Source organism: Perca fluviatilis, chromosome 18, assembly GCF_010015445.1.
Source record: "Perca fluviatilis chromosome 18, GENO_Pfluv_1.0, whole genome shotgun sequence".
NCBI lineage: Eukaryota > Metazoa > Chordata > Actinopteri > Perciformes > Percidae > Perca > Perca fluviatilis.
In genome coordinates, this window is record NC_053129.1 from 23,300,423 (window position 1) to 23,372,511 (window position 72,089).

At 38.6% G+C, this 72,089-nt stretch overlaps 2 protein-coding genes across 2 annotated transcripts in view; both read left to right on the plus strand.

Moving 5' to 3' along the window:
• Positions 1–7,300: 7,300 nt before the first annotated feature.
• On the plus strand, positions 7,301–47,934 carry kcnk3a (potassium channel, subfamily K, member 3a). Its single transcript, XM_039782616.1, has 3 exons — positions 7,301–7,499; positions 8,008–8,380; positions 46,315–47,934. Exons 2-3 carry the CDS (start codon positions 8,098–8,100, stop codon positions 47,232–47,234), a joined length of 1,203 nt encoding a protein of 400 aa, XP_039638550.1. The 5' UTR covers positions 7,301–7,499; positions 8,008–8,097; the 3' UTR covers positions 47,235–47,934.
• Positions 47,935–71,461: 23,527 nt separating this feature from the next.
• Positions 71,462–72,089, plus strand: part of slc35f6 (solute carrier family 35 member F6) — a 9,331-nt gene continuing 8,703 nt past the window's right edge. Inside the window, exon 1 of the mRNA XM_039782697.1 lies at positions 71,462–71,667. Coding sequence (XP_039638631.1) covers positions 71,588–71,667 — 80 coding nt within the window. The 5' untranslated portion in view covers positions 71,462–71,587. The remainder of the gene's footprint in view (positions 71,668–72,089) is intronic.

Here is a 72,089-nt window from a genome sequence, read left to right on the forward strand (position 1 = left end):
TGAACAATGCTAGGCTACACATTGTGTTCGTTTTTCATTGGTGAGTCTGCTAAAGACATTTTTTTTCAAAATAATTGACAACATTAAAACAATATCTTCAATTACATCTTAAAAGCATGCATAAACAGATTGGCTTGTGCGTGTTTAATTTAGTTTGTTATTCTTGAAATATTTGCATCAACATATTCTGTTGCACTGCTGCACGTGTTTATGTATTTATTGTATACTCCCAAATAAGTTTTATTAATTAGACCCAACAAGTGATGCAGTTTTTAGTTTTAGCAGCTTTACAGTCTTCTGTCTGAGTCTGGTGCTCTAAAATCAATTAGGCATCACTGTTGGAACAATTCCAAGTTCTCAAAGCAACACTTGAAGTGAAGTACAGTGGCCTGAACCCAAACCGAGTCACAAGTTATGAATAACACATCCAGGCAGAGCAGCAGTAGGTGTACTTAAGGAACTGATCAACTGACAGTTGTAGGCACATCTTCCCCATGAGATTTACTGTAAGCGCTTGTAAATCTGCCATGAATTATGCATTGACCATTACACAATCTTCAGCACATTGCATTGAAAGCTTCTGTCTTTTCAGACATATCTGTCACTGACTACCTGGCAACAGGATTTACAGTCGAGCTGAATGTCTTTGGTCGATTTGCTTTTGTTTTTGTCCTGAAATAATGAGCACCTTTCAAAGCTTTTGATATATACTCACCCACAATTGGAACATAAACTGGTGCTGCCCACCTACTGACTTTGTGTATACATGTTGATTTGCAGTTACAGTTTTTGATACTTATTGCGCTCTTAATATAAGCATTTATAGCATGTGACAGTGAAACACATGTTTTTGACGCATGCAAAGGTTTGTTTTAGATTTGTTATATCGGGCCTGCGTGTTTTATAGATTTTTTTTTTTTTATTATTTTATTCTGTATAATGGGAAAAGAAGTCCCAAAACACGCCTACATCAATCTCTTCAACAACATAATGGGGGAGTGAATTCTGGTGCCGGCTCCATGATGAAACTTTATTCCTGCTAATGATGCTGTGAACATGCTGAGGTGGCATTTGACAGTTAAAAAGACAAAGCTGTGGTTGTTGGCAAAAGTAGCTCTTTTATAACTGTGAAAATTTGCCACAGGTGTCCTTTAAAAGTTTTTCCCCTCGCTTCTCTGTTTAATTGGAATATGACTCTGCATAGCTTGGTGCCAAAATGAGACATTGTCTTTGTGTTTTCTCTTATTGTAAGACAAAGAGTATCGAACTCCCAGATTTGAACAGATTTTACAGAGACACGTATCTGGTTTTACTTTAATGACATCTTGCATCTTTGCACTGCACTTACCAGACATCACTTCTTTTTACTTTGTTTATTTTCTATTGATGAAATATGAGGTTGGTTTGGCTACAATGATGCTCGATAATATCACTTGTCATGCCACTGCTAACCACCCAGTTCCTCTTTACTGTAAGCCATTTGTTTTATGTGTGTGAGATAGAAACAGATTTTTCTCCTGGTGGAAAGAGCATGATGCATAAATGTCATTTTGCATGAGAAGCTGAGAGTGAATGATTGACAACTGAAAATATCCTTCAGAAAAATGTGGAAATGAGCACCAGTATGAAACAGCTGACTGTTCAATGTTTTCTGAAATTCAGCACAATGTTGGAAAAATGTACGGAATGAAGACATGAGTAAATCCAATTTAAAACCAACTTTTCATTTTAATAAAGTTGTTTCGTTGGAGATCATCCTTTTGTAAACTGCAGGTTAAATATATGATGGCTGGATCAGAAATGTACGGTATGTACTACATACCTCCTCAAGTTTAAAATGAGTCATCAAAATATTTTAATGTTTAGACAGGGAAAAAAAGGTATTTTTTGTCATATTTGGCATTTAACGAGAAACAACTAAACAATGAACATAAGGAAACAGGATTATAACTTGTTATATATATTACTTTTTATAGCACTGTGTCTTTTATGGGAAGAAACAGCAGGATAGAGATGATAACTTGCTTACTAAAACAGCATGATGTTTCCCCACACTTCATTACAGTAACTTCTCAACAACACTTTACGCTCTTTACATGTAAGCACAGTCATCACTTGATGAAAAATGGACTGTTATCGCCTTACTTAATCTGAAATCTGAAATAAATTGTGTCAATAACCCTTTAACAAGAAATGTCTGAGAGACATCTAAGAGAATAAACATTTTTGTTAGTTTGAAAGATAATGCCCTGAGAGCCACTCAGACAGACAGACAGTCTCATGTCCAGTCCACGGGAAGCGCAGCTGGAAATCTAAGAAGCTGTTAAGTGTCTCATTATACTGTGAGTCAGACATGTCACTCAGTGGGACACTAAACTGCAGCAAGAACCCCAAATTTACTCTCCTAATCATTTGCATCCATCAATATTACAGGAGGGTGCTATCGATCAAACACTGCAGAGTACCTTATGAGATGGTGAAAAGGTTGTCACTCACTCTATTATGCTTTAAATATACAGTATAGATATTGATTTTCCATTCCAAGACAGCTGACACTGACAGGCAATTTGCATTGCCATCAATTATATCTAATTGCATAATGAGCTGTTAATTTTAGTATTTTCTTACCACCCACGTGAGTTTATTTTGTTGGCCTCCTCAAGGTGTACTCCTTCGCTCATGATTTATAAATGTGTGCCTGGTAATACATGTGCTATTGATCCATTTTGAGCTAAATCAATAAATACATGTAATAACTCAGAGCCAATTCGTGACCTTTTCCACTTTAGGTTTATTGAGGGTCATGCTGTCAGTGTTTATTGTGGATTTCTGGGAAGAAATGCTGGTGACAAGGCAGATAATCAATGCTGAAATGTTCATACAGAGAGACAAGTTGTATGTAATATCTCAACAGCCATGTGGCAGTGTTTATTAGAGTGGATGTGTCGAAGCAGGCAGCAGGGAAGACTTAGGAAGGACAGAGACTGAAACAGACTGTGGGATGAAGGGTCAACAGTTTGTGAAAATTATGTGTGCCCTTACAGCAGCAGCGGAGTGGATGTTGACAAAATGTAATCTGCAATGATTTTGATTATCGACTAAACATTTAGCTGTTTTTATTAATGCAAAATTGCTTTACATTTTTTAGTTCCAGCTTTTCAATTTTGAGGATTTTATGCTTTTTGTCTTATGTGATAATTAACTATCTTTGGGTTTGACCTGATGATGGAGCTAGATGAAAAGATTAGGGGATCAGCAATCGTTTATTTGACAATAGCTTTATTGACATCTATCCAGCCACAGTTACCATTAAAACAAAATAATTATTAGACAATTTTTTTGTATAGTGCCTGCACCATCATTATTGGTAAATAAAGATTTTAGGTCTTTTCTTAAAATCTTAAAAATCCATAACTTTCCTAAGTAGACAGAAAAGTATTTGCAACCTCTCAGATAAAGCAATCAATTATGAAATTAACCAACTTCATGCAAACTGATTTTAGGTTTGACCCAAAGTCATAACTCAACCATAACAAAATATCCAGAGGTCTTCAGGTTAAAGGTGAAGACACATGAACCAGAACCTTCTGACCAATCAGGGTACAACACTGCTCTCCTACTTTCCCAGTAATATCTACACTTCAGTACGTCACTGTCTGCCATCAGCTTCAGCAGGTGTATTGTATTCACTGGGGTGCCGAGGCTAAAAAATAGATTCACCTCTAACTGGAAGAATGTTTGGAATAATTATCAAATGACAGCAGGAGCTGCGTCAGAGTCACGGAGGCAGAGCAAATGATGGGAAAATGAAAGACTAATTGAATGTCAGCGGACGTCTGCAGGCCACGTTGAACCTTGTGTGATGAGATATAGGCAGCTGAAGGGCACCCCTCCCAGGATGCTTTGCTGGTAGGGAAGAGGCAGTGGGTGCAGACCAGGGGGTTTTTGGGATGGCTCCTGTCTCCCTGGCATTGCCTTAATGATGTCCTTATGTAATATGCTCTCCAGTAATGTTTAGTCAGCCTTAAACAACCCAAGCCCTGGCAACAAGTGCAAGACATAACATGAAACTGTTTGTGTGTACTTTATATGCATATTTGTCTGTACATATGTTGGGTACAGAATTCTTGAGTTATTTTTTGCTGGAATGGTCTCAAAATCAATGTGCATTGTTTTTACATAGATTTTACATTTACGTCTGAGTTTTTCAGTTTGCAAATTGAGTACTCAAGAAAGTGAACTTGGGTGATGGGACATTTATGACAGAACAGGTCCCAAAAGGAGTGATCAATCATCAGTGACCGGTTAATAAAATATGCTGAATTATTCTGCAGAAGAGAACTTGTTGTTGGGGACACACCTGTGTTTTTTCCAGCTCTCTTAGAGTCAGATGTGGTGCACGCACGGTGACCTGTCTCTATCTACTGTTTCTACTTCTAAACTTTTTCCGCTGAGGGCTTTAGGTCTATTACCTGAGTGTCCTTTGTGTATATCACAAAGGACACATTTCTAGAGACTCTGTTTGACGACATAATGTGACATAATGTTTTGATGACATACTCTTCTGAGAAGAGTATGTCATCAAACCAAAAGCTAAATAATAATATTGCAAAGGGATTTACTTTGAGTCAATAGAAAATGATGTTTAGTTTTTTTTGGCACCTATTTTAAAGCACCAGAGCATGAATAAAACAACAATGAAACCAATATCTAACCTATTTATTTATTTATTTTTCCTCAGTGAATACTCACAATTGGGAACTATAGTTGTGCAGCGGTGTACTTTTTTTAGGGAGATTTCCAATCTGAACACCCACTAGGTTCAAAGTACATCAAAGCTCTGACTTCAGTGGGAAATTTGCAGCCTCTCCAAAATCGCAGTAATGAGGGTCCAGGCTCGATCCCCAGTTCAAACGGCCGGGGGTCAGAACCTACCACTGGAAAATTTTGTCTGACGGGTCAGTGGCTGCAAGAAGTGTTTGCGCTCATGAGGATGCATTGGTGATTACGCAGTGGAGGACATGCCGAGAAGTGATCGGCCAGCAGCTGAAGCCCTGCAGGCCTGCAGGACTCTACAGCTGAGCTCAACACTTCTATTTAAGACCCAGGACCAACATGAGAAACACACACAAAACAGCACCATACAGCACCATATTAAAAACATTTTTCTCGTTAAGTGGTTTTCCTCCTTTGTCTTTGACCACCATGGCATTGCAGAGTGGCTTGTTTCTCATGACACTAATACCTGTTAAGGTGTCACCACTGCAGATTGTAACTAACAATTAAGTACCTGTCTATACTTGTATATCGCATTGCATTTTTCTGCTTTTTTTGCACTTCTGGTTGGATGCAAACTGCATTTCGCTGTATTTGTACTTGTACACTGCACAATAACAATAAAGTTGAATCTAAAAAAAACTAAAAAAAAACTGAAACTCCCCAAAACTTGGCCAAAAAAAGTATCACATAGCAGGGAGTTCACATCAACTTGTTTGCTCTTTATAATAAAATCATTTCAATTCTTAAGACCATGTGGGACTACAGCAGCTTTGTTTTGGTGACCACTGAGCTACTTGAGCAGAACAGCTGGTGGTAAAAAAAGCCCCATTATTCATTTACATTAACTGCTGGGAGGTTTTGGGTTTTTTTTCCAAATGAAAAGAAACTTCTCCATCTATGAGTAAAGCTTTCAACATGACTCACCACTAAATTTCTGCAGAATCCAGCTGTTACTTTGGCTCCAAGGAACTTTCAAATGTCTGCTCTTTGACCTTATCTTTCCCCTGCGCATCAAGGCAATACCAGAAGCAATTTTTCAAACTTGAGAGTAAACAAAACCTCCTATGAAAGTTTCCAAGTTTGTTAAAAGACGATAAGAGAAGATGTATGTTGTATGTGTGGAGTGAATTGAATGCGTGTTTAAGCTGAAAGAGAAACTCATGGTGATGATGATTTGACTCAGAGAGAGAAAAGGTCAAGTGAAAGTCTAACTGGGGCCAAATTTCATGACCTTCAGTGTCACTGGTTTCCAGTTGGTAGTTCTCTGATGCATTGTGCGTCAGTGGGAGACACTGTTTGGCGATAACTCTGTGAAGAGGTCAAGGCATTCCTGATCAGATTTCACTGCTTTTTATTCCTTCATCATTGCTGATTTTGACTCCTAAACAAATGCTTTCTTTTGCACAAACAGTCTCATAGGCATAGTTTTGTTGTTGCTCTACTGAAACGCCCTGGGTAATAAAATGCTTTCATTTGCTGCTTTTGAGTATATTTTCTTCCAGAATTAAAAACTTACCACCTTAAACATATCTATAACCATCCCTCTACCAACCTGTGACAGATGATGACATCTGTACTGCACCTCACCTGCTCTATCTTTGACTGATAGATCCTGGACAATCTTTCCAATCGTTCCACACTGTGAGCAGGACAAAAATAGACCTGGCTTCAATAAACGGGTTAGTCAAGTCAACTGTGACTGAGCCTTCATAAATCCTTCCTTCACTTACTGGAGTGCTGCAGGCCTCGGCCTGATCAATAAATCAATAAATCCGTAAAACTTTGATCCAAAATGTGACCTTTCATAAAATGCTCTTTGAAAGGTAACGACTAAGGGATAAATACTAAAGGGAATAAATGACATCTATATCACTTTTCATATCTATAAACGCTTTTTGATTTTATACAGTATATTTAAAAAAAAGCATATTATGAGAGAAATAGTTTCAATGGTTATTTGCTTAATCAAGATACAGAAAGATTATGTCTCTATTATTAAACCATTAAACTGAGCCTATCTATATCAATAATAAAATCAAATAAAGAATGAATAGTAGAAATAGTAGCAATTATGCACTTTTTTGTTTTTGTCAATAAATCCCATGGCTGTGGTCCCGAGTCCCAAGTTAATCGGTTCCTACTGAAGACTTAAATCTTTAAAACAGGTCTGACTATATATTTTAATAATTATACAAAAAGGGTCAGTAATTTCCTGGCCACTATTGTTTACAAATGTAGAAATCGCTAAAACCTGAAACTCATGTACCAAATCCCAAAACCAAGTCTGCAGAATTGCTAGCGCAATTTCTCTTTCTTTTGCAAAACACTACATACATTCTCTACATTAGGCACATTTAAAATCAAAATCTCTTGTGTTCCTTTGGAGAGCAGAGCCAATCACAATGCCAAACTATATGTACCAATTGGCAACACCTGCTTTTGACAGGTGTAAACACTAGTTGCTTAATTGTTCACTTAGAAATCAGAGACAACAGATGAGCCCTCCTGTTTTGGAGGAAAATTGAGGTCAATTGTGAAGCATGAACCAGAAGTCAAGGAGTGAGAGTTAGAGGAGGAAAAGGTGGACAAGGACGAGGAAGGACAGTTGTCCCTAGGGCTACATTGGTTGACCATGTGCTACAAGGGAGGCTGGGCAGAGAGTTCAGCTACCTGAGCCGCTAGGATGCATCTTTCATCCGTACATTCAGAAATGAGAACCAGTAAGTTACCTGCTATCTTCACTATGCTACTGCTCCATATGTAGGCCTACATTGCAGTAGGCCTAGGTTACTAAGTGATTGTTGTCCAATGTTACAGTAATGTCATGTCATTTTAAGAAAAAAATAATAATTTTAGCTTACTGTAACCAAACAGTATCAGAAAGTACTATACTGTGAATTTACTATCACATCAGCACTGTGTAAACAACTGTGAAAAACTGTACAGTAGCCTACTTGAGTAGTAGGCTACTTCGTTACATCCCACCACCACTGGTCCACACAGTATTTTTTTGCAATGAGGGTTAAACTGGGATTGACACAATATTTTCTCTGAGATGGGAGGGAAATGGGAGAGAGGAGGAAGAAGAGAGGGGTGGGTGGATGGGTGGGTGGTTGGGTTGTATGGATGGGTGGAGGGGGAGGATTCCTCTAGTGGGAGGGGGGCGTGGTGCTGAATGAACAGCTCCTCGGCTCATAAAGTAATCAGAGATCTTCTCTGCTCCGTCAGAGCGGCACAGCCATGAGCCAGCCGAGCTCCCCGTCCTCCAGACCCGCGCTGACATTTTGCCCGTCCCCCTAACACCAGCACCACGCCACCATGAAGAGGCAAAACGTGAGGACCCTCGCCCTCATTATCTGCACCTTCACTTACCTGATTGTCGGCGCCGCGATCTTCGACGTGCTGGAATCCCGGAAGGAGACGACCCAGAGGAGGGAGCTGCAACAGAAGAAAGAGAAGCTGCTCAAGACCTTTAACCTGTCCACGGAGGACTTTGACGAGCTGGAGAATGTGGTGCTGGAGCTCAAGCCGCACAAAGCCGGGATGCAGTGGAAATTCGCCGGCTCGTTTTACTTCGCCATCACTGTGATCACCACCATTGGTAAGAGAGCATCACTGAAATCATGTCTGGGAACTTTGGCTTTCATTTTACTGCGAGGAAAAAAGTTGTTATATTGGGTTATACGTTGGTTTATGTTTAATTTGAGGCAAGCTCTAGGACTGTAAACTCATATGAAATGCATTGTAGGCTTCTAGCCAAGCATGCTGTTTTGAAGGACACTGATTTACTGCAAGACTCTAAACCATAAATGGAGTATTGTAGTAGATACCACAAACATTTAAAATAGGTTACATACTTGTATGAACATTATATTATTTGAGTAATAGGTCAACCACAGAATGAGGGTATTCAAAACTCAGTATTACCTACAACAGGTGGGACACCACAAATCCGCTTCAATTATTAATAACATGCAATTTCATTCAGATAGCCTAGATATTAGATTATATTAGATTATAGATAGCCTTAAATATTCACTAAAGTAGCAATACTGTGATAGAAAATAACACGTAAAAGTCCTGCATTGAAAAAGCATTATATTAAAACAAAAGTAGCCTACTTATAACGCAGAAAAATGGCAGCAGTGAGTGTTGATTATATACTGTAGTATATTTTGTTGTTTTAATGCTTCTTCTTACTGTTGTAGTTTGGCCACTTGCAGTTTTATATACATAGTTTAATCTATAACAATTTTGCATTGCACTTTTGCATTTTATAACATCTAATTTTGTTTGTGTAAGATCTGAATCTCCAGAGAAACAAGCCATTATAGCTGCCAGATACATGTATCAACATGTATAAAGTGGAGTAGAAGTAGCTGCAAAGTAGAATGATGTATAGTCTCGTATTGCCAGACCTTCCTCCACACGCTGCGGAGGAGGGTCTGGCTAGTCCACACAACATTTCAGAATTGGAGAAAAATCTGCTCTGGTTTATTGGCATTTCTTTAAACCAAGCACAATCTTCTTGGGCGGCGCAATGACGTTGCCTCTGCAAAATAGCCTCGGGAAGGAACTTGTTTTGGTGTAATGTGTATACGTTCAAAAGCTGTGTTAGTTGTGCGACAGAAAACTCAGATTGGACAGATAGTCTAGCTAGCTGTCTGGATTTACCCTGCAGAGATCTGAGGAGCAGTTAACCATAGTCCTCATAAATTCATCGGAGTTTAGAATGCTAACACAAAGTGGAAGCTAAAGGACATCCAGCCTAAAATGAGCGACATCCGGAGGAATTTCCAGCGGCACCTGAAAAATCCCGGAAGTGGAATGCTGTCAATATAGACTAAATGATGTAGAGTAGAATGGAAATAATCAAATACGTCAAATATAGCAACAAGGATCAAACCCAGTAGGCTACTCAGCAGTGCCTACTTGCTGTGAGGCAGCAGTGCTAATCAGTACTAAGCCGCCTATGTTTTCGGTCTTCAATATTAAATATTGAAGACATAGAAAACATGCTTATAGTTATAATATATCGGAACAATATTGTAGTCTATAATGATACCACAGATGGAGGAAATACCATCAAATGTCATATTATTTATAAACTCAGTATTAAGTACAACAGGTGAAGCCTACAATAAATCCCCACAGCTGTATTTGAATAATATAGTCCTTATATCAAGTCTTGTAACATCTTCTTAAACTTCCTTTCAAAAGAATTGTAATATGATTATAATAGCCACAGCAAAGAAGGTTAAAAATACCATGAACTGAATATTACTGACAGGTTTTCACATCAGCATGAGGTGTTGGTGGCAGCTTAAAGCCCCATTACTGCAGTGTTGACATTGTGTGTATTGCTTCACGCCGACTGAGTAGAGAGGACCTTTTTTTCAAGCTGAACCCAGACAAACAGTTTGTCATTAGAGCATTTTATACTATACTATACTATACTATACTATAGCATTTCATTGAATTGTAGCATTGAAAAGGGGTTACATCAAAGTCAAATGTGAAGCTGCCAAGTGAAGGACTTTTAAGGACAAGCTTCTCTCCAAATATAAAATGCTGCTGCTCATAACTAAATGTTTTTAGAGAAGATGCTCCAGGAAACTTAAGGTTTGAGACATCCATTTGCCTCTTCTCTTGTGCTCTTACTCATTATTCCTGCTCCAAAAGGCCCTGCAACACCACAAGGCTCCCAGTTCTTTACTCACTTTATTACACAGCCTTCGAAATGAGTTTAAGTTTAACTTCACTCAGCTCTTTGTATAACACTCTTCTTCGAGCTACAACTCCAAGCTTAATTGAGTCAGACATTTTAAATATTGAAAAATTAAACCAAAAAAAGGAAAAAATGCATTGTTTACGTTTTGTCTTAACCTTTGGCTAACATTGACCACTATGGCCACAGGTTATAATTACAGGCATTAAATTTGCCTTCATTTCTCTTAAATCAGTTGCTTTGAAGAGGTCTACAATGTAACAGGAGCACAAGTTTTTGGCAAAACACTTAAGTGTATTGAATTGAGAAATGTATTTTATTGTTTTGAAATTAAACTTTTTCATTTGTAAGAGGGAGATCGAATTTTTGTAATTCTCATGAAAGTCAGACAGTCTCGTTTTGGCGTCTTCTCATCTGTCCTTATCACCACCTCCTATCTATGCCTTCCTCCATGTGTTTAGTGACCGGGCAGTTGTCAGTAGTGACCTGTGACTTGCAACCCTATCAGATGCAGGCGACTAATTGCACACAAACCCTACCCCGGGTGTCTGTAACCTCATTCTGTAATTGTGAGCCCTGAGGCTGCTACAAACACAGTGATTGGCTTTTCAGCCTGCCATTAAGTATTAATGACAACACCAGACCCTTGCTGTTCCGCTGGCCTCCTGGCACACAACATTAACAATGTAGATTACACGCAATATTATGCAGCCATGGCTTACAGTAAAGTCCAAATGCTGAGCCACAATACGAGGGTGAAACATCTATTTTGCTAAGCTTTTATTTGAAGCTAAATCGGAGTTAAAAAAAAAAAAAAAAAAGTATGATAAAAGAGAGGCTAAAACTATTTATGTCACCAACCGAAGTATCAGAATAGACGTGAACATCTTATTTCCTGTCCTCCAACACAGGACAACCCCAAGGACCAGAGTGTTTTAGTTGATGTGAAAACATAACCTTATGTTACCAGTATGAAAAACAAAGTAAAAGAGGCAATGAGTCAGTCCGAAGGCCACTATTTAGAAATGTATTGTATATACAAACACACACATCCAGGGGAATGACATCTTGTCATTGTCATGTCAGCGTATGTGACCGCAGCACTCACCGCCCAGGCTGCAGTTCAAGGTCATCTATACCACATATGACAAATGCAAAAAATGAAAACACTGTTTAACAAATAAGACATGGCTCATATCCTCTATGTCATCATCTTATTTCAGAAACAGACTAAACAGTGTTTATTTGAACTACTTTCTTGCAAAGAGAGTCTTTACAGAAACTGATGCAGTGCATATACAGTACTGTACATTGGATGGTTACGCTCACAACGTTCAGTGCCAATGCAAGACATAGTGTGGTCTTTTTGTAGCGAGGCAGAAAGTAAGGGTGTAGCAGGCAGGGTGGTGGATAGCAGGTGTAGCACGTCTGACTTAGGATAAAAAAAACCTGAGATTAACGTTCAGATTTTTTTGTAACCGTAACTATACATTTGCCATACCTCTAGTTACCTTACTTACCCGTACCATACCTTGACAATACATTTTATTTACTACAGTAGAACCACAATCTTTCACTTAGCGTAACTGTACCATGGTTGCCATGTGCAGATGCTGCAGAAAACAAATTGTCTAGTACTGATATTTCTGTTTGTTTTTTACTAACATAGTTAACTTAAAGGGTTGCTTCACCCCAATTTTAAAAGAAAAAATCTTGGTTATCTCCAGTGGTGTCTAACCAAGTTTTCATTTTGTTTATCGAGGTTTTTACACATCTGTCTTTCGATTTCTGCCCAATTCAATGGAGGTAAATTGGATTTTGTTTGTGGTAATTTTCAGTGGAATGACTTTCTAATCCCTTTTTACCAAAAATAGTTTCTGGGGATTATCCAGACCAATGAGCACACCATTTGTGGAAAGACATGTTAATGTAGATTTCTTTTTTTTAAAACAATAGTAATTTTTAAATTAAATGTACCTATTTATTTTCACCAGAAGTAAGAGACAATGTGTTTCTTTATAATTTGGGTGGACTGACCCTTTGACGTCTAACTAATCTTTGAAGTTGTGGAATAGGAATATTACAAAAAAATACACTCCGACCTATAACGTTTTGTCTAATATCTAATCTCTGAAGTCATTAACCTTTCTCTAGGCTCATAAATAAAGTGTTTTTTAGAAAGGACCCTTTTAAAGTCACCATATGGTTGTAGTTAGAAAAAAGAATCTTTCATGGATTTTAATGATTGTGAATCACCTCTTGTTAAATAGTTTTTGTTCAAAGATCAATTGGCCGTGTGCCTCTTGCAGATTGGTTAGACATGAGCTCAGTGTTTTGATTGAAGTCTGTGACTCCATAATTGTAAAACGAGGAAGTGAATACAAATGCATTCAGGGCATTCAATCTGTACGAGTCACTGTAATCCCAACATAGAGCATCCAGCCAGTGGTTAAGCCTTGGACTCTATGAGGGAAATTTGCTGATTGGGTTGCAGGCAACTCTCCTCCATCACATTACACGTGGCTTGGATCAGAGAGCTGAAGCCCTTCCAGCTCTGGTTTAGTTGCTCCGTCACCAGCAGTGCCCCAGTTGTTGATGTACTGGGAGGTTACCAAGTGTGGAAGCACATTAGTATGTGAATGTGAAGCAGGCTGTCGCTGAAAAAGAGCAGCAAATCCTCTGTGGGTCAGTGCATGTGATGTTTCTATATGTGGACTCACAATAAATAAAATATAATTTTCCCGTTGCCACCACTGTAGGCAAAATGAATTCATCTTCAGCTGTTACGTAATTAGAGGTCACATCCTGAATTATTAATGGTAATTACTTGCATTACTATCATTATTATTCATTCAGCTTAAGAGGTTAGTGCAGTAAGTGGTTGGGTGCACAAAGAATATAACCCCTAACAGCTATTCCACATGGTCTCCTATCATCGTTAGACAGACTGAGGGAAATGGATACTTCAGCACTTCTCAGAGGAGAGCTGGTGGAGCGTCTGTTCAAGGTGACAATACAATAAATGTACAGCTGTATTGCACCTGGTGATATATTGGGATCAGTTTAATCAGGAGATATTTCATTTTTAGTGAACAATCAATTTATATTCACGTGCATGATAAAAAAGAATTTGAGAAGAGTCTTTGGCGTTTAGACCTCATAGTGACCTGGTATATTTAGGGGGGTAGTGATGCCGTGATCATTTCTGTTCGGTGTGTTCCGTGCTGTCGTCCGTCCGAGGGGCCGTCGGCCTTCATTTTGGCCGATTTGACATGTATAATCGGCGGGGTGGACACTGCCGGCAGTCGGACTCAAGTGACCCATCTGATTGGTAGAGTGCTAACCTGGAAATGTGGAGCGGAACGAGCGTGACTAGAGTCTCTCAAAATCTGACGAAAATCTTTTAAACTGACCTTTGTTGATCTGAAATGAAGACAGATTCAGCAACTGCACGGCTTATTTCTCGCTTAAAATGTTTTCAGAAACGTTTCGGTGAGCTATTTTAGTAAAATATGAGATTGTATTCTGAACAAGCCGCCATGACAGTCTGTCTTTGAATTTCCGGAGAAACATGACTCATTCGTCCAATCAGCTGCCGGTTTTCATTTTTGGGCGACAATACAGATTAGCGCCGCTTGCTGTTATGGAGATGTATTATGGCTCGTCGCTTTGGTGTGTTCTGAGGCACTTTTTTGACCAATTTGGGGAGATTGATCAGCCCAACTGCCTTTTCTGCCGACGGTTGCCCGTCTGCTCTGTGTGTCTGAGCCTTAAGTTTCATTAAGACGATGGCAGCTTCTATGGCTCTGTATGAAGGTATGGGGTGAAAGTGCTTTTTGGTTTGGCATCATCAAAAGATTTTATTTTAACATATAGCTTAAACGTGCTTCCGTTACTGTGCACTGTGGGCTTTCATCAAGTATAATCACATCAGACAGAATGAAGAGCTTTCTTAGACTTTTTTTATTTGTCTATAAACTGGATAGATTGGAACAAAATCTTGTACATATATTCATGGGTCCAGCACAATGAATCCTCCTGACTTTGGTGATCCTCACTTTTCCTGTAGAACCACATGTAGGTTCACATTTTCACAGCTAGACGGCTATCCATGAAATTCGGTACAGACATCCAGGTCCACTACAGGATGAATTTTAATAACTTTGGTAATACTTTAAAGTTTTTTTTTTTTTATCCAGCGCCATCATCAGGTCAAAAGTTCAGTGTGTCAAACTTTCGTTTATGATCAAAAACCTGTGACACTAATGACATTCATCTTATCAACTGCATTTTCAGTTTTGTAATAGTATGGCAAATGACAGAGATGGCAAACTTGCTCACCATTATATCTGCTAAACATCAGCATGTTGCCATGCTAGCATTACCATTTAGCTCAAAGCACCGCTGTGAGTAAATGTAGCCACACAGAGCCGCTAACACAACTTCAGACTCTTCTCTTGTGTTCTTATGTTCCCTGTGCAGTTTGTTGTGGTGCTCCATGATGAAGACCAGAGCTTGTCTACGCACTGAGGTTATGTTGATTTGAACGAGCCAAGAAATACTGTAGAGGATTTTTTTTTTTTTTCTTTCATGTAACTTTAATATCAGCAGCGCTCTCACAGGCACAACTTAAAAACTCAGTACTTCAAATTGATAAAAAAAAGGTGAAAAATCACAGCGTGAAAATGCTTCATGCAGTCTATGAATCAACTGAGAATCAATGGTTCATAATTAACCAGAGCCGTTTCAGTTTACAGTGTAATTGAATGGGGAGATTGATCCTGGCCCTGCTGTATAGCTGCTGCTGTGTTTACGTGATTTGGGAGTCAGGTGTTGCCCTCCTCACTCATCATGCAGACACATTGAGATGTAAGGTGACATAAAAATAGAGCTGTTTGCAAAATTAAAAAAAACAAAACAAAACAAAAGAGACTGCTGTGTGGTAATTTCTGAAATTACTCAACACACTTTAAACAGGTTTCAAGGTCCCAAAGGTCACAGGACAAAATGTGCATGACATATAGGTGCATGTTAGCAAGAGCACTGAGTCAGGGCTGTCAACTTGAAGAGCTGAAAGGATGACTGTTTGATTGACTCTTTGTTTGATTCGCCCCCCCTTAATGCAATGGCTGTGTCACTAAAGCCGTTTTCACATATGAACTCCGAAATATGTCCGAGGAATCAGGTCCCAACATATTCCGGAGTTTCTCTTTCACACATGTAGCACACAACAGGAGATTGTCCGTGTCAGACGCATTCTCACTTACTGGAAATCTCCGTCTGATTTAGACAAGGGGTGGCGCCTGGACAGAGTGTGCCACAGGAAGGACATGACGCAGATTACACTGTCACCAAGCTGTTCATAATATGGTCATAAACAATCAAGTCTCTTGCCGTTCCTTGAATTTGTCTGATAATTTCGGCGACTGTCTTTACCCACAGAAGTTACAGAATCTTGTTGTCTCTCCAGTTAGACACTTTCATTGCAGTCTTCAATGTAAATTGCCCTCCTTATTCACCCTTGATTGTTTGTTTTCTTACGGTTTTTGGCGAGCTGCATGAAACATCATCAGCACAGCCACTCGCTCACTGTGAATTTTGCACATTTGTTGCAATCAGTGATTACTGGTATTACTGGTTTGTACTGGGGAGCTGGTGGGGTTAATATAATTTGTTGTTCGATTCGACTGAATCGGACATACAATCGAACTCGCAATCAGACTCACATGCGGCTTTGACGGATAATGTCTAAATAATTTCAGTGCAATGTCTTAAAGTTACATGAAAACAAAGACAGCTTTACGTGTGAAGAAGAGAAGTCTTGTGATTACTCTGTTATGACTACTCACTTTTTGTTTGGCCTTTGACACCAAAATACAATGTTATAGTTGTAGCAGTTCAAAGATTGGACGGTTTAGAGCTGACTGTTGAAACAGCGAAAACATAATAATCAATGTTTTGATGTGGTAAATGTTGTACTATTGATTTCTGACAGATTTATGATGAGGACTGTTGGTTTGCTCTCATAACCAAAGTCTGTGATACGTAAAACACATGCTGTACATGCTGAAGTGTTAGCTTAGCAACTATAAGTAGTAGTGGCACAGATATGAATTTGTCCCTTCATCATATAGGCCTATTGGTTAAGATTACCAACTGGCCAAAATCTCAGAAACAGGGTGTAGTTCTTTTTGTTGACCCCTAAAATCAGACATTTCTTGGACAAAAAGCTTTTCAGATACCCACCTGTATAGGCTGTCATTTGTACACCTCCTTACTGCAATGGTTCGACAAAGTGTTTGACCATTCCTTGAAATTCCTGTTGTATTTATTGGCATTGTTGGCATTTACCTATGAGGTACATTGTAACTTTTTGGTTTTGAAAGATGCTCTAGAAATGATTTGCGTATACATAGGGACAAACAAGGAGGTCTCAATAGAATAAAAGCTCTTGCTGTAACATGATGTTGTGGAGAGTATATTAAAAGGAAATAAAGGAAATTCTTGGCTAATGCATTTGATAAAAAACTGATTCTGTGAAGCTCTTCTCTTCTTATAATGGTAACTTTGTTGATCTGTTTGTTAGAAGTTCACCAAAGTTTCTGAGTTTACTAAGTGGACCTGAATGGGCAACAAACTTTAAATGAGACTGCAGCGCTCCAGTAAAGTGGATTTTAATGGGATCTTTGTTTTCGTAATTGTAATTATTGTACTGAAGTTGGTGAATAGGGTAAATATTACAGTGCCACCAGGGAAAATAAAACGCAGACACCTCCATAAGTCAACAGTTTTACAAATAATTAGACTCCAAGCAAACAAATCCCTGTCACAGGATTTTAATTTTTAGGGTTTAATGGATTTTGCATGTTATTTCCAGTACTTGCAACATTCAAAAGCCCTTAACAGTAATTCTTAGATTTTAGCATCAAAGGCTCCGATTTCACTGAGCTGTGTGTACAAAGTGACTGTACAGGGAGAAACCTCCTCAGCTATTATTGGCTGAGAGAGCTTGTTGCTGTTCTGGATCTGAAGGACTAACGTCTGAGAAAGTTGACAGAAGTGACTCTCATTGCTGCTGCTGCTCCGTTCACATGACCAGCGAATGTTTACCTATTGTACGTCTGCTTTATGCTCCACTGCCTCAATGGAAAGTTGAGTTGCCTGACTCACTAAACAAAACATGACTTTGTATTTATTAGACTTCACAATCCAGCGGGGGCTGACTGGAGTTTAACCAAATACAATAGTACACAGTAGTGACATCTGAATCTTGTTCACTTCAAGTTCCCTACTGATTCTCTTCCAGAGTCTAAATATACCACACAGCAACGTGTAAAGTCTCTGATATACTGTGGCAACCTGACTCCTGTGAGGTTTATTTGATCAGAAATGATAACTCTCTTCTTTGTTTTTCTCTGAATAGAAGAATGCTTCTAATCTCATGTCCTGGAATATTGAATTATGCGGCTTTTAGTAAGGACTGGACACAGCCGTTCAATTAATGTCCTAATCTTCCTGTTGGAAATTTGAGATTAACTGAGATGTGTCCCAGCACTCCAGGCACTAAATGTGTTACAACTACATTAACACTGTGACAAAACTTGTAGAATTACAACATTAATTAATTAGGATTCTATATTTTTCTTGTTGTCAACGAACCCAATGAAAAGGGCAAAACCAACTACGTGTTAGTTTTTCTGACTTCTCTAACTTGTCTGTTGTACTCAACTGCAAGCACATTTGGTTCTTGGTGAAGATATAAATCTTTAAAAAATGAGTCACAAATATTGTTAAAGAAAGAGCTGGGCATTGTGGTTTATTCAAAAATGATTAAAACTGGAGTAAATAGGGCTTTTGTTTGGGGTCTATATTCTGCAGCGGATTAACACATGTGGTGCTCTAGTTGTTATTTAGAGCAGCAGGAGGGTGTATATCAGATTAACTCCAAATAAAATACAGTGCCCATGTTTATAGGAATATGTGTTTTTATATTGTTTGGACAACAGAGAAGCTATATGGCACAGAAGAAGATACACACAGACAACACTTCTTAGGAGGATCAATTTAATTTTTGTTATGGTCTTTTCATCAGACTGATTCTTTAATATTGAATATTACATGCTGGAAGAGTATTTAAGTATTTCCATGGTTTATATTTGTGTGCATATCATTTGAAAAACAATGAGCTCAATCCAAACCTTTTTTTCTGTAATCAGTAACAAAGATCATCAGTATACCATAACAAAGGTTATCAGTATACCAAGCGTTGACTGACTAAGACACAAAGGAAAATGAGATATGTGTTGTGTAGAGTACACGGATTAGCTATGAAAGTGTCATAAGGTCTGTCTCTTGAGCACGGCTGTGTCACTGGGTTTCTCCTCTCTTGACCTGAAAAGGAAAGGTATTGAAAACTTGTTCTGTGTGCAGACAGTTCAGCTGGGATGTGATTCCAGGAACAATGCTGGAAACAAGGCTGTGGATATTGTGGCTCTTTGCTTTTAGTACGCTGCAGAGAGAGAGGCTTTACAGGAAAAGTTTGGGATTATATTAACCTTCTCTATGGTCAGTGTTGCCAGATTGGAAGGTTTTCCACCCAAACAAGATATCTTTTATTTTATTTGGCAGCTTGTGATAATTTGGGCTTCTTTTTGGGGCAGTTTTCGCCAATGAAAGGTAGACTTCATTCTATTTATTGGCAGCTCCTCTCCTATAATTGAGCCCCTTCAGATATCCCCCCTTTTATGTTAATTTGATGGAAATTTAAAATGTTCTATGTCTGAATAATCACCATGGTCACGTTTATGTAAAAGACGTGACAGCAATCTTACTGGGTCGGACCAACTGAAGGAAGGGTTTGTAACTATTTACAATATACACTTTTTTATATATTGTTTGAAATGGTCTTTACACCCCAACAGCAATAAATAACTTATGGGCTCTGAAAAAGGAGCGAAAAATTACTGCTGTAATACTGTAAAAACGCCCACCAATCACTGCCTCGCAGTCTGCTTGGAAAGAACCAATGGAATGCCTCTTTGCCCCGCTGTGCCTACTCTATCCCTTGTTAAATCTTGCTACCTTTTTTTTTTTTTTTTTTTTACATTACCAACCCTGCCTTTAAAATTTCCATCCGACATGAATGACATAAGAATATTTATTTTAAAGGTACAAAATTGTCGCGTTCTTTAATTGAGAGGAAGTCGCAAAAGCCCCAACAGCTTCTCTCATTTGATCTCTATTTATTTATAAGTAATAAAGCAAAATAATTACAAGATACACATCAATGGGGGCCATAACGTCTTCACTCTGAAAGCTCTGCAAAATGGCCCCGATCTCCTAGTCCAGACAGTTAGTTAATATTCTATTCTAGTCTAGGGTGTCGTCTCCTCCCATTGGTTGGTTGGGGCCAGGATCCATTGGCCCTTTGCTCCAGCGTAATCCTGGTCCAATGGCTTCTTCAGCGACCCTCTGAAGGAAGAGCGTGCCTATAAACATATAGTTCCCCTGTAACCTCTCACCCAGTCAGGAGATGTCTGACCTGAACAGGATATGGCAACCCCCTCAGGATTTGGCTACATTCCTTTGTCTCTGAGAGTGGCTGTTTTTCTTCATTAATCTACTCCCCCAACATCTGGACTCAATACTGCAGTCAAAACCGATACATCTGATACATCCCATTATATTTAAAAGTAATTATAACTGCTTGATTATATATATATTTATTTATTTATTTATATATATATATATATATATATATATATATATATATATATATATATATATATATATATATATATAATAAATATAATATATATATATAATATATAGTTATTGGTTTATTTGACAGGGCCTTGTTTTGTTGAATTTAGGCACTTCACTTAGCATGTTAACTTTTATTTAGTTTTAGTTTACGTTAGAGTAATTGTAAATCATACAATGTCACAAAGAGTTACTCAGTAACTGTTATACTGTTTTTTCCCCTGCCACACGGCATTATTTTGTCATTAATTACATGCCACTTTGCAACACAGTAATACAGCAGAGACCTCATTTATTGATACATTTCAATATTGATCCAGCTTAACGTTACTACAATGTGCTGGTTGACAAGTAGCTAATGCTAATGCTTGGTGGGTAACATAAGGTTACAACATCGTTAAACACGCTCATAAAGTTATTTTTAGTTTGATTGTTTTGACTACAGTTAACAGCACTGGGCTAACCCATGAATAAGTTAAGAGACTTCAGTCGGGATGAGAGCTGACAACAGCCCCGGGGATACATCCACAGTGAGACCCCAGCTAGCTAGCAGCCAGCCACTGTCATTACAGCAATCCAAACTCCAGCGCTGGGTGCTAACGACTCTTAACGGCAGTTAAACCGTCGGGAAACAGACCATATCAGACCATGTATCAGACCCCAGGCACCTGAGTCAGAACAGCGGCCATCTGTAACATTGCGTCTCCATTCACGTTACCGGTGTTCGTGCCAAGGATCTCCTCCCTGCCAAAATTCTCCCCCCTTCCCATTTAGCTGTCTTTACAGTTACATTTACCCGACAAAAGGTGGGTTAGGCACCAAATAGACAAGTTAAAATTACAAAAAAGTGAAGGGGAGAGTTTCTGCACAACAACGGCCATCGGAAGTCCTCGCCGCCCCAGAGATTCCGCTTGCCATCCCCTCATGCACCCGTCTCTCTGCGTTGTTGAGTAATGTTACAACAAACTCCTTTTGCCCCGGTGTTGAAAACATCTAAAAGTTGACATTGACATTTGAAATATATTGTGATATGGTGGTTTTTGCTGCTGGCTAATGTTAGCTTGCTTGCTTGTCAGCTAACCGTACAAATCAAGAAAAACGTAATTATGCTGGGGAAATTGCAGCTATTTTATAACGATGACATAAATAAACATTAGTGTTTAACAATGAAAACTCCCAATTACTCCCAACGACTCCCATAATTCCACACTTCACAACGTATCAAAAGTCCATGTTTACCATCCATTGTTTTGATTGAGATACCCCTAGCGTAGGAGCTGTCCCCAGAAATGTCCCCGGTTTTCACTGTGACTGACAGACCCGAAATTGGAATGAAAGAAAGAAAACATTGACCAAACGTATAGTCATGCACCCTACACGCGCAGGCTCAAGACAGCCAGAGCAAGCACTGCTCAGAGCTCAGAGATGTTTTAGAATGCCCATTTTATGATGCTAAAATTACTGTTTATTTACATGGAGTCTGGTGGGTTTAGCGAATACAATTTCGTGGATGTTTTTATGTTTAAAAAAAGGATCTTACTCTTTAACAGAAAGGTCGACCTCCTTAGAAAATCCTTTCCATGATGTTGTCAGACACTTAGAATATTAATCTGAGTCTGTCAGCGGCAAAAAGAGCACTTTTATGAACGTAAATACAAGGTGGACAATTGTTCTATTAACTTACATTGTAGCTTGTTTCACCATTGCCGACTGCAGCGATCTTGTTTAATACTGGAACAATGTCAAAGGAAAATATTTCCTCAATAGTTTTAATTGTATCCAATACTCAATGAGCTGTTGCATAAACAAGCCCAGCGTGAAGCAATAAAGCAAAAGCTGTCAGATAAATGTAGTACAGTAAACATTACAACATTTCCCTCTGAGGTGTAGTGGAGTACAAGTATGAAGTAGCAGCAGGGGCGATTCTAGGATCAGACCTTTAGGGGGCTCAGCCCCTAATGAGACTGTGACACGGATATAGTGCATGCAAAAGTGTTAATCTGCGCTGTGAAATTACCAACTTCTTCACAACCATCTCCTGCTCTCCCTCTGACAGAGACTCAGCTAAAGGCGTGAGTCTGGCACAACCACCTCAACCAGAATGGTTATTATATTGCCAGATTCCAGACAATCCCAATTACAAGAATATATATTTCTACTGGTATGCTTCCTAGTGATATTAATGCAAAAATATTAAGAAAAAACTATTCCAACTGTGTGTGCATGGTTATAATTCTGAAGTGCAAAATAGTTCAGGCTACAGCACAAATATTTCCATCCATAAATAAGAATAATCAAGTCTAACCTCTGAATATATTTTCAAAGTGCACCAGATTGATGCATTTAAATGTTAAAATAGACAACATTTTCTTACAGGGGAGCATGCACATGCCCAATTCAAATTTATTGTAAAATACCCTTTTCCCATCCAGTGGTTGTTTTTGTCGTTTAACAGGAATTTACTGCTGAAATAAGTTATTGTTATAAGTTATTGTTAATTATTTTTAATAAATCATTTAATTTCGACCTTGTGGCCTTAGCAATGAATTAAAAAAAAAAAAAAAATATATATATATATATATATATATATATATATATATATATATATATATATATATATATATATATATATATATATATATATATATTTTTTTTTTTAATTGGGCATGTGGGCAACGATAACCCAACCCTATGGCAACACTGCCTACAGGTCAATAATCAAACTTACACTTATGATACTCAACAATATTCTGTCTCCCCAGAGATTTAGTCTCTGTTATTAAATATTTCTGTTGTCCATGATGCTGCAGTTCATAGGCTATGAAAGCATTTACCAAAAAAAAATCCAAGTCATTTCATATGAACTGACTGAAAGGACGTGTATTATGTTTGGCAAATTATGCAGAAATGTTGGAGAAGGCACTGCCAAAGCATCTAGAGGTTTCCCTTAATGATGCTTAAGAGACACAATGTTATAGTCCACACTGTGCTGCAAATTGTCTACGTTTATTTCTTCGAGAAATGTCTGAATGCTGATGGGAAATTTGCACCGAGAAGCTCATTATGTGTACATTGGTATGCGCGTGGTGTGTATCTGTGTGTCCTTGTGTGTTTGAACTCTTTTTACCCCTTTCGTTAAGCATTAGAGCTACTGTATAGAGCCACCCTACTGATGTAGTCACGACAAACGCACAAAGGCTCGTTTTACCAAAGCCAAGTTTGTGAGAACCAATATCTTAAAAACAATCACCTGACAAATGAAACACAAATTATTGTCAGCTGCATCAAATTACAAATTTAATCAAAATAGCAGTTGAATCTGCATTGTGGGGTAACAAAAACCAAAATCACAACTATAGCCTCCACTACTATTAAAAGCCGATACACAGCTAGTCACACGACCACAGCAGAGAAACTCTCCCTGAGGAACTGTCATAAAATGCAGCTCTCACACACATTTCTCTCAGACAGCGGGGGGGGGGCTTATACCATCCGGCTGGGTGTTGATTATGTGCCCAAAGCACTGAGCTGTCTTTCTAGTACCCAGGGATGGTGGAGGAGCCTCAGTAGCGGCCTCAGTACATACATGTGCCAAAAAACCAAATCTTTCCACATCAAGCATGGTTGGCTACTCATCAGCGTGGAAAGTGTCTAAACACTGAGGTGAGAGGTGAGAAGCTAATACTAATATTCTATGGTTCACGGACAAAAGGAGCGCTTTCATTGCCGTCCTTATCATAACAACCTGAAGTGATTTTCTCACAACTCACTGGCTCCTGACGGCTCCAGCCTTCTCCTGGTGTTGAATGCTTTGCTAACCCAGGTCTTGTATTAACGTTATGCTAATCCGACTGGCTCAGAGCAGTGGAATGATTCGGTTAGACAGCACCAAGCGACTGTAGCTCACCTGGCATATATACTGTCTCCCAGGGGAATTTGTTTTTCTAATTTGTTTCCAGCATCTGCTTAATCTCTCAACAAGCCAACCTGTGTGAAGTAGACTGTCAAACACTGAGGCCTAATGGTAATAACAATAACCATGATAGGTGAGTCATGTTTACCCCTGAGGGCTGCCATTGGGGTGCGAGCTTATGAGTACACATTTAATATCCATTCAAAAAAAAAACCACAGCAGTGATGTGTCATTTACATGCTGGTTCTGTTGGTGCTGGTTGTGTTGGTGGAAAACAGCGCTAGAATATTTGTTAATGGCAATTTGCATCAAGGAGTATTGAAGCAGTTTGTTTATTTAGAATCCTCATTAGCTCCTGCATTGCAGCTATTCTTCCTGAGATCCTTACAACTCTCTTGAAAATGTTGCAATGCAATAATAAATACACATAACAACATCATAAACAATAAAAAAATAAGTTATAAGACAAAAGCTAAACATACATTATCATTTCTTAACAAGTCCTATAAGACAGGTACATCAACATGCTGTTGTCACATAACATCTCTTTCATCCTCTCAGGACACATCTCACAATTGAACACACATTCATTTTCTTTGTCTACTCAACTTCTCTAATCAATAGATATGTTTTAACTGTTCAGGTAACATATTCCATTCTTGCATTGCTCTATACATGGAACATTCGTTTAATAGTATTTGTCCTTGGTTTTGGTAAAGTAAAGTTACCTCTTGTGGCATGTCTAATCGCATAGTCATGTATATCTAAACTGAAAGGTAAATTATTATAATTTACAAAACAGATGGTTTCTTTGTTACAAGAATGTTCCTAAAAAATACACATAATGAATGTAGTAATATACTTCTTACAGATAACCAACCTAAACATTTGTGCATTGTAACATTAGTTCTATACCCACGCCTGAGCACTATACGCGCGGCTCTATTTTGCACCATTTGCAATTTTTTGTTATTTTTTTCTTGAGTTGCATTGGACCATACTACTGAACAATAGTCAAGATTAAACAATATTAAAGCTTTAACTCCTACTTTGGTTGAGCTTTGTGACAAATATGGTGCACATCTTTTAACATCCCTCTTCCCATCTTAACAACCATGCTATTCATATGTTTTGTCCATCATAATTTGCTATCTAAAATAACTCCTAGAAGTTTGGTCTCACGGACCTGTTCAACAGATACATCATTTATACAAAGCTTCAACTCAGGTTGATTATGAAGAGTATAATGTGAACCGAACATCATGCTTTTCGTCTTTGAAACATTAAGAACTAGCTTATTTTTCTTTATCCATTCAACCACTGATTGCAGCTCCTGTGCTAGAGTGGTGTTTAACTCTATACTATAAAAATAGTTGTATCATCCGCATACGTCGATATGCTGACTTTATCTAAAACAAGTGATAAATCATTTGTGAAAATAGTGTATAACAGCGGCCCAAGACAACTCCCCTGGGGAACTCCACAGCTCACCGCTCCAACATTCGAGTAGCTACCATTACAAAAAATAGTAGTTGTTGCCTGTTTGTTAAATAACGCTTCATCCATAACATTGCTGACTGAGAGAAACCATAACATTCAAGTTTTTTCAATAGTAAATTATGGTCAAGGATATCAAAAGCTGCTGTAAAATCAAGCATTGTAGCACCTACTAATTTCTTTTGCTCAGTATCTCTCAGCCAGTCATCAGTCATATGAGTTAGAGTGGTAGCTGTTGAGTGTCCCTTTCTATATGTATGTTGACAATCAGTGGTTAAATCATTCAAAGAAAAATATTCTATAATCTGCTCACATACTATACTCTCCATAATTTTACTCAACACAGGCAATAAACTCATAGGACGACTATTTGACCCCGGGAATGGTAACCTTACATTCTTAGGCAGTGGAATTATTTTAGCAATTTTCCATTCTTGAGGACATAGACATTCACTTAAACTTTGGTTTATATATGACAGATAACGGGGGCAATTAGTTCTGCAACCAATTTAAGGAGTTTACCGTCAATGCCGTCCACACCTGATGATTTATCAGTGTGGTTGGTCAAAGATGCATTTCAAGCAACTATGTTGACCAATAATGACACTGGCTGCCATCTTTGTGATCCCCAAGTAGTGAGTTGGTTGTCTTGTGCTTTCTCCTGTTTTTATATGAACCATAATAGAGAAAATCTTTCCGAAAGAATCAGCTCAGCTCAGAAACGTTGTTGATGTTGGACCATTCTGCACCTGCACCAATTTGTGTCACTCTTAAATTAAAATCTCTCCTGATTGAAATTAATACTTAGCAGGAGTTCATTCAGGAATACTCATTCTCTCTCTTTTTTTTTTTTTTTTTTTTTTTTTTTTTTTTTTTTTTTTTTTTTTTTTTTTTTTTTTTTTTTTTTTTTTTTTTTTTTTTTTTTTTTTTTTTTCTCTGGGCTTTCACTCTTTCAGTTAAAGCTATAGTGCGTAGTTTCTGTCACCCCCATGACAAAGTAATGACAACAAAACTGTCAGTGCCTTACATGATCGCGCACATGGCCCCACCTCTCTACCACGTTGCTAGTAGCCAAGGAGGACACGGAGGATTAAAAAAACATGATGGACTCTTCAGAAGAGGTTATCTTCACTTGAGCTTCTGTGCGGGAAAGTCACCAGACGAGACAATCTTCTGAACATAGCCATACTGAAAAATATAGAGACAGCTGTGTGGAACTGATACTCTTAATTAGCTATGTAGCAACTCATTTGGCAATGGCTTGAATGTAACAGACGTTTATTAATATGAAAAAGTTTTAAAGCTTTAAACCAACCAGATTTTGTCATGATCTCTGTGAGCCAATCATATTGTTGATGTCAAACTTTTAACCGTTCTCTTCTCTGCTGCTGTCAGTGCGGAACAGATGCGACCCTCCTCTGCCCAATTTATTTCCAGTTCTCATCACATCCAGTGCCCAGGCTTCCTTCCATCATCAGAAGCCCCGCCGATCACATCCATCCAGATCTTCTTGTATTTCCTTTCATACACCACCTCTGGAAAGTTATGATTGCGAGTGAAAGAGTAGAAATGCAGTGTTCACATTACATATACCAGGAAGGTGTGCTCACACATTTAATTAGCCAACACAGTGTCTTTTGCAGAAAAAGTTGAGCCAAGTTCACCTTATTTGCAGAAGACCTCTGCATTGCAGAGTGGCCTCATTCAAAAAGAGTCCAAAAAATGTTCCTTAATCCTAACCATGCTGTAGTTGCCATGGCCAGAAATCAAATATCTAAAAACATTAGCATTTGATGTAAAATAAATTTTGAATGTAATCTGGGGTTTTGCAGAATTGTCCAACATCCACCTTCTTGTCTGGTGATCGGGTCTCAATGAACACAAGCATAGCATAAAGGCCAATAAACCATAACAGTGAGGGACCATTTTTGTTTGTGATTGTTTGTTAACTGACAACTTTAACTGCCATCAGTATAGTGAAGAATGTCCTATTGGGTACCAGAGGTGTCAAGTAACGAAGTACAAATACTTTGTTACCTTACTTAAGTAGAAATATTGGGTATCTATACTTTACTGGTGTAATTATTTTACAGCAGACTTTTTACTTCTACTCCTTACATTTTCACGCAATTATCTGTACTTTATACTCCTTACATTTTAAAACTAGTCTCGTTACTCCTATTTCTGTTCGGCTTGTTTTCATTCCGGCTTGTCATCGTTTAAAAAAACACACAAAAAAAAAATTTGTATAAAGAGTAAATTTGAATGTGGTTGGATGAGAAGTATAAACATATACCATTCCGACACCCTATTGGTTTGTTTGATACTTCAACTTCTACAGAAGTCTTTTAAAACCCTAATATCTATACTTCTACCTGAGTAATGAATGTGAATACTTTTGACACCTCTGTTGGGTACAGAAAGTTGACTTATCTCTGCCCACCGTTGGTTCACTATGTCTGTTCCTATTAACTGCAGATCACTTAATGGATGCATACTAAGAATAGGGCTCTTTACTGTGAAAAACTATTATAGAGTCACCAACTATTACTTTCTTCTGTCTAATTATGGTAAAAATGGATTAATGAAGCCCCCTGTGTAATCATATGTATTTGTTTGTAATACACTAAACTTTCTTTTCTTCTTTAATGAGGCAGCACCTCCCACTTTGGAGTGATCCAAATACAAAGCAGGGAGCTGTTAAACTCCTTCTTTGGTGCTCGAACAGAGACATTTACAGCTTACCGGTAAACCTACCGGCTATCAATGCAGCATTAAAAAGTAAAGGCTAGTGATATTTATGGTCTTTGGTTACTGTGCTCTTGTGTCACCCTTCAGAAAGAAAACAAGTTTATTTTGACGTACTCTAGTTTTAGAATGAAAAGAAGCTAATGTATGAAGTGTACATACAGTATGTCCCTAGACAAGCTTGTGTTTTTGCTTCACAAAAACTGCTAACTGCTAACAATAACTGCTGTGTGCCACGAGACAAATTGTTGAATTCATATTAGACACATTGTAACTGTGTCATGATATATTGAATCAGTCTTGCTGATTGGGCTCCTAATGAATATCAGGCTGGAACATAAACTCAATTGAAGTGACATTTGCGTGCCCTCATTATAGTGGTTTTATCCTCCAGACTGTGTGAATTTGCTACATAATAAATATCACCAAATAACAGAAAGTTAACACATCCTTTTGAAGAAAAAAAAAAGCCAAATTACCCACATTTTCCCACTGTATGTCCAAGATGCATGTAATAAACGATACATTTTGTTTTAAATGACCTACTGGAAACTTAATCAAAAGATATCACGTTCACGATGGCGCTGATGCAATATACCTCATCCATCCACTTCTCCAAGTAGGTTAAAACAAATGCTACGGATGGATTTGCAGACAGGTCTGGTAAGGTGAACCTGCAGATTGAGCGGAGGTGGAGCTGATGCTCCCGCCATATGGGTAGCCTGAGGCACTGGTTACCTCACCAAGGTGACACGGGGAAAACTGGATGGTCATTCAGGAACAGTTCGGACAAAGTATAACACTCTACGTGGTTTGATTAGAAGTTTGTCCACATGTAGGACACATGTTTGTATGTAACATTATGGGATGAAAGGTAGAAGAAACGGTAACCTGTTAAGGTCACTTCAACAGGGATGGACACTTAGGCTGCGTTTCATTAGTGTTTTAACATGCCCTCCTCCACTTCCCCTCAGCCCATGGTATGAAGTAATAGCATGCATTGCATGGAGGCCACTTGGAGAGCAGAGGGAAAGTGGGCTGGGGTGGGGGGGGGAGCGGGGTATTGAAATGGAACACACCTGCCCTGCCTTCACTTTCAGCCCAAACTATACTGATCGACTGCCAGTTGTAGGCTTAGCGCTACTGCTTGAAGTGTGTTTTTATTTTTGATCTTATTTTTTCTTAATTATCGCATTCCATCCCTGTTTTTATTTTCATTTTATGTCTGCTTATGTCATGCAATTTCCTTATTGTAAAATATTTCTTGTATGAAAGGCGCTATACAAATATTATTTATAAAAAGTATTACTGCTTTTTACATGTCATAAATACGTGCAGACTCATTTTAATGAGGCTTGGTAATCAGCTGCATGAGTTTCGGATTTAGAAAGTTTTTGATCTGTACCATGATTAATCATATTAATGCTTAGGCTATATCTCGCAAAAACAGAATTTCTTCCATGCATTTACAGATAATGTTGGAAATTGCATATACAACTATCTAGTAAATAAAATTATAAAGTACATATTAACTGACAGTTATATTACATGTTTTAGTAAACAAAAGTTTAAATGTATTCAATTTATTCAGGTTCTTCTTCTTTGGTGGTCAGCAACAGGAGTGCTTGTACATCACTGCCACCTAACCATGAATGTATTTTCTTGTACCAAATCCCAAACTGCAATGCATTGTGGGTGATAGCCACCTCTGGAGTGACCATCGTTGTTCACTCGCTCCCTCAGCCCTCCGAAGGTCGATCTCACTAAGTTCACTTTAGTTTTTCAGACAAATGGAATGAAACTTAAGATGGCACCGGGGATTCCCCCAAGGGCAAGTGCTTAGGGGAAGTGAACGAGGGCCTGTTGAAACCCTAAGGAAACGCAGCCTCACTCTCTGCTTACAGATAAACAAAAGTCTGTGAGCAACTGGCAGCGTATTTACCTCTTACCATTATAAGACTTTACTTAAAGAGTGCATGCAAATTTGAGGAACTTGAGCAAAAGCTTCTAAAAGTTATATTGCCCTTGAAAAAGAAATGTGTTGCTATTTAAGCCTCGTTGTGTCTCCTTTTCAATCAGCATTGAGTCCATGTTGTGAAAGACTGTTTAGGCTCTCTTTTGAAACGGCATTAAGTCAAATAGCTTTTTTTGTTTGCTATGTTGTCAGTGTTGCAGCCGAACAAAAAAATAATCAGAAAAACAGCAGACCGTACAGAGAAGGGCCAGGAGCAGCAGTGAGTGTTGGGGCTTCATATAACACTCTAATAAGATCAATTACTTCATTTAATTGCATTTGGTCATTAAGCCAGGTGCAAGCATTAGCCTCATGCATCACATTGCATGACATATGATAGCTTTACAATGTGGCAACGAGCCCAGTCAGACAGGTCCGCAGGATGTTGATGTGCACTCATGTCTCCAGTAGAAAGCAATTGTCAAACTGTGTGTGTGTGTGTGTGTGTGTGTGTGTGTGTGTGTGTGTGTGTGTGTGTGTGTGTGTGTGTGTGTGTGTGTGTGTGTGTGTGTGTGTGTGTGTGTGTGTGTGTGTGTGTGTGTGTGTGTGTGTGTGTGTGTGCGTCTCTTCAGTGAGAGTTTGATATCAGCCTCCTTTTCTGTAACTAACCATTTCTGACTCGACTCAACTCATTTCAAAGTTAAAACAAAAGCTAAATAAATTATTTTGGTTGATCCGGGACTGGAACGGTGCTGAAAAAGGGTTAAAGTGTTTCCTACGAGTTCCTTATTCACATGTACTTGGCTTTAGTAAAACATATTTTTTTTTAAATATTTCATGGTTACAGTTTCTTACATTTAGTGTATCAGCTATTAAAAAGTTGGAACACAATGCCTTTTGTAAAAACAAAACTATTCACCATATTGCACTATAAATACACCTCAAATCTATAACATTTCAACACTTTCATTGTAACATGGGACCTTCCTTCGATCTTAGCTAGTTAGCCGAGTTTCAAACAGTCCTGTTTGAAAGTCATGACAATAAAAAATCTAAAATTTTGCTAGACATTTCCTGACATTTAGGGCGATAACTAAATGTCAATTTTTTTTATTTATTTTTAAGATAAGTGCCGAGTGGGACATTATACAGTTGAAACAAATCATGTAATGTACACAGTTTCTAAACTTCCTCAGACTTATATTTGCTGTACTGTAGTTTCTTGTTATCTGTCAATTGGGCTGGTTAACTTTATGGACTCAAGTCAAAAACAACAACATATGAATGACAAGGATATACAGGACACTGCAATATGTAGAGGATGTAATTTCTGGTCGCATTTTTAAATTATAATTCTTTGTGTAACCAGGCGCTTATGTTTATCATTGTGCCTACATTTGTTCTTCTCATTTAATCCAGGGTTTTCTATATTGTCTTTCGTTTTGCTGTGTAAACTGATCTGTGTGTGTGTTATGTGGTGCCTCCCCTTTCACCAGCACATGTCAGTTTAGGATAGCATCTGTTCCCTGAGAGCAGCTGAACGAGCTGAACGAGGGCCAGAGTGTGTACTCATAAATATAAGGAATCAGGTGACATAGATAGGTGACTGTGCTGCAGTGGCTGCAAAGAAAGAGCAAATATATGTCTTTGAGTTAGAGACTATAGAAATATATAGAGAGAGAAGTTAGAACTGGACGGAAAATAAATGTGGGTGAGGGAAAAGAAATAGAGATAGCAAGACAAGCAGCAGCTATTTTTAAAAAGAGCATTCAACTCAATAAAACATTACCCGTCTGCAGTCCAAATTACCAGAAATCACCAAGGCAGGGTGCAAAGTAAGCATGTCAAATTATAGCATCCTTGTCACATAAGTTTTGTTATTTTTCTGACAGCAAGCTGGACTATTTTCACATGCAATTTCTCATATAATGGACTGCAGAGACCCCCTCCAGTGTGTCAGGATCAACAACCATAAAATGTTGTTTAATGCTCAACAGTATCAGCTGTTCACCATCACATGCGTGTGCATACGAAACGCTTGTTTGGAGTGCAATTGGATCAAAGGCTGTTAATAGTGTGTGAATTTTAGCAATCGTCTCCTGATTCACACTTGGCCCAGTTCCTAGCCTAGATGTAAGTGTGTCTCTGCTCTTTTTATATTCCACTTAAAATTATCCTCGTCATTCTCACCACCATCATCAGCAGTGACATCTGTGACTAATTATGCCCACTGTAGTCTAGGCAAGTGCTTCCCAACTGCCCCCGCAGCCCCGTCAGATAAACTCCTTCCTCAACACTTGTGTCCCTAATTTGTTCTTTTGAATTGACTTTAAACTGAATATTTAACGTTCTCAATTATGTATTGTTTCAACAATTGACCTCTCAATATTAAGCTCAGTTTTGTCAAGTTTGCTACTACTAGCTTTTAGCTATTACCGTTTATCCATTACTGTTGGCTAACCACTTCAACTCTTTACCCATTAAAAACCGTTTATTTAATACTTTTATCTATCTCAACCATTTATCCCTTAACGTTACTTTTAGCTAACTAACCATTTATTGATTATTTCTTGCTTTATTTTACCATTACTTCCATACTTTGAAATAGCTATTTGAACGGTTTATTCATTATTTTTGGCTAGCTATTAATCTATTATATTTAGCTGACGTAGCTATTTTGAAACTTGCTATTTATTTCAACCATATTCTATTACTTTTAGCCAACTAACCATTTATCCAAGGGTGGATTACCGAGCAGGCCTACTGGGCCCAGGTGCTCAGGGGGCCCCTAAGCCAGAGGCTCTGCATGAAGTCACTGTTATTGATGATGATAATAATAAAAAAATAGAAATAATATTAATAATTCATCACATTTATACAGCGCATTTCTAGGTACTCAAAGTCGCTTTGCAGTGAAGAATAAAAAACTTAAATTTGCATTTCTTGTGTTGAAGTCAAAAGAGCTAAGTCATTCACGTCAATGAAAGTGCCTGAAAAGTACTACTGAAAATCTGAAGGAATAGCCTAAAAACATTCACTTTGAAGATTTCTAAAGAAAAAAAACATCATGATACAATTAAAGTGACCGTTTATCCCCTCAGTTATTTATTTACGTGTGGTTGGGAATCACTGGTCTAGGCTCATTATGGAGATGGTGGTCAAATAATAGGGCACTCTGGCTCAGCATTCACGTCATTATTTTGTGTCTCTGCTCGTTTTGACATAATTTTGTTATCATTCTTGGCAGTGAAAGGAAAGTGTTTTGCACTCCTGCCAGCTGTTGAACACAGGGTTTTAGCATATTTTTCTCTAAAGAAACCATTTCAAATTCCAGTATCATATTACACAACATGTTCTTGCTTTCTCGTCACTCTTTCTCTCTTTGTGCCCACACAGGCACACTTTTAAAGCAGATAGCCCAAATGGAGCACTTGAAACCGATACGTCTGTTATTTGAGTTGACCTCCTAAAGCCTGGAAAGAAATCGCAGATCCTACATTAGCAATGACTACAAATGAAAGACTTCCTACCATCTAAATTGAGTTTTAAAGCTTTAAATGTGCCTTCTTTAATGGATCTTTCTATAAATTTACGCCAGTGTAGAGCGAGTTATGTATTTAAATTCAGTTTTCCTTCAGCTTTATTTCTTATCCTTTCATCTTGCTTTATTTCCGTTCATATTTCATCCCTCCTGTCCTCTCCTACCCTTCCCTCCTCCTCCTCCTCCTCCTCTTCCTCCTCCTCCTCCCCCTGCTTCCCAGTTGTGTATAGTATCTGTATATGTGAACCCCATTTTAGTCCAGCTGTGTTGTGAGTTTTAAAACAAGTCCATGTCAACTGTGTTTCAGGTACATAAATCACCTGATTTATTTAATTAGCTAACCCTTCCAAAAATCTCACACTTGCTTGGAATGCCTTGCTTACTGACCTCATGGAAAACTGAGGCATGCCAAGGTTTCCTCTCATATCCCCTAAAAAGGAACCTAAGGAGTACTTTTGGAAATAGACCCTGATTTTTTTTTTTTTTTTCACAGTGAAAGCAAAACATGAGACTAGGAGGGTCGGACACACACAGACACAGACTGGTGCTTTTGATGGAACTGCTTCTACAGAAAACGTGAATGTTGTGGGTGTATTGCGTGACGATGAGAGGGTTTTCTGCAACCCATACATTTTAAGGAGCAGAGTCACAGCTCTCTTATCTAACTGCTGGTCGCTTTGTTATTCAGGCTTGTGATACTTTAACGTTTGAGCCTCAGCTGTGAGCTGGATGAGAGCACATGCTCCCAGGCCCAATATGGAGCCCACACAGGGGTAACCGAGTTAACATGAACCCAGACAGACGCTTTGCCAATGTGCTGTCTCCTTTGGCCTTACATCAGATCGCTTGTGGTGAATACATCTCGTACTTTCTCTCTCTTTCTCTCTCTTGTACTCATTCACAAGCTCGTCATTCACTGTCAGGGTTTATAATGAAAGTTTGATTAGAGAGATTATTCTTAGTATTTTACATTCTGCTGACAGCAACAACAGAGTAATGTCGAAGTTGACACTGCTGACATCCTTACTAGCAAAGCCCAGCACAGGCTATGAGCTCAGCCCACCCAAATGTGTGTCTTGCCAACCCAATCAAATCTTCTGATTGGGTGAGCAGCCTACAGTTCACCCCCTCTTCTCATAGTGTTCAAGCACAAACGCACTCCGCAGACCTGTCCATGCCGCTGCACAGATGTGTTCTCGGAGGTGGAACATATAATTATGGTGACTTTTCTTGAAAGTTACCCATTCTCTCAGTTCGTGAATGCTTTGATGCCAGCGAAAGCTCATAGCTTGACCTACATTACATTACATTAATTTGTTCATTTACTTTAGTTTATCTGAAACGACTTACAACACTTACTGTGTGTTTAATCGTTATTTTCTAAGCCTATAAACAAGCCTAATGCTGATGGCTATGGTGAGAAGTCTCACTTGATTAGATTTTATTTCAGAACTAAGCTCATCCAATGAAAAGGCGTGTTATGGAGTTGATTATGTTAAAATCTGGATGATGGATTTTATTTTTTATTTTAGGATGAATCCATCTTCCCTCCACTGACTCAAATCATAGGGAAACCACAAACTTATAAATGCTGCTTTACAACCTCCCAATTTCCCTGCTTTGGGTTGTTATTTATAAATTAGAATAAAATAGAAAAGAATACTACTTCATTAATCCCCATGGGGACATTCATTTTCTGAATTTAACACATCCAAACACCCCATACACAAACACACAGCCATAAGCTGGTGAGGCCTGAGGGCACAATGACAGGAGTTTGCATCTGATTTTGACTGTGTTTTGTCAGGTTTTTGTGGGGCTCTCTACGTGGTCTGGGCTACCGAACGCCCAAGTTGCACACCTATTATTTTCTATCAGCCCACCATAGTATAGCAAGCTAAAATGACCCTGATTATAACTGAATATAACAAAGTACATCCCTGCAAATATTCTCATCAAAGTTGGAAAGCCAATTTACAAACAGTATATAGTGCCAAAATGACTGATGTCTAATGTAATTTAAAGGTACTCCCGGTCAAATTTAAATATCTTGATCGAAGCAGTTGGGTTCAGGGCTTAAGGACACTGTCACGCCATATACAGGTGAAGCTGGGGATTGAACCCCCAACCCTGCCATTAGCGGACAACCTGCTTGACCTGCTGAATTTGGTTTAGTTTTTCAAAACCATCATTATATAAATGTTCTATTATACAATATGAAATTTAGAACTTTGCCACATTTTGAAAGAGTTACCACCTGCCATATGTTACCATTCATCCAACAAGGCATCCACACTAAACTACAAAATATGTTGTTTGTAACTGCCCTCCTTTTCTTGTGATTAATTATTTATTGTAGTTTTCACACAGTAGTCAAACACAATAGGTACATGTAAGTGTTTTGACACCGCAAAGATAAGCTTTCACGGTCATGGTTAAAAGAAACCAATGTTGACTGATGGGAAGAAATTTGCTGAAGCTGCCGAGGATAGTGTTCATCCATCACATGCTTTGTAGTAAACAATACCTTGTTTAAATCTTTGTTTATCTACATTTGGTTATAGAAACTGTCTTCACCAGAAAAATGACAGTATTGGTCACTTGTTCAAACACATAATACTACGTTTGTATGTTTACGTTTTTGCGACAAGAACTGTTGTGGCATTGCAAATAATGACTGATGTTTGTTGGTAGCAAGAACAAAAGTAATAGGATGTTATTTTAGTGCAGCAAAATTCACTGAAAGAGAACACATTTAGTGTCCTGTTTAAACCTGCAATTTTAGAGATAAGGGATGTACAAAAGTGGCTGCAATAATAATCTTCTCCCCCATATATGTTTATATCTACCTGTTAAAGGCTAAACTTGTCCACCAATGCATCACTGTTGTTTTTCATTTGCATAAAGTAAAACATTTTCAACCTTTGACCATTCCCTTTTGTTTTTGTCGCAAATCGCTCGTTACTTAGAAAGTAAATACGGGCAAACTTTGCTTAAGTAGGTCTTGGGGTAGATTGTATTTATTTATTTTTTTCAGGACAAACAACTTGATTAACTGATACTATATGTTGCTATTCAGCTTTTCACCTCTGCTGCCTGACTGAATAATACTGCACTGAAAGTATTAAAACAGCAAAAAGGCTTTCTATTTAATCCATAACTCATTGAAAATCAATGAGGTAAATATGCTTCTTTTTTCTAGATTCATAACTGACTTTAAATATTGATATTTATTTCCCCAATTAAACATATTCCTAGAGTTCTTTGCTTACACACACACACACACACACACACACACACACACACACACACACACACACACACACACACACACACACACACACACACACACACACACACACACACACACACAGACATTACACAGCAGCTGTCAGCAATGCCTTGTGGGTCAAAAGCCGGACGGAGTAATGGAGGGAGGCGGGAGGAGCAGAGCTTGTGTTTGAGTGCCTGAATAAACAATGATGGGGTCGTCTGGAGTGTGAGGTGTCTGTGACTGGGAATTAATAGGGGTCTGCGGGTCCACCTTTCAGATAGAGACTGGACATCATTCGTGGGAAATACAGGATCATAGTCGACTTTTAATGTAAAACCTTTTGGGTGTTATGTGTGGAAATCCTGGATGCTTACAAGTGGACAAGAGTTACACTTTGTCAGGTCGTGTAATGTTATCTTTGGCCAGACACAGCTGGAGATGAAAGCCAGCTGTGGAGAAGGCATGCTGGGAAGCAGAGTGGGTTGCTGCTCAAAGACAGCTTGTACCAAATGGATGACATGATCTGTGTTTATTTGCACAGTTATACAGAACATTCCCCAATCTGCGCAACATTTTAGAGGATGGTGTAAATGCTGATAAGAGTGACATCATGCCGTGACGGCTGCTCGGGCCACCTGTACGGTGAGGAACTAGGCTAGCCATATACGGCTGAATATTGTGATTCTGTGTAACACCTCTGAGCACACATCAGCATTGCAGAATGAATTTGTTTACTGACCACTACAGTGATACATTCTTACAGTAATGTCCTCTTAGTAGAGCTGTAAATGATTACATCTACTCCAGTTCCTCAGCTTCAATAGGAGTTTTTAACTAACTGCTGACGTGTGGATTTGTGCCTGTACAGTATTTCAAATTTAAGTTGTCAGTGGGTTTTTTTACATTTAAATGTCATTCAAACCTGGTGTCTAATCTATCAAAAACAGTCAGAATTCCTCCTGAATGTGTGTATTTTATAATTTGAATAAGTGTTTTGGTTCTCAAATCTGTTTAACATCAGTGTTTTTTTTCTCAAGGTCATAGTTTCCTCTTTTATCCTGCTTACTTTGACACTTTTTTGTTTGATTTTCCCCCCTTAAATCTCTTTAAACAGTGTCCTCACAGTATGTAACTGCCATAATCCAGATGAGAGAAGCTCTGAGTTAATCAAAATGTCTGAGTGACCTTCAGTTATGCACTTACAGCAATAAGCTTTACAAGCAGCAGCAGATGCTTTTTAATAACCAAAAGCACAGGTAACAATTTCATCATAATTTGTTATACTGTATGCTAGATTATTTGTGTTCAGTATGTTATAGTGTTAATGTAGTTAAAAACTCCTTTGTTTGTTGCCCTTTTTTAAATTTTCCAACATTTTGTGATCCAACATATAAGCAATTAAACATACAGTTTTCACCTTATTTTGCTACTTCAGTAGGTAGCATTATGGTTGGAAAAATCCTGTTATTCCACACTCTGACAGTATCATATACATGTTTATCGGCTTGTTCCAGCTCCTAACTGAAGCTCTATGATGTTCACTAAGTGACACATATTCAAACCCTAGAGTCCATGGTTTGCAATGGCTGCACCATTCAATCAAATGGAAATCTTCTAGATAAATTGCTCATCATTTATACAAATTCCTAACCTAGAAATCTAGCGGCAGCAAATGTAATCTGCAGCCAGGGGGTCTAGCAACTCTCCGTTGGCTTGCGAGCTGGAAAAACCAAACTTTGGCTGGGCCAATCACATTGTGTATAGAGTCAGTGGGCGGGCTTATGGCTGCTGGGAACAGCGGTCTTTCGAATTGGCTTTGGCCGCGACTCTGGAAGCCCTATCTTGCACCCAGCGCAATAATGTTGGCCATGTAATGTTAGACTACATTGCAAAAATATCACCATGCATTCATAACCTTGTGATTCAGTGAGAGTGAGCCCAAAACATCGGAAAGTATGTTTTTGTGACATTTCTTTATTTACCTTTTGTCAAAAAGAAAAGTCAATAGCAAACATTGGTCTCCTCGGCTGTGAACTGCTCCTGGCGTGCGCCTATGGATGCATTAAGAGCATGTGCCTACAAGCAACCGAGATTCGCCCACAAAGCTACTTGCATTTGGCGTTTGATACTTGCGTTTGAGATCGTTAAAATAGGGCCCTTGGAGTTAAGCTTTTCTTTGAGAAAAGAACAAAGAACGGCACAGAAGTCATTCTTAAAAAAGGAAGATGTTTTCGGAGTTTTGCCAACCAGATACGGCAAAAGTTTAATCTATCAACTAGCTCTGCTACCTTTTTCGTTGCTCTGCTTGGTTGTTTTGAAAGACAATTGTTTATCCCGCCCCTCGGATTGAGCCCTGCCAATGGTGAGGTGTTTGGTGTTTTAAGCCCCCAACGTCGCATTCCAGGCAGCACAGCAATGGTGTTTAGGATTAAGGTTAGGGTTAGCTGCCTGGAAGGCGACGTTGGGGGCTTAAAACACCATTGAGTCAATGGTGAGTTCCCAGACCCAACATGTTGATGTGGGTCTGGCTTGTCAGGCTAACAAATTCCCCCATAATTCTAAAATATTTGGTTTCTTTGGAAAGATTTAAAATCCGTTAAAATTTAGAATACGTTTGTTTAGGATTGAACACTGTTTAAATGCACAGCATTTGTAATAGGTTAAAAGCAGATGAATACAAGACAAATTTACACTTAAGTGATTGTTAAAAAGATAAATCATATCTGTCAAAAAGCTTTACATACAATAAATGATTTGTTTTAAAGCAGTAACAAGAGCCCTTTAAAAAAAAAGACTAAACCTTTTTAAATGCATAACAGTAAAACACACCCAAAGGAATCAACACATGAGATGCTATCTGTTCATTATACCTGTGCAACTACGCAACTAAAACCGTATCCAGTCAGCTACTGTTTTCACCTTTAACTCTGTCTGGAGTGAAACCCTACCACACACACACACACACACACACACACACACACACACACACACACACACACTGATGAGTGTATTATACACATGGCACTGGCTGGTCTCCAGGGTGCAGAGATGTCTGAGGACATTATCAGTCACTACTGAACCCCAGAGAGCAACGCTGCCACCAGCATTTCAGTTACCCAATCCACATCCTGAAGTCGTCTCTCCAGAGACTCTGTGGAAACTTTTTGTTAGATGTATGTGTATATAACATGTCATGCTTCATTGCATAATTTGTAATCCTGGCCCCACTGGTGTGCACACATTTGTATTTCATGTTTTATTTTTGGCATTTAAAATTTCACCTTTGAGGTTTTTTGCTTGCATGTTGTACCTTTTTTTTTACTCACAGATGGATTTCAATAGCTTCTTCATTCTTTACAAATTCCTGATAAATTAGCCTGTGATAAATGCACCATCTCTTTCGCAATCCTGTCCCATTAGCTGAGGTGATGTGCTTGATGAATAGGTGCTCCTCATCTTGTTGGCAATAACAAATTGTGCCTGGTAATCAATGAAAATTGAATTGAGTGACAGAGAACCAGAGCCCTGACAGGCACATTATGCCGTTCTTTGATGTATTTCCAAAGCCTGTTTTATCCCTGCCTAATTAATCAGTATAATGAGGACTTTGGATGCAGTGGGGGTTGTGTTTTAGAGGCAGATACTACGAGAAAGGAACTGTATGCACTGAGCTGTCATCTTTGGAGACAAACTAGCACTCCCAGGACCAAAAGGTCACACAACAGCCAGCATCAATGGTATTATTTGCATTGCTACAGATGAGCAGTGTTGGAAGACAATATTTAATTAGAAAGTCTGAGTGAGGGTTTATATGGCACAGCACTGAATAAAGCTGTACGCCCCTTTGCTAAAATGAACAAGAGGATTCAAAATTGTGAAATGATTTAGAGGGCATAAAATATGTTCAAGACTTGAAATTAAATCGTATTATATTATTAAATTATATTGGTAGTGTTTTAGAATGGCACAGGATATCATAGGGGAATATTTATCGTCTCTGTGAAATGATTTGTTTTGAAGCATTTAAATGAGCCTGTTGCTAGAGGCTTTAAACGATTGGCTGTAAATTATGATTATATAATGAGAGGCAGCAGCGAGATGAGAATGAGAGTTTAAATTATGGTGCACCTGTGTTTTGTTGACATTTATTAGCCCAAGCCTCTGCTGCTTGTTAGTTTTGCCTAATAAGTCTTCTAAAAGCTCTTATCGCCCTTTCAATGTTATGCAATTTCCATATTTTCTTTCACATGATAATTATAGAAATTAGGTAATGAGACAATCAGCCCCAGGTTGCGGTAAAGTCTTTGATTCTCCTTTTTATATGTTGCAACAATCCTTACAAATTGAGAAACTGAGCTAATTTTAGAGGGAATTACTATCTCCTTAGGAAAAACCTGATAGCCTGTAATTTCCCAGATGTCTCCTCTGTGTTTCTCCCTGTCTATCCATGAAATATGTGCCAATAGTTGCAGCCAAACCTGCTCAGTATTAATGCCTCAGCTTCAGACTGTGCAAGAGTGTGGGGTTCTTCAGATGTCAATCGTACCTCTGTTTTCTTCACCTTTTAGAGCGGTGAGGCTGCACTTTTTCCTCTCCCAGTGGCAATGACTGTAATGCATGTAAACAGAGCGTGTGGCCCTGGTGGCTTTCCGCTGCGTACCAGGACAACCCGCGGAGACGTCCTGTCTCATGATAACTTTGTCACTGCTGTGGGGGAGCGGGTGAGGACAGGGGAGGGTGATCTTGTCATGCGGGCCTCTCCACTCTCTCACACCCGGCGGGACTGATGGCCTTGTCGCCTCCAGCTCCTGCGTCTGCTTTTGACGAGCACTGCTGTCACTCCGGTCGTCTCCGTGTCTCAATAAGCTGCTCGCTGCTGTTGACAGCTCCTGACAGGCCTGCAGCTCACCCTCTGTGCTCACCTGAACACACTGTCCTGCTCTTTGATGAATGGTCAGTGAGTGGATTTACATTATTTACTCATAGCCACTGACATACAATATACTTTATAAAGTGAGACAAGAGTAACCTTTTAAATAAGAAGTAACACATTATTTCTCTTTTAAAATGTATTCATAGTAAATAAATCTCACTCATGGTCCATTTTAAGGTAGCTAGGGTTAACCAATGTTTTGTCTCGCATTGCCAGACCTTCCTCCACAGCGCTGCGGAGGAGGGTCTAGCTAGTCCACACAGCATTCCAGAAAAACGTGCTTTGGTTTATTGGCATTTCTCTAAACCAATCAAAATCGTCATGGGCGGCGCTGTGTGCCGGACGGAGCCACGGTGCCGCTGCAAAATAGCCTCGGGAAGGAACTTGTTTTGGTGGAACGTCTACGTTCAAAAGTTGTTTTAGTCGTGCAACAGAAAACTCAGATTGGACAGAAAGTCTAGCTAGCTGTCTGGATTTACCCTGCAGAGATCTGAGGAGCAGTTAACCATAGTCCTCAGAAATCCACCGGAGTTTAGAACGCCAACACAAAATAAATGGAAGTTGCCATGTAAACACCTTATCCCAGTTACAATTGGAGTTCTTATAACCTGGTTAACAGAGCTAGAGAACTTCCTTAGTAACCGGGGTATTCCTGAATCTATACACCTTAACTGGGGTCAGATCATGTTAAGCATCTGTGCATGCTCCAACTGTCCCTCCCCACTCATGGATGTATTAAAAGAATACAGCATTCGGTGCGAAGCCCCGTTCATTCCAGTGAGAGTTGCTCAATGGCGCATGAAGCACTCATGGAGCTCAAAAAATAACCTGGATCGGGCGCCCGGATAGCTCAGTTGGTAGAGCGGGCGCCCATATATAGAGGTTCACTCCTCGACACAGCGGTCCCAGGTTCGACTCCGACCTGCACCCCTTTGCTGCATGTCATTCCCTCTCTCTCTCCCCTTTCATTTCTTCAGATGTCCTGTCAAAGGCCTAAAAATGCCCAACAAAATTTATACAAAATACCTAGATCTTCCGCATTGTTCGGCCAATGACATCACAATTGACATGCGCACTAACGACAGTTTGTTTGAGTTGTCGTAGCAACACCGCTCGTTCATGAGCTTTTCTATATAGCTATAGAAACAAGTATACATGGAGAACTCGTAGTTCATTGTCTAAAAAGCGACTTTGAGTCTTTGAAAAGCGCTATATAAATTCAATTTATTATTATTATTATTCAAATATTTACTAACGTTAAACATTGTGTTTTTGCTGTTCCTCATCGTTTAAATGCTTAATAAATGATGAATATATTAAGAGAACTGAGGAGATGTAACTCCCCGCCGAGGCAAACCATGTACTTTGTACACATTTAAAATTTTGTTTTGACAAGTTTCCTGATGAGAGAGGCAAAAGACAGAAAACAAATGAAGACCTTGAAAATGTGTTTTTATATTACACAGTATTTCCACTGGATTCGGCCACAGGTATAATCAGAACTACATACTTGTGCAAGGTTGAAGTAAATGCAATTTATATTATTATAATATCATATTTTCTGATGCAGAGCTTGAGGGGAGTGCCTTGGAAGTAATAATGCAAATTTTCTTCATAGAGTTCTGATTTTAATATATATTCATGATGGATCAATGGAATACATTAATATCCACAGACCTGAGCTGTTGGGAAGCAGACTGACCATGACTTATGCATTTCTGATTAGCAGTTTATGCTGGAGAAAAAACATGCCAGTCATCAATTATATTAAACGCCAAAGGAACTGAATTTATGTTGTTGTATTGGTATATGTTGTAAGAGTTAACATATTGTATAGGACAGCAGTGATTCACATAAATGAACCGAATACGAATAGTTCAAATGATCAGGTTCTGCCTCTCCATGTCGTAAAGGTACGAATGCAAACCAGACCAATCTGACCTAACTTTTGAGAGTTCAACTGTATGAGAAAACAGTTGCATCATTTTAACTTACGTGCTTGAAGTATTCGCTTAACGTCCTTTCCACATTTCAGGCCTCAAACATATTAACGTAATTTTTGTCAACAAGTGGGTCCCATATAAGTGAACGAAATTCACTTTTCAATATGAAAGTGGGTAAAATTATCACCCCTTACTTTCAGTGAGCAAACTTCAGAAGTAGTGGGATTCTGATGATATTTCCTAATACTAATGTTATAGAATAGCTGTGTGATCGTTCCTAAATGCACCTGCTCTGTGTAGTTCGAGGTCCGTTAAAGCGCAGAGAGCATCATGAGAACAAAACACACCAGGAGTCCGAGATACTGGTGGGAGAAGTTTAAAGCCGGATTTGTACAAAGTTTCCCAAGCTTTAAATCCCAAGGAGACTGTGCAAGCAATAATATTGAATGGGGAGTATCAGACCACTACAATAAGACCGGGTCCCTCTAAACTTTCAGTTATATGCAGACCATGATCACCACGCAGATCACTAGGTGGGAATTGTCTAACAGTTTATGAGACTTTTTCCAAGCCGGTTGTCTCTACTCCAGACATTGAATTGCTGTTTTTCAGAGAAGAATGTAAAATTGTGAAGAGGACTAAACTCTGAGAATACTTTGTTCAACATGTCAATATTTTCCAAGGTGTACTAACCCGGCGGTGAAGAGGGAAAAGCGTCTGTCAAACTTGGAGGTCAGGGTGGCTTCTAGGGGGTGGGTTACTTGTGTAAAATATCATCTAGTTTAAAATCTATTTAAATGAACAAATTAGGAACACTTCATCTTTAAGGTCATCAATTGGCCAGAGAACAAGTGTCTGTGGTAAAATAGACTGCAGGTCAATAACTATTCAGAGTAAAATATTCATCTCTCTGTCATCACAAAATGGGATAAATGTCTTTGTAGGGATGAGATTTGAAAAAAGCAAAATGTCTCTTCACTCGGTGCGCGGGTCAGGTTTTTCCTTCCACGAGGAGATACATCAATTGTAATGGCTCTCATTTTGGCGGCCCAACTGGGAAAGCTTTAAACAGATTTGGCACCAGACAGACAGATGGCTCAACCGCACGGACCAGTGTGACAATAAAACCAGGGCCAAAATAATTAAATCAACCCCAAGAGTAATTACATTCAAACTGTTGGTCAACCTTTTCTATTTGCTGATCCCATTGTTATCAGGGCCATCATCTCTCAGCTCCCGTGTGCAACAGGTCCACATGTGTGGAATATATCTTAGCGGGTAATGATGTTGCATGCAAGGGCGCCATATCCTGTGGGACAATATGAGTGAGAGGATGACGTTATGGGACAAAAGGTTGGCGCTTAACCTGAAATGGAGGTGAACCTGAAAAGGTATCTTAAATCCATTCTGAAATTCATGAGCTCCACAGTGTGAGTACATACAGAATTACTCAGTCAGTATGAGTTATGCCGTATCTTAATTTGGCTGATAGTGAGCATTTGCTAGTATTCTCCAAGTAGCCATTTCAGTCACTGACTATACGACAATATGTCTATATAGTAAATGGTTTATTAGCTATTCTCTGTTTCATGGCAAATAAATTACTGAAAAGCTCCTTCTTTAAACTTTGACATGACATGTTCTGTGCGATGGAGTTGCTTAATTAACTCTGAGTTTTGTGGGCCCATTTGTATTCTTGTTTTTCGGGCTTTGTCCAAAAGATTCAGTGAAGCACACACAAACCACACTGCTAACTTATTTTATTTTGCTGTAGGCCTCTGATAATCCAAAGATTGAAAGGACAGCATGACAAAGAGTGATTTTACAAAATGAAAGGACTTATTATTTACAATGTACCCTGAACTGTCCTGTTTATTTGATCTGGAAAATGTAAGAACTAATTAGGTGCAAATCTACTCATTAGCTGAAGTCACTCTGCAGAGACCAATTGTCAATGAATTATTCAGGCTCTCTCTCCCATACACAACATCAATACATGTCCCTTCCCGCTACACTGCTGTGCATTCTCATCTTCAATTGCATTCTGCTGCTGTGAAATTAAGAGTCTTTGAATTTATAAGAAGTGCTACTCAAAGAATACAAATCATTTATATCGGTCTACTCTGGGTTTGACTATCTTTCCCAGCCTCCAGCCTTCTTTTCTCAGACCCCTGTCCTCTGCACTGTAGATTTAATTAGTTCTGCCCTAGTAATCCTGCTCCTTTCTCCTTCTTTCCATCAGGATATGGCCATGCAGCCCCTAGCACAGATGGAGGGAAGGTGTTCTGCATGCTTTACGCCGTCCTGGGCATCCCGCTCACCTTGGTCATGTTCCAGAGCGTGGGTGAGCGGATCAACACCTTCGTCAGGTACCTGCTCCACCGCCTGAAGAAGTGCCTTGGCATGAGACGGACTGAGGTCTCCATGGTCAACATGGTGATCATCGGCTTCATATCCTGCATGAGCACACTGTGCTTGGGGGCGCTGGCCTTCTCACACTTTGAGGGATGGAGCTTCTTTCATGCTTACTACTACTGCTTCATCACGCTCACCACCATCGGCTTTGGGGACTACGTAGCGCTGCAGAATGAGCACGCTCTGCAGAACAAGCCGGAGTATGTGGTCTTTAGCTTCATCTACATCCTGACGGGCCTGGCTGTGATCGGAGCCTTCCTCAACTTGGCAGTGCTGCGGTTCATGACCATGAACGCCGAGGATGAGAAGAGGGATGCTGAGCAGAGGGCTCTCCTCGCTCATAACGGTCAGGCGGGTGGACACATTCACTGTTCCGTAGACCAGGCCTCCTCCTCCTCCACACCATCCGTGTGCGGCGGAGGAAGCGCAGTTGAAGGGATTGGGGGTGGGTCGGGGAGCCGAGGTCTACGTAACGTTTATTCCGAAGTGCTCCACTTCCAATCCATGTGCTCTTGCCTTTGGTACAAGAGTAGAGAGAAGCTGCAATACTCCATACCCATGATCATCCCACGTGACCTCTCCACTTCGGACACCTACATGGAGCATGGAGAGGCTTTTTCCAACACACTGCACTCTAACGGCTGCGTGTGCAGCATGCAGCGCCACTCAGGCATCAGCTCAGTTTCCACTGGTCTGCACAGCATTAACACCTACAGAAGACTCAAGAAACGCAGAAGCTCCATCTAAACCTGGAGGACTTCATCCTTTAAAATCGAGTCCTACCTTCTACTGTGGTACTAGATTATCTGAGGACATCAGGGAAGCACAACTCCAGCCCTAAAGACACAGTACTCCAGATGTGTGCTTCTTTCTGGCAAGAGCCTGCTGCTGTCTCCAGACTCATGTATTTAACATCCATTATCTCAGCACAAACCATTTAGGGATAGCATAGTAACTGATGTCACTGAGAAATAATGTTAATGGTTGTTTGAGAAGCATTCATTACACAAACTCTGAGACTGTTGCTGTTAGAAGACAGGGGAAAAACACACGTGTGCAGCTCTCTCTGCACTTCTGAATTCCAATATTAAATGTCATAATATTGAATTCAGTATTTTCTTTGTTCATAAGACAGAATTTCATGTTCTAATATATATAAAGGGACAAAGTACACTGTGAGACATGTTTTCAAGAGGGATTGTATATAATGCCCCGCTATGAAGAAATATTTTATTGAAAAATCCACTTTTTCCAAAAAGACTCTTAATCTTTGCTTGTAAGAATTATACTCACCGCAGTGAAATTGAAAGGTGTATATATTTGGACACTTAACTTGTAGGTGTTGAGGGTTGAGGGAAAGCTTATTTTTACAGTGAAAGATTTAAATATATATATTCTCAGTGTCTTCTTCTGTGCGTCTGTAACTAAAGTGCAGGTTCAAGCCAAACTTTCTTGTCCGTTTCATCTTTTTTCTCTCCGATGAGAATACTCATATTGACGGCATTTAATAAATGATTGGTGAAGAATGATCGAGCAGGTTTGGCTTAAATGTCTTGCTGAAGGACGGGACACTTGTAGCTGTTGTGGAGATCAAACCTGTGACAGTGTCTCTAACCACTAGGCCTCCCTGCCCACCCTTTCAGACCTCATCACTATGAATTTCTTTTTCATAGTTTCTTCCTGTGCATCAAACAATGTTATGTGCTTGTTGCTCAGCATATGTTTTCTTATAGAATAACTATATTCTGATAGTTTAACTTGGAGCATGTAAGCTGACTTTGTGCATAGTAGAGAGAGTAATATCGTATTCACTACTGCACCTTGGAAGACTGTTGTATTATGGCACTATTTTATTTTGTATTTAATTGCATCACATGTTATGTAAATGATACACCCTTATTCATTATTTCTTGTGTTCTGAGATGTTTGACTCGATAGTCTGTTATTAATTATTGAGAGTAATAGCAGTACACCTCACTAATAAATGACCTCAGAGTTTACACCTCATTCACTTAGGGGGTCTTTGCTCCAGCGCTACCTAAACACTTGATTCAGCCAATTAAGGTCTTTATGCAGTGTTAATTTTTGTTCTGGTTTTAGTCCTTGTCTTACATAGTCGTTGTTTTATTTTTATTTTTTGTAGTTTATGTTACAGTGTCTCAATATTTTAGTCATATCACAATACTTCCAATCACATTTTCATCTTTTTCTTTTTTGACTGGAACATTCTTATAAATATAGATAAATATAAGAAGCCACCAAAATTGAATGATTGACTTGCACATACATACTGTATCTACTGGTATAAACACTTGCACAGACATTATACATACTCAAACACGCACATACATACAGTACATACTCACACTCATATAGCCTCATACTCATTCTCACGTTATGCATGCATGTGTATGTATATCCATGAGAGTATGCATGTATGTGCAAGTCAAGTATTCAATTTTGGCATAGGCGGCTTCTCATATATTGTTCGGCATCTCTCATGCATTGAAAGAGGGACTGCTGTTGGCTCTGTGTGTGGCTTCACATTTACAGTATGTTTTTTTTCTTCAATCATAATAAAATATGATTTAATTAAAAAGCATTCATTAATTTATTAATTCGAGTGTCAACTGGTCTAACTATGATATTGTTATTATTGTTAAAATATACATATATTTTATTTTGTCAGTTATTTGAAATTATTAGTGTTAACTCTTCATCATGGCATACTGTACTGTTGGTGTATAAAACATTCACTTTGTTGAGAAATCTACTGTAATAAGTGTTAAAAGCCAAGACCTGCTGAAAACTTCATGAAAAACAAGAAGACACCAAAATAATTCAGCAGACATTTTGCAGTCATTTTAATACTCAATAATTATATTGTGTTCTTATTCTGTCTTCTTTTAGTTAAAAAAAAAACAAAACATAACTTAAAGAGATATTTTGCTGATTTAATCCAGCTCTGTGTCATGACAGTGTTGGCAGTTTGTTTAGATGAACAGTGTGTGGCTTCCCTCCGTGGCGCCAGACTGCCATGACACAAAGCTGGATTTAAATCAGCAAAATACCGCAAAATATATCTTTAATTATTGATCGCACAATAGCTGTTAATCTTGTTTCAACTTTCTCCGTTTTTTTTGAGTGATGAAAACATCCAACGTATTCTCATACAACAGTTCTGATACCTTACGAAGTTACAGTATGCACAATAGTACGTGTGTTATCTTGCCGATGTCCAGCAAGCGATCAGTGCGCAATCAACTGCAGTGCAGAACCTGTTTAGGCAACAAAACTACTTGGTTAGGTTTAGGAAAAGATGGTGGTTGGGGTAGAAAAAAGTACGTTTGTTACATAACTTATCTACTTGGTGTAGGTTAAGTATGTAAGTTAGGTAACAAAATTAAAAATAAACGTTGACTTTCTCTTTCACACATTACACGAACAGTGGTCTCCTCTATTAAAGTCCTGTGGTTGTTTGTTCGAATCATCCATCCACCTCGACCACCATCCCTACGCAGACTTTGTCGCCCTTTATAGTACGTCAGCGCTGCACGTCCTGGCTCACGATTACTGTACGTGGGTTATATACATTGCATGCATTACTTTTCATGGGTATAAGTACGAACAGTGAATGAGAACATTATGTCCTAACTTCAGAAATGTGAATAAGGCCTTACCCTGGTTTTGAGAAACCTTCATATTCTACCTGGTAGTACTCCAAAAGAAACCAGGATACTGTGACATGTAAACACTGTATCCAGGTCTCTGAACAGAATCCTTGAGATGGTGAAAAAAATCTGACACACCTGCAAACAACTGACCATGAACCATGTATACAGGGTACATACAGTATGTTTACATGTATACAGGGATATGAATAACCAGGTTTCTCTTGTTCCATGTAAGCATCATGTCCTGAATAAGATCAAAAGCAGGTAGCTCAAAAATGAGCATGTTAAAGCATTGAGAGTGCAGTTCTCTAGAAAAAGGTGATCCATATTATACAAAGTAAACAGCACTTTAGACATGTCTAGCTCTCCTCAGCTTTAGCAATGAAGAGACTCATTCCCTTGTTTGTACACATACAGTACATACATTAGTCTTGAACATCACAGATGGAAAAGCTAGAAGTCAGTCAAGGTTAGACCAACAATAGATTTGCTGTACTGTACCTGAATGCAGCCAATACTGTAAGTGTTCCAGTGGTTCAGTAATAGCATACAATATTACAGACTGCTGATTGAACTGTATGTATATCATTCTATATACATTCAACATTTAATGCTGTACAGATTGCAGGTGAAATGAGCACATGTACCACCCGGGAATTAATATTGGACAAATAGAGATGCCTTCAACAACCACAAGTGTTACCAACGTTCATTCGGCTGTAAATAGGAGCTCTGTGGAATTAAAAACAGGAGAAAACAATGATACACAAAGACACACACCTACCATGTAGACTGGCCTGTTCGGACACCGTTGCAGCAAATCTCTGGTGACTGTGTCACCACTGCTTTCATCATGACTAACTTTTCAGCGTGGCCTTTATTACATAACCAAAGCTAGGGCGGCATGACTAAGTTTACTCACCCGTGTTATATTTTTTTATAACTGTCACATTCGCACCTTTATAGCTGCAAACCATAAACTCTTCCGCTCCACTACGAAGGAGAAACGATCAGCTGAGATCTTGATGTCCTTCATCACCTTTCATCCTTCACCCTGTGAGGCCTGGCATACAGACACAGTGTTCCTCTACAGCTCATCTTTATCTTTACATCACCTGTCGCTCTGATTTATACGATTTCCACAAACACATAATAACAATATAAATGTTTGACATGTACAGACTTCTAGAGCGCTTGATTAGTTTTGTTTATGTCTTGCAGGACAAAAGTTCTTGTGCATTCTTGTCAGCAATATCATTTTCAATTACCACTATCATGCAGATGAACAACAATTGTATATCCCTGTTTCATCAGACAACCCCAATAATATTCTGTTACATGTTCTGCACATATTCTGACTCAAAGTGTGAACATATGACCAAAGAACACACTCCTGCAGGATGCTCCGAACCTGAATCTGAGTCCTGATTATCTGCACATCTGTGATCCAGAAAACAAATACTGTAATAAATGCCCCACTGGTGCTGTAAAACTTTTTCACGCCAGATTACAGTAACATGCTTGTATTTTCAGTTACTATAACATGATAAAAACATAAATAAATAACATAAACCTCAATAATAAACATCCAATCATATACTGTATATTCTCACAACATGGGTAGTACTAGTGAAAAAAAATTATGAGCGTTTTACCAGCCGCGAAAGCGACGCTGGTATAGTTTTCACCTTTCACTGTGTGTGTGTGTGTGTGTGTGTGTGTGTGTGTGTGTGTGTGTGTGTGTGTGTGTGTGTGTGTGTGTGTGTGTGTGTGTGTGTTATCAAAATGTGGTCCTGGAGGCACCTAGGCAGTTATGAACTCTTTCCAGGTGTTTGTCTGCAACCAGATTTTGTCACTGTCGCAGAGTTCGAAAATGGTTGTGGTGTGAGCAGGGCTTCTGAAAGTATAGGGATAGGAAGTATGGAAGGAGTCCCCCCACTTTGCACCCCTGGCCCAATTTTGCATTGTGGCTTGTGTGATCCCATCACAAGATGGTCTTTTTTAATTCTTTTGTGAGGCATCATAAGCAGGGCTGTGTCCAGGATTTTGGAAATACTGAGGTTAAGTGTTTAAAGTCCCCCAGTATAACCCTATCATAGTTTTTAAGCCACCAAATAATCATAATAATCATCATATAATTCTAGTGGAGATATTTATTTTTTCAGCCTAAAAACAGGCAGCTTTAACAACATTAACTCAAAACATTATAATTTTTTTGTGTAATATAATTTAAGCTACTCCTTCTTTACCAAATTCTCTGAAACAACACTGAGAACATCCTGTCCTCTGTAGCTAAAGCCCTGTGTGTTTTTGTCAGTTTATTTAATCTCTGATGCATATAGTCTTTTGGTTATGTACTATCTATCCAAGTGTTACAATGCCATCCAAAAACATTGAGCTCTTCTTAGAGCTGTGTAATCTCAGCAAACTACAGACAGCATGGATCTATGAGTTTAAGACACAAATGACATCTGACAGGCTGCAGTTCTTCATGCTTGGATGGCCAAGCATTACAAAATGAACTGAAGAAAAAGTCAATCTTAAGTGATGCTTATGTTTAACCATTTTGCTGCATTTTTAACTTGTATAAACACAAGAAAAGTTAATGACAAATGTATATACATTTTAAAGACGCGTACATGTTTGTCTTCTTATATAAGGCTTTTCCTCACTTCAGATAAAATGAAAGATTCTTTAGAGGTGACAGATGAGTGGCAAAATAATATGCAAGGCCACATGTAGACTAAATGTTCTCCTGTGTAATTATAGTGCAGCCTGGGTTGTATAGTTCCAGTATGTGAAGCACTCTCTGCTACACTATGGCTGCTAATCACATGTACAAAGCCATTTCTATCACCAAGAAACCAGATGGAAAGGGTCATTTTTACTTTGTTTAAGTGTTTGTAACAGAACAAGAAGGTTAAAAGCTTGCTGGGAGGAGAAGAAACACTACACTCTGAATAACCAGGGGCCATTTGACATTTTTTTTTTTTTTCTACCAAATTTGCAAAAACACAACCACCTCATCCTTCATTTCATTTAAGCTTTTCCTGTCACGCTTTTGTCTCTTAAGATTGGCAACTTGTAGAATGCGCTGTCATTATTCCACAGAATAATCTCTGGGTGAGTCCTTTTCCGAGGGAGCAGAGGATATTCTCAGGAATAAATGAAAGTGGAGAGGATTACGATTTTTGTTTAGTGGGTGATGGGTTTCTTATCTTTCCAGAGCCTCACCTCTGAATGTCCAGGATTCAGATCCTCTCACACCTCATTCCCATTGCATTGCATTAAGCCAAGTCATTTTTCACAGGAAACTGAAATTACTGCCAGGACCTTGATTTCACAAGCGGAGAATACCATTAATGGCCTGCTCCACTCTCTGTTGTAAATCACATAAAGAGGAAATGTCTTTTTATGTGCCGAAAACCATCTCTTCTGAAGAAAGCAAGATGGTGTGTATTACTAACTGGCATGTCAAAATGAGTCTTTCCTGTTACTATTTGCTTTCTTGAGATTGACAGCAAAGTAACACTTAAATGTCACAATAATCGTTGCCACTCATGAAAGAAAAACCCAACAGGATGTAAGCCATCAAACAGACACGTCACACATCAATCCCACTCTGTAAAATGGGAATTTTTCTTTCTGTGTCCTTCTGTTTTCTTATTATTTCTCTTTTGCTGGAAAGTGTTATACTTTAAAACAAATGTTATTCTCTTTATTGTACTTTTTCTTCTTAGAAGTCTTCTCTGTCTCACATAAACATTGCAGCATTTATAAGATGTTCCATAAACCACTTCAAAAGTAGAAATAAGTAACACACTATCAAAGCAGTCAATGCCTGTAGAGCTTCGTCTCATTGACATATCACTGCTGACATGTTTCTATCACAGTCCTTGCTCACAGCACGAACCAGGTCCCTGTTTATATTTTTATTAATTCATTTAGTTTGAAGATTCATGATTGACCTCCGAAACCAACACATCCTCATATCTAAACAACATTATAAGTCGATTTCCAATGCAATATATATATATATATATATATATATATATATATATATATATATATATATATATATATATATATATATATATATGAGTCCTTTTCAGAGGGAGCAGAGCATATTCTCAGGAATAAATGAAAGTGGAGAGGATTACGATTTTTGTTTAGTGGGTGATGGGTTTTATCTTTCCAGAGCCTGAAAAGGACTCATATATATGTATATATATATATATATATATATATATATATATATATATATATATTTATATATACATTTACTTTATGCTAAGCTAAGCTAACCAGCTGCTGGCAGTAGCTCCATATTTATTGTACAGACGTGAGAGTGGTATCAATCTTCCCATCTAACTCAAAGCAAGAAAGCGAATACACATACTTCTGAAAATGTTGAACTATTTCTTTAACTAAAGATGAGCAGTTTATTCTACATTATTCCTCCTGCCCTATATGTATGGTGGCACTCAGTTTCCCCCCTGGGGGATTATTAAAGTATTTCATATCATAATAATTCTCCTTGTGTCTTCTTGTGAAATCAGGACATGAATATTTTCTGTTGCTGATCAGTTTCAGTTCAGAACAGTAGCTGCTGCAAACTTACTGAAGAATTACTTTTTCAACAAAAAGAGATGAAGCCAAAAAGCTCCATATACCTCTGGGCTCTTTTTTGTTTGTCTGTCTGTCTTTGAATTTCAGTTCTATATCATTCAGATGGCCAAAACATGATTTCTAAGAATAAAATCAAACAATTGAGTAATAATGTGCCCAAAATAAAGCAGTTAATGGACTCACATGGCATCAACCACATCCATTACAACTGAAATCCATATATAACTATATAGGATGTTAGAAGGGATGGTGGTGTGTTTTTTTAGGACAAAAATGAGGCAAAATCTGCACACTTATTCTCAGTGGGGATCATTTCTTTCGTAGTTGGTGACATTTAAAGACTAAGATTGACGCTTCTCTAATTTTCTCTCAGTAACACCTGGAGCAGCTCCTTCTTGCCTAAATAACTCTGATCTTTTTGCTATTTTTGTGGTATTTGTGAAAAGTGAGCCATCACAGGAGGAATCAACATGCAGATGTTTTACTCATGCTGTATAAATAGATCAGAAATAGGCACTTCAGAGATGATAGATAGGATTTAATTGCACACAAAAAACGTTTCCATAGAAGTCAGGACACATTGACCTTGTTCCATCTTTAATTTACAACTGAATCCGCTGGACACGCTGGTTTGAAGCGGCTGGCTTCCAAGTTTCAGATTGGCTGTACTGTGATTATTTTAACTGATATAAAGAGAAAATGGCATCCAGCAACAGGGATGCTGGGGAGGGTCTCATCTTATGTGATGGTCTGACATTAGTGGTGTTACATAACTGTGACCTCCGGCTCTGCAGCCGTCGACTCCTTCCCCCCCACCTCCCATCTCCTCTGTAGTCATTCTGCCCGCATGGCTTCAGACATGAACACATCTTTGTGGCCAAACAAGCTGTTGGCAGTTGGTGAGATGTTCTTCTGATCAGTTGATGCCGTCAGCTGAGACGAGAACAAGTGGGAACACTGGCGTGCAGCATGCAGAATCCGACCGGGAGCCATGTTACTGATTTCACTACAATCACTGATGTGCTGCAGAGAAACTGTAAAACTGGGAGATATATGATCTCCTGTCTATGAACAACATAAAGCACTTATTATTATACAGAATTTTATTTTGTAGGAGTTGATGTTTGGTACAGAAAATGCTGGATGATTAATTTCCCTAGGGCTGTTACTGGTATATATATTTTTTCAATTCTTTGTTTTAAATCATACATGTCACATTCACTGAGCCAGAAGATGGGGTTCAGTGTTTAGCTGAAGGACACTTGGACAGGAGGAGTTATGGATTGAACAATGGAACCTGAAATGGATGACCCACGCACTGGTCCTCATTTTATTTAGTCTATATTCACGACATCGTAATTTCCGTCGGATGTCGCTCTTTTCAGCCAGATGTCCCTCAGCTTCCGCTTTCTTTGTGTTGGCATTCTAAACTCCGGTTGATTTGTGAGGACTAACTGCTCCTCAGATCTCTGCAGGGTAAATCCGGACAGCTAGCTGGACCATCTGTCCAATCTGAGTTTTCTGTTGCACGACTAAAACATCTTTTGAACGAGCACGTTCCGCCAAAACAAGTTCCTTCCCGAGGCTATTTTGCAGAGGCACTGTTGCTCCGTCCGGTGCTTAGCGCAGCCCATGACAATTGAGATTGGTTTAAAGAATCATTAAGGTCCTCCGACCAGGGCTTACTGGCTGTTCCCCATACAAAGCTAAAAACTAAAGATGACAGAGCTTTTGAAACAGTGGTTCCTAGACTGTGGAATGCTTTGCCTCACGTTTTAAGAGTGGTGGTCTCTGCTGATATTTTTAAAAAGCATCTAAAGACACATCTCTTTAGTGAGGTTTATTTAGCCACATTGGCTGTATTCTTTTGCCTTTGTGATATGATTTATTGTGATTTATTGTGATTTTAATTGACTATCGATTTGTTTTAATGTATTTATTTATTTGGCCTGTGAACACTTTGTGACTTTGTCTGTGATAAGTGGTAAATAAACTTTACTTACGGTACTTACTTACTTACTTACTTACTTACAAACGGGAACAGTTTCCATTACAAAAAACATAGTGAATAAAAGGTGTTTGGACATAAAGTCAAATGGGACAGTACAACTATACAGGGTTAAGTTTTTCACCTGATGAAAACCTTTTTACTCAGCTCAGCTGTGAAACTACATAATCAAAATCACATGCCCTCATTGGTGTGACATCCCATAGGTGGGCGGAGCAAGCATCAAACAGGAAGTTGACCGTGCAATGCTGTTCTATTCTATTCTATTGCACAAACCTTTAATGGAAACATGAATATGATGTACTACTGCAACAAAATCAGTAAACAATTTGTCAATATCATGTTTATATTTTTGGAATTAGGTTGTTTTTATTATAGGTGGATTCTACAGTGCTAATGAAAAAAAATTATCAACCTAGAGATAGAGAACCATTGTTTATGCTTTAGATTAGTGATTCCCAAACTCTTCATGTGTGTGGACCCCTACTTAACCACTAACATATTCATGGTCTACTGTAGCTGGATTTTGCTCGCCGTGTTTTTGCTTGCTGGAACAGCTACCCTATACACTTTCCAAACCAAACATAACACTAAGTTTAGCCTTGACCTCTTAACCCATCCCCAACTGATTGATCTACTGCAGATTAGAATGGCACCAGTGAGACAGGAAGAGAGATGCAGGAAGACAGCAAAAGGGAGAGCACAGGGAAAAAAACAAACAGCTGTATGAATTGTGGATGGATTTTTAAACCTTTAGTATTAATGTTTAACAGAAATGAACATGGAGTCTTAATTCATAATGATGAACAGGAAAAGGAAAATGTGCATGAGACATTATATCAAAGTTTGAATTAAATTGTGCAACAAATATCAGTAGCCTAAATCAATGATAAGAGGTGCTTTGCATGCATGTCTCCTTGGAATAGGATATAACCTTTTTTCCTCCTCAAATTGTTGGACAACATCTTCAGTATTACAGAAATGTATCATGTGTCATGCATTTTTTTTTTTATTGATGGCGAGAAAACATACACAAGGTGGAAATTCAAAAAATGTCCCAATCACCCTTAATTCACCTACCAAAACATAAACAACAGATGCAAAACATACAGAAATCAGGGGTTTAGGGAATCGTGGCAAATAATGGCAACTGTTGAAAGCAATAACATTGTTCTGTGAAAACTGACTTTAAAGTATTTTGAAACATGTCAAGAGAGGGTAAAGATTCCAAGTTAAGTATGCCCTGCAGCTCATTTCAAGCTTGTGGGGCGTGACAGGAAAAGGCAGATTTACCCAGCTCTGTTCGAGTGATAGGGACCATTAGTGATAAGTCAGTTAACTGGATATGCACTGCGGTAATTTACCCAGTAAAACTTTTGCAATATAAATTAACATATGGGGTTATTCTACTTAAACACAGTGATCTCTCGAACCATTTCATATAAATTACGATGATGTGTTTGCACCATTACAAACCGCAAGGCAGCATGATCGACTACATCCAGTTTTTCCAAAAGAGGCGTATAAATTACTTCATCATAGTCTAATACTGACGAAAGGAGACTATAGTATAATATAGTAAAGGGTTATCTGAACTTGTCAATGCAGCTGAACTCTATTTTATGGTTAACTGAATGTATAACTCATTGACTTTCTGTTTGCAACGTCATCCTACAGTGTCGGTGAGGCAGTCCTGGAAGGTCTTGAAAAATGAATGCAACTGCAGATGATTTAAATTTCTTAAAAGACAAAAAATGTGTACACACCAGGGAACAACCGTTAAATGGGTGTGCGTGCTGCTGCTCTCTTTTCTCCTTGTTCAATAATCTTTTATTTAAACTATAAACTGTCTGTAAATGTGCTGCCAAGTAAGACATCCATTGTCTCAACAGACCAAACCTGGTGAAGAAAAGCTATGGAAAAATATATGTAACAGCAGATCTTTCATGTGAGACTTTTGCTGATTAGAGTATCTGGTGTTGGATCATCAGTGTATAATCAAAGTAATAATAATGACTAATGGGGAGGTTTGCCAGGCTGATTTAATAGAGCTGCGCTGCAGAGAGACAATCAAAAGAGAGCATCACAGCCATTAGACATCAAAAAACACGTACGTCAGAGAAGAGTGGAGTTCAGAAGCCTTACAGTCATTCAATCATTTAATATCTTTGTCCATGCTTTAATGAAGAATCAAAAATCTTTCTTTTCCATATTTTATGCACACCCAGTCTTAATCTAGCTAAAAATGGAAGGAGTCTCTGTCTGTCCGTCTGCCTGTCTTTCGATTTTCTCGACAGCCGTTCATCCGATCAACTTCACTCTTGGTGCGTGTATTGCTGAGGACCTAAGAAGTTCAGTGTTAGCTCAAGAGATCTATGGGACATATTTATTAGTGGTGTGTAATGTACACACTGTGTAGTGTATTAAGAGGGTACCCCGATTAACTGTCACACCTCGCTCTCCGTCGTTCGCTGCAGTACATTTAAGAACCGATCAAGAAAGAGAGACCGGAGATGTTCTATTGTAGCAAACACGAACATTTTAAACTACAGCGATGTAAATAGCCTGGTCCCAAAAAGCTAGCTGTTAGCAAATTACACATATAATGTAGCAATGCTAGGGGATGCAACTATGTCATGGCAGGTGTATTTCTCAGGACCAAAGGAAGTGTCAAGTGTGAAGTCATTTGGATGAGCAAGCAACAATAAGCTATCGGTGGACAAGCAATCGGGCCGTTCAGTGATATTAAATGTTCTTCTTACCTAGTCCTTCTGAGACTTTTTTATTTCTGGAACGTCGCAGCGCATTGAGTTCGAAGCTGAAAAAGCAACACCCTCTTTTACCAGAGTAGACAGGGCTTCAGGAAAGCTCTGTCATACAGTGTATGTCAACCTGGAGCCTCAACTCTGCTTTGACAGCCAAAAAAAGAAAGAGGTCAGTGTGGATTTTTTTCATTCTCTTTTTATCCAACATCCTTGCCACATGTCTAGTTATTATAATGTGCATAACCAGGGGCGATTCTAGATCAAACCTTTAGGGGGGCTCAGCCCCTAATGAGAATGTGACACGGATATAGTGCATGAAAAAGTGTTAACCCCCCCCCCCTGCTAAATCAGTTATTTCATTAGCCGATAATCTCTGAGCTAGCTACTGAACAACAACGTCAGCTAACGTTTTTTGACACTTTTAACACTATGATGGAACTAAACCTGACACTTTATAAGTCTCAGTAATAACGACCAATTTGACACAGTGTTGTAACATTCAGCAATTTTAGTTGCTTACGTTTCAATTTGGGTTCTAATCTGCACCATGAAATTACCAACTTCTTCTCTGGGGACTACCAACTTTAAACTTAACAACCGCACTCCCGCTGACAGATTAGATTCAACCTAAGGCGGGAGTCTGGCACAACCACCTCCGATTGACTAAAACTACCTTTCTGTTGACCCTTTCCTTGACTGGGTTACAGGTGCATAGCATTGGCGACAGCCACACAGGATATTAACCCTGTTTCAAGCCCTTTGAACCTGTAATTGTTTGTCTTCTGTCACTAACAGACAAGTTCCCAAATTCTCACTTGAAGCACCAAAATTGAGCCCCCCCTAAAAAGGGTTGCTGTGTGTTGTGGCAGATCTTAAAGCTTGACAGTAAATTATTTGGATGCTTAAAGTCCAGTTTTTTTAATCCTTACTCCTAGCCTAAGGTGAGTGTAAATAATTGAAATAGGTATCCCATCGCGGCCTTCATGGCACAATTTCAATTGTGCCCTTTTATCTAGAAAGAACCGCTGAGAGCCTTAGAAATGTTTCTGACTTCAGGATGGATTAACATCAAATATGCAGTGCTGCTCCTGTGTCACTTGTGATTAGGTGTCCTCCAAGAAGATCTGCAGGAAAATTTGCCAGGCTCCCCATGCCCCCGCACACCCCGGCCATGTCGCAAAGCTCCTCGCTGGTTAGATAATCAGCCCAGATATGAGCTGGAGTGATTGCTGTGAAATCCATAACCAGCCATGTAACATTCTGGACAGTGACATGTAGAGGGATTATTAATGATATTTACACTACAGATGATACTGTGATTGTACTCAAAATCATAATTATGCAACAAGATTTCTTAAAGAAAAAACACTTTAATCATACAGTGTATTCATATTATAATAATAGCTCCAATAAGGAAAAATACTCAGTGATAAATGGGCAGTCGGAGTCTCAAGATTTTTAGCAAAGATTACAGCCAGTGGCAACTGTGGGAAGATCCTGAAATAGCTCTGATGATGCATATAATGAAGCATGAGAAGTAGCAGTAGAAAAAAAGTACACTTTTGCATTTAAAAGCACATACACTACTGATCAAAAGTTTGGGGTCACTTTCAATTCCACTCCATTATAGACAGAATACCAGCTGAGATCAGTTGCATTGTTTTTTTAACCCAGGGCAGCAGTTTTCAGATAACATTATGTACTTACATAATTGCAAAAGGGTTCTCCAATGTTTTCTCAGTTAGCCTTTTAAAATGATATCAGATTAGTAAACAGAATGTGCCTTTGGAACATTGGATGAATGGTTGCTGATAATGGGTAATGTAGATATTAAAGGATTAAAGATCAACCACTTCTTTCTACAACAGTCGAGAACCTTTTTACAATTATGTAAGCACATAATGTAATCTGAAAACTTCTGCCCTGATTAAAAAAAACAATGCAACTGATCTCAGCTGGACCGGTAGTGTAAATGTGTTCTGTAATTGGAAGGATTTCTTCTCATCATGTTGTTTATTTAGGTGACAATACAAATTAGCTTGATTGCAAATCTGCACTCATAGTCCCATCACAACTAATAACAGACAAAACAGATTCCAAACATTTACACAGTAAAGTTGCAAAAGAAAAATAAAGAGAGACTGTATGAAAATGATTGGGGTGGGAAGAAGATGTGCACCTTATGTTTCACTTTTTTTTTAAAGCAAGACTCTCCCCAACTTTATTTTTTTTAATATTTTCTTTAGACCATGAGTAAAAGAGGAAAAGCATTTAAATGATATACTCGATTAAAACAGAACATTCATATTCACTATGGGAAACATTTTCACGTTACACAAAATATTCCACCTACTTTTTATGTTTGAAACAAAAGAACACTACGCTGCCTATAGGTTCTTGCTTCATTCATAAAAGAATTTGGTTTTGTGTGCAAGATAATATATATTACCAAAGCTTTAAGTTCAAATCACCCATGGATTGAAAATGTGCAGAACTGGCAGACATACAATCTTTCATTTCTATGTAACAATTTTGATATCTTTTTTGAATAAATCTCACAAGGGAAGGATAAATTAAAGTATGATGAATATGGGGAAATTAATTAATAATACCTCTAAAGGCACGTGTCTTTGAAAGCCTCTTCAGGCCACGCAGGGACTTACGGAGCTCCGGCTCCAGCTACTAGCACACTCAGCACCGCAGCAGAACGCTTGCATAACCAATGACAGCCCTCAGCGGCTGATGCATAATCACGACAACTGTCCTGGTGTGTTGCTGATACAGTGGATAATAATTAGAGAGGAGACGAGTGGACAAAGGAGACAGTGGGTCGCAGGTCAGGCGTGTCTGCGTCATATTTTAACATGCACAGCATATCAAATTTGCTTTATAGCATTGTGCCAACAGTGAAGTTGCTGCATGAGATAAAAGGTTGCAGCGTCCCAGATGAAAAAACATGCAATTAAGCAAAATCTAAATTTATTTTCTTGTCGCACAGACTGATTGTCATGCCTTTTTCTATTATGATTGTCACCTGATAGTTGTATTTCTCTTTTAATTCAACACTGAACACACTAGTTTCTGTTCAGGATTTGGTGTCGTTATAAAAGCTATGCATCATTGCCTTTCCATAAAACACCACTAAAATCTAACTGGTCCTGGTTTTTGGAGGCCTGGCAGATTAACAGTCAGTGACAGTCTCATCTAGCCTGGCTCCGCCCTCCTATGTACTTCCGCTCAATAAAAATGTTCCTTCAGTACTCTTCGTATTCTTGGGTTTTCTCCGGCCAAGCTTTAACCAGTCCAATCAGCAAACAGAGGGAGTGGCTGAGAACGATTACGTTGAGGTCGATGGCAGCGGAGAAAGATGTGAGTGAAGCCATTCGGTCCGTTGTGGCAACGCTGCCAAATATCCAGAAGTTAAAGCCCGAGAAAGAACAACCTTTGCTGAGTTGTGTTGGTGGCCATGATGTTGTGGCCTTCCTCCCCACAGGGTCCGGGAAAAGTTTGATTTTCCAGCTCGCTCCATTAGTGGTGAAGGAGTCGGCTAAGGCGAAAGCTAGCAATGCTAAGTCGACGTCACGACCAAACGTTAGCGATTGGTTATGGCAGATCCAGAGTGGCTCTGGGTAGATCCAATAGTTTTAAACTTCAACAGAGTACCCGCCTTCAAGGAAGTTAACACTTGTCAATGAAGAGTGGTCAGACTCTCTGTACAAATGAAATGTACGAGGGCCTGTCCTTGTGAGAATCTGTCCTTGTGTTACTGAGACCAAATATGGACTCCATCTTCTGCCCTTACTCGTGTTGCTACAAGACCTGTTCTGTCATGAAACAATGGTAAATAATATTTCAATCCTTTGAATATCAAAATTTGAGTTTTCTATAGTTTGGCTACAGATTTGCGATCCTAATTTTACTTTCATTCCTGAAAGAAGTCCCTTCCTCTCTTAAGCCCTATTCGCACGGGATAAGTATTATCTGGTGACCTCCGGTCATTTGTAATAATTGCGGAGGTTGTCTGTGATCTTAATCCCGTGCGAATCGGTCATGTCTGTAATTTGTAAAGTAATATACTCCAAATAACCCCTACCATATTTCGCTGGAAAACGGAGGTCCTGTGATAATATTAGTCCCGTCGAATCGGCATCTCTGCTTTGTCCAGGATTTGGCGGGGCTTTTTGTTTTTCAAGGTACCTATTTCCTTCTTTTGCGCCTTTTTATCCATCTTTGGCGAAGAATGGAGGGTGCGTTGGAGTGTTTTGACAGTGTTTTGGGTGCTGGGTCATGTCGCTATATATCATATACAATTTGCAGAAAGAGAAAGATGAAAACCACCACAAGTGCGAAGACAAAAAGAATGATTAGATGGCGATGGATGACATGTATAGCAGCATGCAGTAAATATATTTTTACATACATCTAGAGATAACAACAAGACATCTCCAAGCAATAGCTTATCAAAAATAATGCACAATCAAGCGAGGGGGCTCACTTCATAATTAGAGGTTAATGTTACAAATAAATCAAGCATAAAGCTTGAGCTAATAGATTTTAACCTGGTGAAATGTTTAGTTTTATCCATCTAACCGGACCCTGCTTGACACCACCCGGAGAAAAAAGTGAGAGAAAGAAAAAGGAGAGGTCGCAGTTCGGACGATGACTGACTACCCGGTTGAGATTGTGTGTGTGTGTGTGTGCGTGTGTGTCCTCAAGATCTTACCACACAAACACACGTAGCAGAGCTACCCACACCCATGTTTCTACTGTTGCTTAATGTCAGTAAATTCGAGTAAAATCACAGGCTTTGCTTATCCTGTTCGAATGCGCCAGATGAAACTCAGACGTGGGTGGGTAATTTATAATTCACACGAGGTCCCTAGATAATACTTATCCCGTGCGAATAGGGCTCTAATCTCACCTTTCACACGTACAAATTTCCAGAATAGAAAGAATGATATTTAAACAATAGCTCATCCTGGAAGTCTTGCTGTGTGTCTGCAGAGTTCATGGTAGCTGTTGCTTATTCTATCCTAGTATGGAAAGCTCATGCAATACATTTCGATGCAGTAAATTAATTTATAAACAATGCCAGTAATGGTGAGCCACTGTTTAAACAGAGAAGGCCATACTGCAGTCACAGGATAACTGTAAAAATCTGGAAGTGATCGCACAAACTGACAGTTTCAGATTTTTCATAAATGATGATACAGCTACTCAACAGTGATGTTTAAGGCTAAAGTCTTTTGTTAGAAAATACTGGCCAATAAATCATGTTTGTGTGATTGTTCTTGATTGTATCTCCTTGTTTCTTTAGACATTATTGCTCCTATTGGATAATAGTGCACAGTCACTTATCCTTACTTTACCTAGTTATTTAACTTGTTTGCTCTTAATACATATGGCTCCAGCTCACTAGTGACCTCAGTGCCAGAAGGGTGAGATGAATAATTACATTATATAAGAACATCAGAATCATGTCAAATGAATTTACATGTGTAGGCGTCAATGTAAACCTTTAGTGTCGTTGTGTGGTGGTGATGTTCAACAGCAGTACAAATTCAAACACAAAGCATTTCTACTGTGTTTTCTATCGTCTAGGGAGTGTCTTTTCAGTCAAATGTTTAAATAAAAGAATACATTAAAGTTGTGAATGTCTGCCAATATGAAAACGGCCTATAAGTTATTTTTTTAAACAGGAAATCAAGCAGCAATCATTTGCCAATCCTAGACAGGCTCCTGACAATCTACTGCAGACTATCTTCCACCATATCTCATGAAACTTTACGGAAATCTTTTGAGGTCATCATCAACCACAAAACTGCATTATATCGGCATCGTAGCATCGTTTTTGCCTTTTGAAATTGAATTTCAAGACAGGTTTTTCCCAATATTTTAATTTCAATTCCGTTTTATTTTTAGTGTCAATTCATAACAGATGTTATCTCAGGACACTTTACAGATAGAGTAGGTCTAGACCACACTATATTTACAGAGACTCAACAGTTCCCCTAAGATCATGCATTTGGTGTGACATAAGAGAAAATAACAAGAGACAACATTATGCAACAGCCCTCTGTGGATTCCAGGTGGGAGTTGAACCCCCAATCTTAAGACTCTCTACGTCTGTGTGTCAAACAGAGAAGAATTAGTGTGAATCTGTTTTAGTGAGAGTTATTTTGCTTTTTGTCCAAAAGATCTTTTAATAAGTTTAATGTGATCACGCGTTCCATAAACATTGTGTGAGCTCCAGCAGCAGCTGCTGACAGGTTCAAGCTGACATACATTTCAGCTGAGCTGAGATATGAGTCATTTTACAAGTTAGGAAAGTTGATACAGAGCTTTTACTCTTCGTCCTTCAAGTAGAGTCACCCTCAACATGCCACTTTCAGAGCTTTTGTCTAGTTCGGACTGCTTTCCTGTTCCGAGATGTCTAAGGCTCTGATCAGCTCTGAGGCTCTTTATGAAACAGATTGATCGTGGTTCAGTTTGTCAGGCTCATTCAAGACGGGCTTTTCAAAATAAGAGACTTTATGAAACAGTCCTCTGATGGTTGACAAAGGAAAACACAAAGAAAAACAGGTGGAATTGAACCCACAACCTTCAGACTGTAAAACATATTTTCTACCAGCTAGGCTATCAAGATTAAGCAAACTGTCTCAAAGTCTCAAACTGAATGGAATTAGATCTTTGTTGTGCGAGCGTGTCAGTGTGAACATGTGTCAGTGTGAATCTGTTTTTTTGTTTGTTTGTTTTTTAGATTTTCAATTTACAAAACAAGAAACGACAAAGATACAATGTATTACAAACCCGTCCCAAACCACCCACCAAGGCTCAACCAAAAAAAAAAAATAGTTACACACAGTTCCTGTACATCACTTTACACTGCTCAGAATGGGAATATTATGCAGCATTATACCACATATATCCTTATACCATACATCAATAGACCAGTTGACAGTACATTGATGTGCAAAGGAGAATTACATCATGTGAGGGATATACTTCTATAAAGGAGGCCCAGGTTTTAGCATATCTGTCCCGTAAATTATTCCGATTATATCTCAACTTCTCTAATGGGATCACATAGAGTACCTCTTTGACCCAGTGTGAATCTGTTTTTGTCTAAATCTGTTGAAACATGTTTCAGTCTGTAAACTTAGTTACTGTATGTTGATGAAGATTAATTTTCTGCAGCTTCAGTCTGATCTTCTTTCTCTCTCTGGTTCTTCATGTTAACCTACTCCAGAGATGGTCCAGTGGTTAAGGATACAGACTGTCAACATTGAGATGTGGGTTCAAATGTTGCGACAGCTGTGTTAAACTGTGTGTGTGTGTGTGTGTGTGTGTGTGTGTGTGTGTGTGTGTGTGTGTTCATTTGTAAACTCTAAACAATAAAAACAAAAAATTACAACAAAAACCAAAAATGTCAACAACAAAACTCGACGTTTCCCGTCAATTTCAACTTGCACATTTCTATATTTCAACTTGCAAATATCCGAATATCAACTCTACCAATGAGGAAGCAACAGAGAACAGGTGAAGCTAGCTTTTGTTATAACTTTACATTATCTGCAGTGTTTTAGTCTGCAGGCTGTTCTACTGACTCTGCAGGTGATAGAGGAGATGATCATGTGGCCTTCACCTACATATTACATATTATATTTATTAACAATTTCTTATTTTTGAAACAGGAAATATTGATTGAAGTAATTTTAAAGTGAAAACCCCTGTCTAAAACCCCAATTAATTTGTATGTAAAGGACATGAAATGTCCAATTAAGATGCAAATTTTAGGTTAATTAATTAAGTAAATAATGGATCGATAAGAGGGGTTTAGTTGTTCTTCTCCAGAGTTTAAGGGGTCTTTTAACTTTAGCTAATCATATCTTCCCTCAGAAGGGTTTATTTATAAAATAGATTATCTGAAGGATATAAGAGGCTTTAAAAAGAAACAATCTCATAGAATATACCAAATCGTATTAAAGTTACCTCACATGGCTTATGTAAGACCAGAGGCAATTGTAGCAGCTGATTTTGAAGGGCTTTTTTATGTTTGAAGGCCAATCAGGCCGCTGCCTCTCAGTGTGTAACTACAGCTTCATTTATAGACTGTGCAATCAGTATGAAGTTCTGAGATGTAGCATTAAAATCAATGCAGTAGGTGATGGTTCAGCTTGTTACAGGCGAAAACAACAATGTCAGGATTACATAAGCAACAACCTTCAAATCAAGTGTTTAGTGGTATTGATCATATACACTGTAGCAGGATTGCTTACAAATCTATTTAACTATGTCTGTAAAGATCAGTCATCCGGGTCATTACAGGAGTGTTAAGGCAACTTAATTGTAACCCATTCCTATTTAGAATTAATAAGTTATTTATAAGACACTATAATGGAGTTGTAAGCAGGACATTTAAAGTATTTAAAAATGTATCAACATCAATCACTTCTCATCAGTTCAAGTGTGTCATTATCCATCATTATATATATATATATATATGTATATATATATATATATATATATATATATATATATATATATATATATATATATACGTACAGCCATGTGATACTGTATGTATTTGAAATTCTGACATGCAAAATAGTGATAAACATGTTTTCATACATAATTGGATACATTAAAAAAAAATATATCTGCTAGTGTGTTATAAACTTCTATTATATGTATATTACTTATAAATGCAGTGTAAAATAAAGTGTTGCCTGGGAGCATTTGACTCTTCAAGATAATTTTGAACTACATAATACAATCAAATGTTAAATTGCTTTTAAAATCAATGGGTTTTTAGTTGCATTGCTCATATTTGAGAGACGTCTAAAGCAGTTTTGGATTGCAGAAACTAAAAATATTGTGTGATATAGCATTCGTAGTCTATATAACACAACACTTTTACAATAAAGAGAAAAGATCTAAACATTGTACACTTTAATGAGTCAAAAGTAATTAAAGGTAATCCGATTATGGCAGAGATTTAAAGCCTGCCAGTGAGTAATATTACTAATTGTATTTGTCTGCAGGTTATCTTTGATCTGAACAGTCCGGCTTTTGCTCTGAGCCGATGTACAGGTTAGGTAACAGCCAGGGGTCATCTCCAGTGAAATCTGTGTAAAGTATGCACAGGTGATCATTGCTGAGCGGTGATCATGAATAATGGACTTTTCTCACATGAAGCTTTTTATCAAGCTGTGACCCGCCTCAGTCTGCTCAGCTGACCCTGTCATGCAACATTTCAGTTGCCTCAGATGTGCTGCGTGTAACACGAAGTGCTGCCCTGCCACCTTTCCCTCCCGCAGGTCTAACCTCACACCACTTGAGGTTGGCTGTCTGTCAAATGTTTCCGGGCCACTCAGCGTGAAATGGTCATGCTCCTGGGCACTCATATTTTTTTCATGGCTGCCACAGATGTTGTGACTCTTCAAAAGGCAAGGCAAGGCAGCTTTATTTGTATAGCACATTTCAGCAACAGGGCAATTCAAAGTGCTTTACATAAAACATTAAAGAGCAGTAAGAAAACAATTTATAACAATTTAAAAACATTAATAAACAAATTAAAAACATTAAAAGACAAGAATAAAATTGATAGTGCAGTATAAGAATAAAAGTTACAGTGCAGTAAGTAAAGTAATTAAAAAGAAAAAAAATTAAAGAAAAGCAACATCAAAAAGATAGGTCTTTAGCTTAGATTTAAAAGAACTGAGAGTTGGAGCGGACCTACAGGTTTCTGGGAGTTTGTTCCAAATATGTGGAGCATAAAAACTGAACGCTGCTTCCCCCTGTTTAGTTCTGACTCTGGGGACAACAAGTAGACCTGTCCCAGACGACCTGAGAGGTCTGGGTGGGTCATAATGTAGTAGCAGATCAGAAAGGGACAAAAAAAAGGGACATTTCAAGATATTTCTAAAGAATTGCAGGCTCACTGAAGATGATATTTAACACATATCCTACAGTACATGCATTTAATGAATATTAGTATATAGTATAGTATGAATAATGAGTATAGCTGACCCGTTAGCTGTTAGAAGCTGTTCGTCCATCTTGGTTGATCCAGTGGAAGACATTTTGAATATTATTGTAATGTATTACTGTGCACAATCCTCATAGAACTGTTTCTTTACATGTATGTATGTATGTATTCACTTTTTATATAAAAACTTATATTTGTACATACTGTAGTAGTCAAATGTTTATGTTTACTTTGTTCAGCTTTGTTATTCTTGTTTTTAGCTGTATGTGCTGATTCTGAATTACTGGTCAGATTGCCAATAGTAGTTGTTGATTTATTGTCCCTTGAATCGTATCATCATTGTCAAGCAAACATGTCAAGATGTTCACAACAACACATTTTAATACTGAGGAATAATCCTTTTTTCTTTTTTAACATCATTTTGGGTTTTTAGAGATGGCAATTGCTATTAGATGGATTACCATACATATTTGTATATCGGGCCCCTGAAGATGTATCCTAATGACTTTGGTGATCCCCTAACTTTTTATTCAGCAACTGTGCTCAGAGTATGAAACCTGCAGACATGTAGTATGGATATAAATGTCAAGCTTTTTGTTGCAAACGTAAGTTTTGCCACTGTCCTGCTGCAGTACAACTATCCAGCACTTTAATTAGTCTAATTCCCAGGTGTCTTCAATACAAGTACGTCCTATTCTATGAGACATATACATGCAGGAAATCCACTGTAGTCACTAGACAGCCCCAGGATTTTGCATTCATACCAGCACTTGAACATAGCTATGATAGGTAAATGTTAAGTGGTTTTCCTTCTCTCTGCAGTGAGAGGAGAGATGAGATGCTTCACAAAGACTGACAGAGCAGACAACTCCTTGATCTCATCAACTTTTTGGGAAGAAGAATACTTTTTAGCACCCTATAACACCACAGGAGTGAAACTAAGAGAGGAGCTCATGATAAGCCTATTTCTTCAGCAAAGAAAACTCTGTGTGATGTCTTACTTTCTTTCAGTTCGGTGTGTGCAGGGCCACATAGGTTTAAAGGTAATTGCAAGACAGCTATCACATAATTGCTGTTCATTTTATTATTTATTTTTTCAGGTTTATATGGATTAACCTGCACATCCCTAACTTTATTTGTAAGTTTTGAAAAGCCTAAAATTGACATCATAAGCGCTAAGGGATGGCATCCTGGTGGAAAGTGGAATGCATGTTTTAGGGAAAATGTACAGAGGGGGAAATTTACTGTAGTCCCACTTTCAAATCCTAGATGGTCTGATCTGGTCTTTGACGCCCTCTGCTGTTCATCCATGATGCATTTCATGCTGCCTTTAATGTCCCCTCATAAACTCATTTTTTATTCAATTAAATCTGTAGACATAATAATAACTTGTGTTTAAGCGCATTGGGTGGGAAACTCTTTATATAGGCCTACAGTCTATGGCGGGAAATAAAGACAAAACAAATTACGCAACACACCACAACTGCAGTTTTCCACGTCAAACTTGAATTCTTAGAGAAAATGTATTTAAGGTGTGGTTACGGTCACCATGATCAAAGAGGTTATGGTCTGTATATAGGGTGGAAATACACTTTTAAACGCATTAATAAAGTAGCCTACAGTTTGGCTTGGGTTCTGCCGATTTTTTATTAGGAATATATGGAAGGAATTTTCAATCTCATCTTGACTAAAATATTACCGCAAAGATAGTTAGCCTATTTCAATATTTATCTTAATTTCATTTTTTTTAAGTAGGCTGCCTGCATTATTCCAGAGCATTGTTGTATACAGTGGAAAAATTATATCAATCATCCCTCATGCTCTTCTTCGTCTTGTCGATTCCGTGATTTCCGACAAAACCTGAAGAAGGCGTGTTGTTTGCGAAGTGGTCAGCTGACTCTGAGTTGTCATGTGACGTTTACAGGCAGAGGAGGAGATCCCATGGAGAAAAACAACCTTCTGGGTCTCATCAAACAAAAAACAGTTAGGTGGTCGTCTGTTCCCGGTTTGTTTGTCCCGTTTACACGTTCAACATGATGGATTGGACTAAATACCAGCTGTTCCTCGCGGGACTTATGCTCACAACTGGATCTCTCAACACATTATCAGCAAAGTGAGTAGATGTATTTATTTATTTCTACTGGTGTCATGTGTTTGTAGTTACGTTACAGTTTATTTCACTGTAGGAGAATTTGCTGTTAAACAGAGTTGGACCAATGTTTAACACAACATGTAAATTAAAAGATTAACTGTTAGTGCTCATTAGTCCATTCTTTAGCTAACTTAACTAACCTTAATCGAGCTAGCGTGTTTATTTTTGTTTCAAAGTATAAGCTTGTTACCCATTCATAAGTGTAGCTACTGTATGTATTAACACGTAACGTGTTCTGGTAAACAGCATGCTAACCTATTGTTAGCTTGTTAGCTTTATAATAAATGTGATGAAAACAGAAAGCTAATGTGTGTGTATAAGGACTGACATTTCAATTTTATTGACACACTTAATACGATTGTTGCCAGGAAGCAACTGGCATG

Bases quoted from the DNA above. Each gene is read 5' to 3' on its own strand.
- kcnk3a (XM_039782616.1), top strand. From the start codon at position 8,098: ATGAAGAGGCAAAACGTGAGGACCCTCGCCCTCATTATCTGCACCTTC. The intron at 8,381-46,314 runs GTAAGAGAGCAT...TCTTTCCATCAG, and splicing joins CACTGTGATCACCACCATTG to GATATGGCCATGCAGCCCCT.